Source organism: Herpailurus yagouaroundi, unplaced genomic scaffold (assembly GCF_014898765.1).
Source record: "Herpailurus yagouaroundi ecotype Mexico unplaced genomic scaffold, PumYag 188, whole genome shotgun sequence".
NCBI lineage: Eukaryota > Metazoa > Chordata > Mammalia > Carnivora > Felidae > Herpailurus > Herpailurus yagouaroundi.
In genome coordinates this window covers 9,676,670-9,747,983 of record NW_024412419.1, presented here as the reverse complement: position 1 = coordinate 9,747,983, position 71,314 = coordinate 9,676,670, and the positions used below count along the sequence as shown (strand labels likewise).

General features: G+C 49.4%; 1 protein-coding gene across 1 annotated transcript; it reads right to left on the bottom strand.

The window, feature by feature from the left end:
* Positions 1 to 40,346: 40,346 nt before the first annotated feature.
* TRIB2 (tribbles pseudokinase 2) lies at positions 40,347 to 67,088 on the bottom strand. The gene is made up of 3 exons (XM_040496109.1): positions 65,493 to 67,088; positions 60,462 to 60,754; positions 40,347 to 42,879 (listed from the first exon to the last, which is right to left on the bottom strand). The coding sequence occupies exons 1-3, from the start codon at positions 65,760 to 65,762 to the stop codon at positions 42,411 to 42,413; spliced, it is 1,032 nt and encodes a 343-aa protein (XP_040352043.1). The 5' UTR covers positions 65,763 to 67,088; the 3' UTR covers positions 40,347 to 42,410.
* Between the last annotated feature and the right edge of the window lie 4,226 nt (positions 67,089 to 71,314).

Below are 71,314 nucleotides of genomic sequence, written 5' to 3'. Positions count from 1 at the left end.
TCTTATTGAAACAAGTATGTGGAGGAAGGTAATGGATTTTCCAGTTTTTTCCTTAATACATAGGGTATTCAGCAGAAGGTGAAATGAAGTAGCCATGCTTACTTTCATTCATTCAATCATTCATTCATTTATTTACTACATATTCACTCTGCATAAACGTTCTGTTAGATAGAACTCACGCGTGAATAAGTTACATTCTCTGTACAGAAGCACAGCAAAATCTTGTAGGGGAAGTGAATAAGTAAGCCTCGCACAGGAACGTGGTAAGTTATCTAAGAGGTAGATAGAGTGCAGCAGGGTAAGGATTATAGATTTGAGGGAAGTTGACCTGTATTTGAAACCTGGTTTTCACATTTACCTGGGCAATGCTCTCCTGTGGGACGCCTCGTCTTGAATTCTACTTTCCTTACCTGTAAAACTGAGATACTGTCTACTCATATTTTCACTATGAAAATTAAATAAAATCACAAAGCACATGGCCTGAAAAAAAAAAAAAAGAAAAGAATCTACTATGTGCCATATCCTATGCCACAAGAGAAAAGGAGCAATTATAGTATTTTTTTTTTTTTTCTCAAAATTAAGCCCAGGTTAAGAAACCAAACTAGCCAACTGGGTGGCTCAGTCGGTTAAGTGTCTGACTTCGGCTCAGGTCATGATCTCACAGCTCGTGGGTTCGAGCCCCGCGTCGGGCTCTGTGCTGACAGCTCAGCGCCTGGAGCCTGCTTGGGACTCTGTGTCTCCCTCTCTCTCTGCCCCTCCCAACTCACACTCTGTGTCTCTCTCTCAAAAATAAATACACATTAAAAAACAACTTAAAATAAAGAAACCAAAATAGAGAAAAGTTTCACAATTTCTTATGGATTAAATGACACAAAAGTTGAACTAATGTTGCTTACACTCTGTGTTTGATCCAGTAAGACCTAAAATCTAAAATATTAGTAATTAAAGCAATGGTGGGGGGTGCAGGAAGAGAGGAGATTTGTAAGACCTTACTTGATTGCTCAACTAATTGGTTTCATTGTCCACAAATATGTTCTGCCTTCATCGTTAAAACTATTTTAAAATTATTTTTTTAAATTTTTTTAAACGTTTATTTATTTTTGAGACAGAGAGAGACAGAGCGTGAATGGAGGAGGGGCAGAGAGAGAGAGGGAGACACAGAATCGGAAGCAGGCTCCAGGCTCTGAGCCATCATCCCAGAGCCCGACGCGGGGCTTGAACTCACAGACCACGAGATCGTGACCTGAGTTGAAGTCGGACGCTTAACCGACTGAGCCCCTAAAATTATTTAAAATTATTTTTTGGTCACAGTGCCAAAGCGGAAGCTACGTGAGAGAAATACAAATTCACACGGTGGCGGGAGCATTGTAAGCATAAGGAGCAGTGTAAGCATAAAGTCCAGCATATACTTGGCCCTCTTTGGAAATAGCAACTTTTATGACACCTAAAATTTTTGAATAAATGTGGTTCAACCCCTTGTCAAGAGGCATGCTGCGGGAAGAATTCAAGTGTGTAGTGACATTTGAGAGAGACCTTGAGGCTTCACTGGTCACTCCTCTCTCTGAGAATGGAGACACCTTAGCCTGAGAGCCCATCCCCTTGGATGCACAGGACCCTGGGAAATCCAATCCATTTGCTTAGAGGAAGGGCTGGTCGGATTCGGGTGCCTTTCCTAGCCCCAACACACACTCTCCTGAAGTTCAAGGAGAAAACAGAAGAGACCGTTGACTGCTGAATTCGAAATACGTGCTCTAGTCTTGATGTTATTTTGTTTTTACTGTTTTCCTTTTAGTTTAAAAAAATTTTTTTTTTTCCTTTTAGTTTTTAAAAAGGGTTACCACGTGAGCATCCGTGGCACACAGAACTTCCTTCCTCCGTTTGCCTCCCACAAGGTTAACTGAGGCTTCTTGTGGTCAGCTCGGGTGAGAACCCCCTGGATCCGCAGAGGGTGTCCCAAGCTGCTGCTGACAGTGACTCAGGGACGCGACCCACGAAATGGGAGAGTGTGGCCCTGCTAAGGAGAGACTCAAAAGGCACAGTACATTCCGCCAGCCCAGAGACACCGCAGGCACTGATTGCTTCAACCAGAGGGATCGTTCTCGACCCTAGGAAGCCTGTGTTCGGCTGTACCCTCTTTCCCTTTATAAAGGCTGAATCTAGCCTAGTTTCCTGCGTGTGGAGACAGGAAGTGATACTGGGGCCTCACTGCCCTGAGAAATGCACACTGGGCTCCAGCCTTCTGGGAATGGCTTTGTGTTTTGCCTACAGGAAAGATGCCTGCTTTGTGCCATTTTATGTATTTAAATGTTTACTTATGAGAGGGATACGAGCAAGGGAGGGGTGGGGGGGGGAGACAGAGGATCCGAAGCAGGCTCTGCTGCACACAGCAGCCAGCCCGATGCCACGTGGGGCTCGAACTCGTGAACCAGGATCGTGACCTAAGCTGAGGTCGGACCCTCAGCCGCCGGAGCCACCCAGGTGCCCCCACGCCGTGCGATTTTAATAAGCCCCAAGGTATGTATTTGGACTCTCTGGGTTGAAACTCCCCCTCTCTACCTGCACGACTGTGGGCAAGTTAATTAACCTCTCTGAGCTTCAGAGCTTGTCAGAGTGAAATGAGTTTACTCATGTAAAAGTCTTCATCCAGCCCCTGACGCGTGCTCAGTTGAGTTGACCTTGATATTGCAATTACTGCTATCACAGATCTAATGAAGCTTCTTCACCTTCTCAGTCCAACTCACTGGTCACCGCTAACGTCCTCATTCTGCCCTGACACTCATCTCCCTCCGTGGTCCCATGCACCTCTCTTCCCGTCCTTTCCCATTTCCAACGACTAGCTTCTGCTACTGTGGTTGCCCTTCCCGTCCTCTCTTTGCCCACCTCCTGCTATCTACTGCCCAGTGCCACTGCTCTGACACCAGAGTTCAAGCACAAGTCTGGCTGAGGGGTCAGCCGGTCCTCAGTCGTGCCGCATAATACCTCTCCTTTGTCCTACCTGGGGTGTTTTAGCTATTTCCAAAACCACGAACCTTCTTCGGGTGTGGGGTGGAGTCTACGAACCTATTGTCAGAATATTGTAAGTGGGGAATAAACTAAGGGCTTTATAGGGGAGCGCTCATATTGGAATACAGTTATTCACATTAAAGTAAATGCATGATATGGCAATATTTGTGTTCCTTTCACATACTATGTTTTAAAAGCCTAACGGTGATGTAATACCTAGCAGAATTCGGAAGCAGCATTGGGTACAAATATTCCCAGAGAGCTACAACAACTGAAATGGGATATAAAAATATGTGTGATATATATTGATTTTACAGAGACCTCAAACACGACTGTGATTTGTCTCCTGCGTTCATAACTAAAGGACATGCTACATTTTAGCTGGAAATTAGTGAAAATGATGATGTGATTTATCCCATCTATACTTACAAACTCCTGAATTCTATCCCCAGACCTCTTGGAGGGTTCATGGACCAGAAATCAAAAACCCTTGGTCAAGCCCGACATCTTCCAGAGGATCCTGTTGCCAGCATCTCCGGAAACTCACTCGTGATGCTTGCATGGGTCTCGGATGCCTGAGAACCCCCTCTCCGAGGGTCGTGGTACCATCTCTTCACTACAGATGAGAATCTGCACGTTGCAATGCACAGATCAGCCCAGCCTTCCTTGAGAAGCCTTTCCTGACCGTGGATCCCACGGTATTCTCTCGCATCGTGACCTTGAAAACCCCGCCCAGCATTTGTTGTTACCCCCAGAAGATTGGCGTCGCTTGTGTTTGAGGTTTATTGTTCTTCTAGTCACTGCTTGGGAGTGTTCACCCGGCAGAGCTATACATTTTATAAACCTGCACAGCAGACCTCAACAAAATCACTTTGCACCTTACAAAAGCTTATAAGCAGTCACATTTCATTCGTGTACCAAGTCTCTGTGTTTAGGTAGAGCACTGACGTCAGCTTTATCTGACAGAGGAGAAAAAGCCACGTGGCTTCCTGAAAGGACCTGGTAAGCAGCTCTTTAGGAACGGAATCCCCTTTCCCCTGCCTCTTTGTAGCTCCATCCTTCCAACAGCACAGAATTTGGCCATAGCAGCAGGTTTGTGAATGTCTGTGGCTGATTCTTTGAAGACCTGTCTTCCTCATAAACCTCACAAACCGCAGCTGAAGGGGTCACTCCCTGTGTTCATGCAGCAGCGTTGCTCAGGAACTCACTGATCTCAGCTAAGAGTCTTCAAAAGAAAGTGAGCTTCTGAGCTCTTCTCTCATTGTCCATGCTACTCGATTTCTAAAACGGTTGCAAGGCTGAGTCTGGCTGTCCATTTAAAGATTGCCAAAAATAAAAAGGCAAAGCATGTAATCACTAACAAAGAATCTGGAGCTGTTTCATGCAACACCCTCGTGTTAAAGAGGAAGAAACCGAATCCAAGGGAAGGAAAAGAGCATCGCCAAGGAGCAGGAGAGGACCTACATTTCCAGCGTCCCGCTGAGACTTTAGGTGGATCTGTTCCGGTAACTAGCATTAACTTCACAAATGCAGTTTATTTGGGAAGATAATCAACAGGGATGTTCATGAGTGTCTACTCTGTGCAACGTGTGTTCCCAGACACTCTTGGAAATAAGAAAAATTATTAAACACAGTCTTGAGCTTCCTCCATAATGTACTTTCTGTACAAAAATACCCATATGATATATTTTAAATCTAGACTTGACTAAGCTACAGGAAAGTATGTGTCTGTATGTCGGCATATGCAGAAAAATGTGTATGCATGCTTACTCTTTTGAGTAATCAGAGATGGTTACATCACACAGAAATATACACACAAAGGCGCCCGGGTGGCTCTGTCGGTTAAGCGTCCGACTCTGGATTTCGGCTCCGGTCGTGATCCCACGGGTTGGTGAGTTCGAGCCCTGCATCTGGCTCTGCACTGACAGGATGGAGCCTGCTTGGGATTCTCTCTCTCTCTCTCTCTCTCTCTCTCTCTCTTTCCCTCTCTCTGCCCCTCCCCTGCTCACACTCACCCTTTCTCTCTTTCAAAATAAATAAATAAACTTTTGAAGAGTGTTTTAAAAAAAGGAAATACACACACAATGACTACCTGTACCTAAAGTATTGCACATCTATGCATGTCAAATTTATGTACACGCATGCGTGTGAACCAGCTTTGCTATACCTCTGCGTAGAAAATGAATCAGAACTATGCCTGCTTAGTGCATACTACGTAATAGGTATGTGAAAAGTATATGTAGGTACACATTTACGCACATGTTCAGATGCATGTGTGAATACAGAGATATAATATATATATTTATATATACACACACACACAAAGCAGAGAGATAGATGCACAATTTAAATATACATTTATGTGTTAAACGCATAAAATATGTACGTGCATACATACGTACTATACTTAGACGGTAATATGTGTGCATAAATCTACATATAAATCTCATGAATTATTTTAAAATTCATCCTTGTTCATTTGGTTTCTCTTCCTTGTGTCCTTGACCCCCTCCACTCCACCCGATTTCATCAGTAAACCCTCTGAGGGGGGAGCATTTACTGAAATGTTTCACACTCCCTCATTCTTTAAACTACACGCCCTGTTTGGGTGCTGGCTGTGTCCCAATAACCCAGTGTTCGAGGGATGGGACAAACAGAATGAAGCTGGGCCTGGAAGGAATTCTAGAAACAGCTCATAAAGACGTCCCACTGAGCTCTGACAGAGCTCGCGGACCTGGAGTTACATTACAGGGTTTGAGGCTGGGTTGCCTCCGATGAGGCGTCCCTGTTCAGCCTACGTGGCTTTCCAGCCAACACCACCTTCGGGACTGTTGAAAAAGGCCCCCGTGACCCGGGATGTGAAGGAACAATGGAAAGTATCATTCTAATTGCAAAAATTGCGTGAAGACTTAGGAAATTGAAAACTCTTTATAAAAGTCATTCCCTCAAATAATAAATAGCATTGAAAGCCTGTGGGTATTTCATTAATGGGTCCATTTATTTGAGAAATAACTCCTCTCCACCTACGGGGACCGTGCCGGTCACTGGAAAGAACGAGATGAATGCTGTCCCCAGGGAGCCCACGTGTAGAGATGGCTTCGAGCACAGAAAGTGCAGCGCGGTGCTCCGAGCTTACCCAGGCGGGCGTGCACAGGAGAGGGTCCTCTTGAGATGTGATGGACGAACGGGAGGGGGTCAAGAAAGAAGACAGGAAGGCACCCCAGTGAAAGGAACAGCATGTGAAACACATGGAGATAATGACAATCGGGCAACACTGGGGAGAAACAAATCACTTATGATGGGAGGAGGGATGCTGGACAGGGACAGTCCACAAGGGACAGTGGATCTGTCAGGAGACAGGATTTGAGAAGAGACAAGGCCAGATGGGTAACATTCCAAAGTATCTAATGGGACTTTGCGTTTATGTTAAAATCAGTCAGGTGCCCCTGCAGTGTACCTGTGATCTTCAAAATCCCAGCCTGCAAACTTAAAACCAAGTGATGATAAAGAATTGTATGCTTCAGGGGCGCCTGGGTGGCTCAGTAGGTTGAGCATCCGACTTCGGCTCAGGTCACGATCTCACGGCTCATGAGTTCGGGTCCCACGTTGGGCTCTGTGCTGATAGCTCGGAGCCCGGAGCCCGGATTCTGTGTCTCCCTCTCTCTCTGCCCCTAACCTACTTGCATTCTGTCTCTCTCTCAAAAATAAATAAACATTAAAATAATTTAAACAATAAAAAAGAATTGTATGCTTCAGGGGCTCCTGAATGGCTCAGTCGGTTAAGCTTCTGACTCTTGGCTTCAGCTCAAGTCATGATCTCTCGGTTCATGGGTTCAAGCCCCGCATCGGGCTCAGTGCTGACAGTGTGGAGCCTGCTTGGGATTCTCTCTCTCTCTGTCTCTCTCTGCTCCTCCCCTGCTAGCTCTTTCTGTCTCTCTCAAGATAAATAAATAAACTTAAAAAAAAGAAAAAGAATTATATATTTCATTTTCTTCCATCTCTCATTAGGTGTCAATTATAGTAAGAATATATTTGATGAGAATTTTACTATCCATCTCCGAACTTAAGCATATGTGTTACTTAAACCAAGAAAAAGGCAATGTTGAAATTCCTACTTTGTTTTGTTTTGTTTTTTGTTTCACTAAAAACAGAAGAAATGTACAGAACTCAGGTTTAGGGGAAAGATTAGAGCTTTGGGGGAAAGTACATTTAAGGTCCCCAATTAATGGCCTGTCTATATCCAAACCACCTCTTTACGAGTGTGACTTTAGAGGTCCTCCCACGTACAGACGAAATCCATTTTTCTACACTGAAATACTCTACCAAAGAGATTCAACACACTATCCAAAACAAATATGGACACAACCCTCTACCTTGTGTTGGCCAATGGGATAAGTAGATAGACGTGCAGAATGACAGTTGATACTCAGGACGGTGCACTTAAGCTCTTGACCATGGACCCCTGCCATTCCCAGAGAACAAGCCCAGGTTGGCACGCCGGATGGCTGAGAAGCCATGTGGTACAGGGAGCGGGTCTTCCCGGATAACACCATCCAAAATAAGCCAACCCGGCAGTTGACCAAAGACCCAGGAGTGAACGCGGCCCCAGTCGGTGGATCCCGGTCCAAATCAGCTGAACCTCCCACCTTGCCCGTGGACTGGTAAGCAAAAGTAAATGCCGATGCCTGCTGATCACTGAGGGTTTGTGGTTGTTTGCTACACAGCGTTCTTGTGGCACTAGATAATCACTGCAGATTTGGAATCTAAACGGTTGATCTAAGCTCTTCCACCTCCACCCCGAGCTATGTGTCTTTGTGAAAGACATCTCATCTTTCCGAGCCCCGGTGTTGTTCTCTATAAAATGGGAATAACCCACATCCATCAGCAGGATTTTGTGAGGATCTGAGTGACGTGTGGAGTGCCAAAATCTAATAAGCACTCAGTAAATGGAGCTGTAATTATTATTTTCCCTGCATCGGTGTGGGAGTCCTTATCCAATGGCTCTAACAGCACAGACCTTTAAAAGCCATGCTCTCTATTGAGGCCAGCAACCAATGCCCTGGGCTCAAACCGGTTTGGGGGTTCCGAGCACCTCTCCTTTAAGCCTGACTTGTGAAACCACCAGCTAATTTGAAACAGTCTCCAGAGGACCACAGAAGTCTCCACAACCATGATGACCACGGGGCTGGGAGCCGACTGCCCCGTCTGAAGGGTTAGGATCTCTGTTTCCCTGCCTGGGCCCGGCCGCCATTCTGCATGCCTGGAGACCTTCCGTCAGAGCTCAGCAATGGTTAGCAACTGGAGTCCCACTCAGACCACCCAGAAGCCTTAGCTGATGCACTTGGCTGCCTAATTAGAACATGAACTGATGGGAGCACAATGTTCCAGCAGCCTGCGCCTGCCGGCTGCCCTGACTTCGGCTCCCTGGGTCACTCCGTGGGGGAGGCAATGCCTTTGATCTACAAAGCCCACATCCACTTTGATCCTGGTCACCTTCAGGGTCAATCTTTCAACAACTGGCCCTTCCCACCATGTCAGTCACCTGCGCCCTGAGACAGACATTTAATATTTCCAGATGGAAAGAAACCAGGAGAGACGCCGTCTGCTTTCTGTGGTGAAGCCAGAAACACAATTCCAAAGAGATCCGAGACGTTCCACGCGTTATGTTTTATCTTCTAGAATCCTGTTAGCCATAGGAAAAGAAACTTCACCAGGCAGCAGGCGCTTTCACCCTCATGAGCACAACCAACTTGGGATCAATTGCTCTCTAAGCAACCGTGGCAAATCCCCACACTCTTCCAATCTCAATTTTCCCATCCAGGAACAACAACTCTTTCTTCAATAATAATATCTGTAAAGTGGCTGCTCTTGAAGTGCCACCAAACACAATGCTCCTGTCCCACCTGCAAACTGAGACATCACCTCACATTTTGGGGGCAAAGGAATAGATACCCCAGGACCCAGAGCGAAGAAGAGGCAGACTGGAGATGGGAGCGTCCAGGGCTTCTAGTCTCCAAATGCCCTGCCGTTTCCACGTGGTAGCCCGTCAAATGTGAACTCAACTCATTCATAGGTTCTTTCGTCCTCCTGGAATCTTCCTCTGTTTGGCTCAGTTGGTAAGGTCACCCGGTGGCTGTCGCCAGGGCAAAAAGGAACTCGGTATCCATGTTACATATTAGCTGCTCCCCGTGAAGTTTGCCCGTAAACTTGCGGTGTCCGAGCTAACTTTCCAGATGATTCGTTTAGTGGTTCTTCAGCTTTTGAAAGTTTAGCTTTTCCCTTTGGGGTGGAATTGCTGCTAACATGGTTGGTAACACGACTGTTCCTTCTCGGGAGAGACTGCTGACCACAGGTTCAAACTTGTCTTGAGGACGCAGTGTTGTTAATATAACTATTTATGAGACTATCGTGGTGACCTGTTAGAAGACTCTGTCTCACAGTGGTTCTGACAGCCCACCGTCTCCCCATTCACCCGTCAGGTCCTCCACTCTCGCCGATGTTTATCTCCAGCAGTCTTCCCCCGCCTGACCTGCTGTAGCAGTGATTCTCACATCAACGCGACTATAATCACCTGGGAAGTTTGCTAGCCATGCAGATACCAGGATCCCACCCGAGAGATGCTGTAGGTCTGGGGTGAGGCTCAGAACCTCCCAGTTTTAACAGGCTCCCCAAGGACATGTTGATGCAGGTGGTCGGAGAATCATGCCGTAAGAAATACTGACGCCCTGGGCTGGAAACCAAGTTATTCAAGTGTTCATCTATTCAACAAATACTTTCCAGGATAGGTACTAGGCTTAAGACACGCTAAGATGAAACACACTGGCCTCGGTACCCTGGAAGGTTCACGGTCTCATGAATGAACGACCTTAAAACAAACAGTCGTCAATTCCAGACCGAGGGGAGCAAGAAATTTGCACTTGGAAGCTCTCTCAACCCATCAAGGTTGAGTCTCCCATCAAGGAGACTTTGTTGTGGCACCAACCATAGGGCCCAGTTTTAAAAAGGCAATTCCTATTCCAGGAGCAGGAGTTTCATTCTGGGCAAAGGGAGCGGGACGTGCAGAGTCAGGGTGCAAAGAGACCCGAGACTGTGAGGAAATTCAAGTACAGGGTATGGAGGGTGTGTGGAGAGTGACTAAGCTAGAATTGAACGAGACTAACCCTATGGCTTTACTCCCCGAGAGGAAGGAAGGTAGGGTTGTCTTCCAAAGGTCATCAGAAGCAGGTGAAATGTTTTCCTCAGGGCCGTGGCGTGATTGAAGCTCAGTTTTAGAAAAATGAAGTGTCTCAGGCTCCTTCACCTGGCTCTGTATCCTGGAAGTCTGGGTTTCTTACTAGTACAGAACTGCTTACTTACGACATTTTTTTTCTAAATGTTTATTTCTTTGTTTTGAAAGAGAGCATGTGCATGTGCGAGCACGTGTGTGAGTGGGCAGGGCAGAAAAAGAGAATCCCCAGCAGGCTCTGCACTGACCACAAGGAGCCCAACGTGGGGCTCGATCTCACGAGCCGTGAGATCATGACCTGAGCCGAAAACAAGAGTCAGACGCTTAACCGACTGAGCCACCCAGGCGCCCCTTAGAGCACTTTTGGCCCATGCAGAAGTACAGGCAGGCCCATGAGACTATGGAGATGTTTTAGATACACACACACACACACACACACATTTCTCCTAATCACATGGTAATAAGCGGTAAAGACAGAATTCAGCCCCACATTGTCTTGCTCCAAAGCCCATGCTCCTTCTTTGCCACGTAGCTTCTCAGCACCAAACGACCCATTGCTACTAAGCAAAGGACAGATACGGGCATTCCTGAGAAGCGACGTCTTGCAGGTGAGTGCACAACCCCCCTTCCGTTTTCCCCACATGGACAGCGGTGACTCCTTTCCTAGGAGTGGGCATCTAGAGACATGAGTGTCCCCAAAGCTTCTCCCTCCCTCTCTTTTTTCTCCAGGAAAGGTAAGAAATGAACCCATAATATTTCTTGCAATATCTTCCCAGGCCCCAGCTCCCATTGTCACATGGAGTCAAGGTCACCTGACCCAGGCTTCTATTTGGGTAAAATAATTCACAAAGCACTTCCTAGGAGACAGTCTGGTACCAAATGCCAAAAAGCAGCAGACGTGGTCATGTGTCCAGCATCGGCCCAGCGTGTGACTAAAACTACTCATCCATGGATTCGGTCCCCCCACGGCCTTTGGACAGGCATGCTTCCAGACAGGGCTTTCCAAGGATGTGGATCTACCCGGTTTCTCTCCTGCTGGCTCGTTCTTACTCTCCATCTCCTGAGCCTGAGTTTTCTGACGGTCAGTTCTAGCCTTCCCGGAAACCTTTGGGACTGCTTAACTGCCTGGACACCAACGACTAGGAAAGCCTCAAGCATTGTCATTCATTGGCCCTTTTCCCCTCCAAGTGCTCGCTCATCCGGTACTTTCTTTCTCTTCCTATAACCATGAACACGAGGATTCAAATACTCGGATGGCTTGAGCAATGTCGTTGTGACGTAAAAGGAGAAGCGTGCCATGTGTTTCTCCTTTACTCACACATACAACTTCAGACACCAGATGTGTGGGGTTTTTTTCCACAACAAGCAACTCTCTGAGACGCCAGCTGGGTGTCCTATAATTCAATTCAACTGTGACTCTAAGAGGAGTTGGTGCAAATGCCACAGGTTAAGGGCTCCATCCCACAAGGACCACCTGCCACTTTAGAGGCCATTCGCAAGTAATGGGTCTCCAGGCTGCCCGCAACTTCAGTCCGACGTGGCCATACGTTGGAGGCTCCCACAACCACTCTTTGGATTTGATCATTTGTTAGAACAGCTTGTAGAACTCAGGGAAACACTGACATCGATTTTCCAGTTGTTGTCTTATAAAGGCTACGATAAAGGATACGGATGAACCGCCGGATGAAGGTGCACACAGCTTGAGGTTTGGGAGAACACTGAGCTCAGGAGCCTCTGTTCCCGTGGAGTTGGGGTGTCCAAGCCTCCCAGCTCACAGATGTGTTCACCAACCTGGAACCTCCTCGGCCCCGGTACAACTGGGAGTCTCATGGATGATTCATGATGTAGGCGTGATTGATCACTAACCTCATTTCCAGACCCTCTCCCATCTCTGAAGAAGGAGGGGCAGGGGGGCTAAAAGTTCTAAGGGTCTAATTTGCCTTGGGCTTTCTGGAGACCACCCCCACCCCGGAGCCCCCCAAGAGTCCCCTTTGGAGGACAAAAGACACTCCTATCACCAAGGAAAGTGTAAAGATTTACGGGCTCTGGATGGGACGCTCCTATCAGAAAGGAAATTACAGAGGGTCTTAAGAGCTCTGTGCCCAGAACTGGGGCCAAAGACTAAATGTCAGAACAAAATATTCCCCTAACACTCTTATTTGTAAGGATATCAGGAGATCTGTGACACAAACAGGACAGAGCTGTGTGTGTGTGTGTGTGTATTATTTCCCTGTGTGCCAGATATTTAAATATATGATCATTTAATTTAAATCTCAACAAGAAAGCATCATTATCCTCATTTTGCAGAAGTAAAAACTGAGGCAGAATAATTAAGCGACTCCCTCAAAATCACTCTGGTAGCGTGTCCTATATCCGGGATTCAAAGGAAAGGTTGTAGGGTGGCACCCATTATCCCACTGCCCATCTCTCTCTCTTTTTTTTTTTTTTTGCCAAAAGAATATTTTCACTTTTATTTCCTGTACCCCGTGTATCAATCCTGAGGTTTTCAATCTTGGGACTCATACCCTGGACGCCCATCCCTAGAATAACAGCGACTGCCCCAATGCTTCGCGGGCACCTCTAGAAACTTCAAACCATACCCATTCTGAACCCAGAGGCATGTGAACCCATTCCAGTCCCACATGTACCATAGGAAATCATGTGTGTAACGACAAAGACAAAAACCCAGCAACAATGGAAAAGATGTAGAGATGTCAAGTTCGGTTTTTGAAGTTTCAATGTTTATTAATGCCATTTGGGAACTGGCTGTTAAATACGGCCATGAGGGAAGGGAAGAAATTCTCTCTTGTCTTGCCGCCCTCAAGAGTCCCTCTGTATCACAGCTGTGAGGTTTCAAGGGGGGTGGAGGGGAGTTCTGTATGGAAGACATTTCAAAGATGGAATCTCGTGCAGGAATGAAGCAGTGTGGTCCCAGGGGGTGACGCTGAGGCTTTCTTCCTAATTAAATCCTCCTGTTTTTCATGTTCAGCCTCCCAGCACTGTTTTTGGATTTACCACCCCCAAAGAATGCAAAAACTCATCTAGAGCACTTGATAAAATACATATTGAGTAGTATTCGTCCAGGGCTAAAGATACTCACATTGTATAATTAGGGGCTCTCAAGAAGCAGGTTTGACACGAACGGGGCCCAGGCTCAGAAATGTTTGAGCCCAGTGGACGTCCCTGGGGCTGGTTTTAAGCTGGGTATCTACCTGTCTTCGGGTCATACGTCACTCAAAACCGGCCCACCTCTCCTGGGTTTTCCATGGCACTTTTCACACCATCTGAAGAACCCGGAATTGACTAGATTGTCGGTGAGGTTTATTTCTGCTCCTTTTTAAAAAATACAAACTCCCTTAGAAATGTAACGGAGGCTTTTATTCAACGACACTTGAGTGCAAATTTGTGTCATCACTGCGCTTCCTTTCTAACACCTGGCTCTAAGCCATCAGTTCAAACAATAGACTTTGATGAAGAAGGAGGGCCGGGGAGGAAAAAAAAGGCTAAGAGCTCGGAAGGAGAACAAAAGTTTCCTGAGACCAAAGGGGTCCAAAGGGCCTCAGGAGGTCAGAATTTCTCTGTATGACCGAAGGTATTCCTCCTAGTGTACGAGAGGCTAGCTGAGCTCCTAAGAGCGGAGGCCACGAATGGAAAAGATACGCCAGCTTCCTCTCTCCTGGGGGTGGGGTACAGGCCAAGAGGAACAGGCAGTGTGGCCCAAAGGAGTCAAACCAGTGCAGGCAAGGAGTTCAAGACACGGATACATAAATAGTCCTGCTTCCAAATCTAAACTCAGCTCTCGGTTTGGGGACTGAGAAGGCTGCATTTGAATACCTGCTCGTCTATATGACAAGAATGTGCTATGGAGCAAAAAATAACGCTGGTGCCTCAGCATTTTCATCCACAAAACTGAAATAATATGATTTGCTTTCTAGGATGATGTGATTGTTCTAAGGTCACACTGGGAGATGGTGGCAGAGGTAGCATTAGAAATCTGATCTCCTCGGGGCTCCTGGGTGGCTGAGTCTGTTAAGCCTCCAAGAGCTTCACGCGATAGCGCCACACTTGGGACACCTGCCCTCGCAATCTCGGTTCCTGCCTGCCTGCCTGCCTACCTGAAGCAAGTCAGGATAAAATTTCTTATCACTAAAAACCCTTTTCTAATTCTTGAGACTATGACCAGATGGTACGAACAGCTGAATCTCCTTGGGAAAATCGGGAAGAAAAGGCAGGAAACAGACGAACACAAAAATAATTTTCAAACTTTCAGGAGAGGGGGGGATAAAACTGTGCAGAAGAGAATAAAAGCTATGGATTCAGAAAACAAATCCTTGGAGCCAAACGTGACGGGGCCAAGTGCTCAGAGGAGGCTGCGGTGGACAATGCGTGCGGGGACAAAGGTGAGTGTGATGAGAAAAACTTGGGGTGAGGGAAAAGGAGGCACAGCTGGTGCCCCAGCCAGGTAACCCGAGGGTCAGGGTTGGCAGGAAATGCGTGCTATCTGGTGACCTTCAACCTCTTGGCCAATGAATGGACATCACGGGGCCGCTGCGGTGGCTGACTCTTGCTACTTGCTCATGGATATACCGGTCACATAAAATCTTCTTCCCCTGTTAAAAGAAAGGATTGCTTTCTAGTAGTACATTCGCGTTGGTTCACGTCATTGAACGGATATATAAAGAAAGAAATGGAATGGAATCGAAATGGAGTCAGAAGCTGGCAGGGCTTGAGAACCAACCTTTGCTGGGCACCTGTGGAGGGTCGGGCAGCCCGAGGGACCCAGCACTCCTGCAGGTCCCAATTGTCGCGTACGCTCTACGAGGGCTGCCCCCACTGCACAGGTGAGAAGACCGAGGCTCCGGATGGGGCAGTGGCTCGCTCAGGATGAAGGGATGAAGTCGGATTCAGGATGCTGAGGCTCGGGATTCGTTTATGTCAGGAGAGGTGGATTAAACGACTTTAGCCCAATCGGTAAGGGTGGATGCTGAAGGAACTTTGCACGGGGCTCTGACACCTTCCTCCTCAGTTGTCTCCACTTCATACTCCGTTACTCTGCTTGGTCCCTGGCTCCTTCCAGCGAGGGGACGTCTGTGCCTCCACGGCCCCCTTCCAGCCTCCACCTCCTAGGGTCACGGCCCCCCTGGCCAACAAGTTCACACGCACACACGAGCCCCGGGGCCTTCCGAGAGGTGGGCAAGCCACCAGCCAAGCAGTGTTCTCAGGCAGCCGATTTCTCCCGGCACAGCCCTGGCAAGGGGACAAGTACTAATTATTCCACTTCCAGCATCCTGCAGAAACGGCAGTGACTGTGTGCTGAAAGCCAGCCAGGGCGGCCTGCTCGGCTCCACGGTTGCAGAAGTTCTCGCTCAGAGGAAGTCGTGGCGGGGCAGATGTCCGTGCGTGGGGGGCGCGGGACCGTAGCCTGGAAACGAGTCCCCAAGTAGGAAGCCAGTCTCTCCGGTTTCCTGCCTCTCTCTTCTCTTCGGCCTTCTCTTTGCCCCTCATTTCTTCTTTTCTCTTCCCCCGCCTCCCCATCGCCTCTTTCCTTCTCACTCCAGCCTCCCCGTCTCCTCTACAAGGGGTTCGTGTTTCTGCCTCCTTTCTTCCTTGCTTCCCCCCTGCCCCGCCCCGACCTTCCTCCCTTCCTTCCCTTTTCCCTGCTTTTCTGTTTCCTGAGGCCTCCCAACTAGGGGCCACATAACCTCGTGCTACAAAAACCTAAAACGAAATAAGATCTAACCACGTGCGCATTTTTCATACTCTGAAGGTCACGGTTTCCTAGGAGCGAGCTTCTGGCTCTCTCTTCCGACTGTGGAAAAGGTTTAGGTCTCCCGATCTCAAGATGTGGGGTGATCTCAGAGACCACCTAGCCCAATCCCCAGCTGGTGCAGGGATCACCTTGGCGACGCATTCCGCAGGTGTTGCCCAAAAGAGCAGTCTCGGAGACTCAGAAGTGGCAGACAAGAGCGGAGATGTGTCTGAGCGGGCAGCTGAGTCCAGCGCCCGTGTCGCCCAGGAGGGGTGGAGACTACGAAAGCAGCCAGCTCCAAGATGGGCACCCTCTGTTGAAAATTCGTCGGGTCCGTAGAGAAATCTGAGCGATAAGAAACCCATCACGGCCAAGCGAGCTCTGCACGTTAAGTGGCCCTCGGTGTTCTGCAGGGTCCCGCGGTAACTGAGCGAGATATTACGGTGGAAGATTCTCGTGGAAAAGGCCCCTGCACATCCCTGATTTTACAGAGGTGGAGAAACAGGGAAAGGTACTTGTCAGTTACTCACAGAGCCGGGACTAGAACCCAAATCCTCCGACAGGAATTACTAGGGGACCCATGGGACACAGTTCGCTCCCTAAGTAGAGCGAGCTGAGAGCCCTGGCTTCTCAAGATCTACCGTGCAGACCCACGTGGCAACTACCCTCCTCTGCCGTCTCACACGTCCCGCCTCCCGCTTCCGCCTCCTCACCCCTTCCACCCGCCTTCCCCTTAGTTCCCACGTGTCCCCGTTGCTCAGATCCACTCATGACGCGCGGTGGCCTTCCCAGACCAGCGGCCGGACCCTCATCCCGAACAAGAGGGAAGAATGCCACACTCGAATGAAGAGGCGAGAGGCTTTCCCCTGACAGCACTGGCACTCGCTCCAGAGCACACACTCATTCTGGGACTCCAGCCGCCCGCGTGCAAAACGATCGCTCACGGTCGGTGCAGGGACAGGCGTTGGTCTGTCTGCAAGGTTCTGCAGCTCTAGATGCGTCGGCCTAGATGGCAGTTGAGAGATCACGTCCTCCTGGCCTGGCTCGGAATGGAAAAGCAAAGCCCAGAGCGGGAAACGACTTGCCAAAAGGCACGCGTTGCACCGAACGCTGAATCCGAACCAAAAGTCCGTCTCCCGTCCCGGTCTCCGAGCACCCTCCGCGGTGCAAGATGCGGGACTGGGCAGCAAAGGCTGGCTTCCTTTGTTGTTTCTTCCCTCCTCCTTCCCTTATCCCCTCCTCCCTTTCCTTCTCATTGGATTAAAGTAACTTATAAGTGCTTTGTGCACTATATTTTGTCTTTTTCACTCCCGTCTATAAATGCACTCAAAGGCGTTCTGAGATCCTTTCTCTGGCTTGGTTCCCTCTTTTCTTCCCATCCCAGACAGAGTGGGGGACGAACCTAAACAAATAACTTCCTACATCCTCTTCAGACCCCGAGTGGGCTCGCGCAGGACTCCCTGCGGTCGCCAGACGCCCTCCCGGTCGTGCCGCCGACCCCGCGCCCCTTGGCGTTGCAGGCCTGTGCTCACGAGAAGGAGCAGGACAGGCAGAGAAAGAGCCGAGGAAGGTGGAGGTGGCCGGAGGAAAAGTTCCCAATTCCCAGTCGGGCTTTGTCAGTATGGAATGTGCAGTTGGGTTGGCCAGAGACAAAAGTGGAACGTTTGCCTACAAATTCCAGAGGACTGAAGCCATAAAAAAAAAAAAAAAAAAATCTCAGTGCTGGTCCAATGACAGCAATAATCTTCTTGCCTCACTCCGGAGATGAGTTTCAGGGGTTCTTTCCCTCTGGGGACCTGGGCGGGGAGGCAGGGAGGAAGTGGAAGGTGTTGGGTGGGACACAGACCATGGCTGGCCTCTGAGGTCAGATAGACCCTGATTCCAACCCGAGGGGACCCCAGCAGAGGCAGTCAGCTGACCTTATGCCCCGGGCCGTCGCTCACAACTGTGTGACCTTGGGGAGGTGACTGTGGCAAATCTCCGTTTCCTCACGCACATAATGAAGTTGATGACGCCTACTTGGCAGGATTGTGATAACGATGAGAAACGATGAGCGGAGGGCCGAATGATGGTAGCTGCCCTGATGATTGTTCTGGTCACTAGAGAGGAGAAAGGGAGGACCATGTGAAAACATCGTCCATCTCAGCGGGACTGTTCTGGACAGGACCCTGGCAGGCAGCTCAGCAGTGGTGAGCCTGAGACTTCAGCATAAGAACTTGCTGTATTTGAGTTGTGAGTCTGGAGAGAAGCACCCAGAATGCTCACCAGATGGGTGTTGTATAAATAGCATCTTTGCCACGCTGTGGTTGCTGCCCAAATATCCTCACCGAGAACTCCGTTGTGTCTGCACTTGCCAGTGCCCCCCAGACCCTCCGCCTTGGCTGGGTGGCCCCTGGTCACCCTCACACTTGTCCCCACTCCAGGGCTCCAGGCATTCCACGAGCAGTGAGTCCTCAGCCACCTCCTCCATCAAGAGAGCAGCACCAGGGATCCGGCACCAACCACAGCCCCATCCAAGTTAACAGGCGCGTCTCCATCTGGCCGAGCGTCTTCTGTCTGGGACGCGGCCACCCACACCATTCTCCGATCTGACAGTCGCGCTCGCGATGATTCAGCTCAGCCTGGTGCTGCGGGACCCGCTCTCCTCCGGGGCCCGGAGGCCTGTCTGATGAGTGAGCAGGAAGTGTGGGCCGCACCGCCTCCCGTCTCGGAGCCTGGGAGAGCCCACTCACATCCGAGGGGCTAGGGAAGCGTCTCTCTTGTCATCACTTTTAGCCTTATGAGCCTCACGACGTCTTTGAGACATGAAGCACGGGAGGCCCAGAGAGGGGGTCAGGCAGCATGGCTTCCGGTTCTGGTTTTGTCACTAGCACCTGCGTCCCTTGGACACCCATTTTCACCTCTCGGAGACTCAGTTTCCTCATCTGTACAATGGGAAGAGCACTGTCTGCCCATCTTCCCAGAGGGGGTATCGTTAGACTCAAGAGAGATGAGGATGTGAACGACCAATGTCAACTATAAAACACCAACATTTCATTGATAGAAACTCACTGCCTCCCTGGGAAAAGATACTTTATCCCCCAAACTCTCCCTTTTAGGAATTCAAGTGCCCGCTGGTTGGAGACAGGGCTTGTGACCAGGTTTTTGGAGATTGGAAGGACAGAGAATGATGAGGGTCTTAGAGGAAATGGGAGATGTATTGCTAGATTGCTGGAGTTTGCTACATACAGCTTTTTTCTTTCCCACATTTCCTTCTCCCCACTCTCCCAGCATCCCTTTTTGAGGAGACTCTGAGAGTCTCTCCTTCTCTGCACATGACGCTGGAGACACAGTGATGTGAAATCTCCAAGGAGCTGAGAGAGTAACAGGGGAGAAGGAAGAAGAGGGAAACTGGAATGTGGCTTGTGTGGCTGTGACAGAACAAAGCGCCAGACTCGGGAGAGAGTGAACTACTCAGCTGGGTGCGAATGGTCTCGGAAGCCTTGTGAGACAGGTGATACCACCTGTGTCTCACACCCAAGGAGACGCACACTCAGGAAGGTTGGATGACTAGCCTCAGGTCATAAATCAGCACGTGATGTAGCCTGGTCTCAACCCAATTTCCTAGGGTCGCAAAGATGATTCACTTTCCATTACACCATTTTGAGCAACTTTGGCTGCAATGGAGGAAGTATGATGTGAAAGAAAGAAAGAAAGAAAGAAAGAAAGAAAGAAAGAAAGGGAGAAAGAAAGAAAGAAAGAAAGAGAGAGAGAAAGAAAGAAAGAGAAAGAGAAAGAAGGAAAGAAAGAAAGAAAGAGAAAAAGAAAGGGAGAAAGAAAGAAAGAAAGAAAGAAAGGCTTTTGCCTGTATCAAGATTCTTAGAGTAGAAAGAGCTAACAATGCTCTTCATAACCTTCTACTTCACCAGCAAAGGACTTTTGTTCCAGGAGCCCCTACCTAATGTAAGCCTGTCCCTTCTTCCATTAAGACTCCAGGCTTGGGGTACCTGGGTGGTTCAGTCAGTTAAGCATCTGACTTCGGCTCAGGTTATGAATTCATAGTTTGCAGGTTCAAACCCCATGTTTCACTTTGTGCTGACGGCATGGAGCCTGCTTAGGATTCTCTGTCTCTCTCGCTCTCTCTTCCCCTGCCCCCCCTTCTCTCTCTCTTTCTGTCTCTCAAAAATAAATAATTTTTTTTAAAAGGCTCCAGGGGCTATTGAGATGGCTTTTCTGACACTAACACTGACCTCTCCTCTTTCCGGGTCACGGGGCCAACTCTTGAACCCCCTTGATGCCCTCTGATTCTCCTTCCACCTGACCTAACCCTCCCCAATTTTCTCCAAGTTCACTCAATCAAACTTGACATCTGTCCTTATTTCCTGAGGTCCCAGCAGCTACAGGTGCAAGGAATAAAAAGAACGTAGCTCTTGGAGTCACAAGATCTGGGCTCAGGTCCCAACTCTGCCATGAATAGTCTGTCAACTTGAGAAAGCTCCCTGGGGTCTTTGAGCCTGTGTTTCCTTGTCTATAAAATGAGAACATTAACACTGACCCATAGGCTTGATGGGAGGTTTAAGTGATGTGATTTATTACTGAGAGCCTAGGGAAGTATTAAGCTTCTGATTATTATCAGCACAGGGGGAAATCCACAGATAGGCTTCTGATCTGGAATCAGCTCTTTTCTCTTTTTCCTTCTTTCTCCTAGCTTCACTGAGATATGATTGACATGTAACATTGTACGAGTGGAAGGTAATGACCCGATGATTTGATGCATGTATATGTTGCAAAATGGTCACCACATCCCCCACTCACATAGGTACCATCTTCGTGTGTGATGAAAACTTTGAAGACCTACTCTCTTAGCAACTTTCAAGTGCACCAACAGTACTGTTAACTATCGTCACGGTGCCGTAGTTAGATCCGTACAAACTTCCGGTTATAAGCTCCTTCTCTTTCAACACCAGACCGTGTTGAATGCCTTCATTTCTATAAACTTCAAGCCATCTCTCTGGAAATAATCACCTTTCTGGCAGATGCCTCTTGCCCTTAAGCTCTGAACATATAAATCAGCTCAATCTCAGACCTGCCTGCTTCCAACCAATGCATAGTTTTTCTGCTCCTCCTCCTCCTTCTCTCCTCCTTCTCCAACTTTTCCTCCTCCTCCTTCTCCTGTGCTTCCTCCTCCTTTTTCCTGAAAACTGGGTTTCTCTTTTCTCATGAAGTTTTGCTTCTGATATTATTAGCTGTTTTGAGCCCAGGAAGAAAGACATCATCTGGAATGAAGGTTCTGTGAATCCACCTTGGGACGTTTGGGTCCCATATCAAGAGTGGTCACCTCCAGCACAGTCTAGACTGTAACTGGGGCTCTGAGGGGGAAATAGCGGTAGCAATGCTGCCTGTGTCGTTAGCATTTGGGCCAGGACCCAGGTTTGGCGTGAGCAGTCTGTGTGTTCTCAGGAGCATGCTCTGGCCGGCAGGGCCCGGCACGCAGTGACCTTAGGGAAGTAGGATCTAGCTCTCAGTTCTTGGAATTGTCACCTGTATGCCACTGCAGCTAGCTGTGGGTTTTTCTCTGTAGTTACCCTGGAAGACTTAAACAAAAGGGAGAAGCCATCCCTTGTGAGATTCTTTTTCCCTTGCTTCGTCTTGAAGTTCTAAGCCTACATAGAAACCGAGGAGAGAGGGAGCGTATACCTCCACGCTCTTGCAAGAAGACTGATATCTGACAGAGTTCACTGAACTCCATTGTGCGTCTTGGGGAGAAAGTCTGTATAATTTCCTTTCAACATGGGGGTGGTGGAAGGTCAGGGGGACAAGACTTTCCTGAGGCTGTTTTCTCAGCTGCAGAAAATACATGATAATGTTGCATTTAGTTGAATCCAACTGCCATTATTTTATGCGCTTCTACAAAAGACAGAAAAATGCTGCCGATTATACGGACACGCTATTGACAATTAAATACATCCTGAAATCGGAGATGCTAAAGTGTTAAGAAAAGAAAAGAAAAAGCGTGCTAGACCAAATTAAATATGGCACCTATTCCAGAGGGTTCCTATGAAGATTAATTAAGATCATGCATCTGAAAGTGTTTTAAAAACTGTCAAGTACTGTAGATATGCTGTAATATGTAACAGAGACAGCACATCGCCATGGAAAAGCATGGGCTTTGCGATCAGCCAATGTGGGTTCAAATTCCAGCAACGTCCCCGTGTGATCCTGGGTGATGTCTTCCATCCTGGTGGATCTTCGTTATCTACCCTGTGTCATGGAGGTAGGAGTCCCTGCTCTGCTTCTGTCACAAGTGCGGGATCACTAGTATATGCTTTCCTTTAAAAGTACTTATTATCTGAAATTTGAATTTAACTGAGGATGCTGTATTTTTTTTAACTTTTATTTATTTTTAAGAAAGGAGAGACAGAGCATTAGCGGGGGAGGAGAGAGAAAGAGGGAGACATCGAATCTGAAACAGGCTCCAGGCTCTGAGCCATCGTTACAGAGCCCGACGCAGGGCTCGACCTCACGGACCACGAGATCATGACCTGAGCCAAAGTCGGACGCTCAACCGACTGAGCCACCTGGGCGCCCCAAGGATCCTGTATTTTTATTTCTAAATCTGACAGCCCCCTGTAAACCACAGAGATTGCAAAATGTCACGTTTTGGGGTCCGCTGGGTGAGAAGAATAAGACTTGGCAATGTTCAAGGGGCAGAATTAAGGGAGACCTGATGATAATCTGAGGCTAGGAATTCTTAGAAGCTTCCTGGGGAGGGCGATGGAGGGGGCGAGGGGGCGGTTCTGAGAGTCAGCGTAGGGTGGGGGGGCTCTGAGAGACCATGGAGGCAAGTAGACACAGCCTCTGAAGGCTGAAGGCTTGGGTGGCAAGAGAAAGCAGGCAGTGCTCAGATGGTGTCTTAGGGAAAGCCAGGAGCAGCAGGCTCCAAATAAATGTCTGAAGAAGAAGAAGAAGAAGAAGAAGAAGAAGAAGAAGAAGAAGAAGGGGAAGAAGGGGAAGAAGAAGGAGGGGAAGAAGAAGGAGGAAGAGACAAAGAGGATGACAGCTAAGTGATTTCTAGCTGCAGGAAGAGAACCCAAGAATTGCATTAAGAACATGTTCCAATGTTTTCCAATAAATGAAGGCAAAGCTGTAAATTATCCATTTGTTATTTTTGTAAGATTTTCAAATCTATGATTTTTTTTTTTCCTATTTTGTCTCCAGTTTCCGTATCCACCAAAAAGGCTTCTCCTCCTCCCTTGTAAGGAACTTTTTTTTTTTTTTTCTTGCAAACGAAGTCTCCAACCACACCAAAATTGTGCATGTAAAGCTCATTTCTCCCTTTTGGGGCCCACTGGATAGATCCTAGGCCGGCTCTGGGCTTAATACTACCACCTTGTTCCAAGGAGAAGGCTGGGTTTGTGTGGTGCTCGGTTTGTTTTGACTTTAGGAGCTGCTAAATTCGGGTCTTTGATATTTGACCATGTTGCTGAGCTATTGAAATAGACTTGGATTTTAGTCAGTAAGAACTGAATGGCATTTGTATTTCCTCAGAACACACTCATACCTGTGGATTAGGTAGACTGGGGTTAGGATTCCTGGCTTCCCAGCAGGGAGATGGAGTCCCAGGACCACAAAGTGCTAGCCCACACTCTTGCAGCGGGTTGGCGAGAGCTGGATTCCAGCCCTGGAGCCCCTCCTTCCCCACTAGTTGTCTTGGCACTTCAGTTAAACCATCTGGGCCTCCATTGCCTCATCTAGGAAACACGATGGATACTGTCGATGTGCAGGGTTAGTTATGCAGATCTTGTGAAATAACATGTACGCAAGGGTATTACAAACTGCAAAATGGCGTACCAGCATCAGCAACTCGTATATATTTAGTTTATGGGCAGAACCGGGAGGAGAATCTCAATATTTCTAGATGAAGCCTTTATTGCCTATTTTCAACACACGCACACACCCTCACGTAGGTAAATGAACCAGCTTCCCAACGTGAAGCGTTGTCCCTATGCTGAGATCTCTAGCCCTTTCACTGGAGGTAGGGAAAGCTGACCATGACTTTGGGATGCCCTCACGCAAGGCAGGACGGCGTGGAACAAGGCTCTTTGGGGACTGACACACCCAAGTGCGTGTCATAAGAAGCTACAGAGACGAAAGATCTTTAAAGAAACTTCGAATCTTTCATCATATTTGTGTAGGCGGAAGAGGGCTGTTCATAAAGAGTAAACTAGTAAGAGCAATAGACATTCAAGATCTTTTTCAGCGCAATGTAAGTTTTGTTAAGAAAAACAAGAAGGAAAAAAACCAAGAATATGCTGGAAATATGAGAGTTTACTGCCAATTAACAAGACCGACTTCCAGAACCTACATGTGGAAAACAGTATTTTTACTTAACCAAACAGGCATCATTTTCTAGAATTTGTATTATTAAAAAATATGATCTGGATATGGACATTTAGAATCCAAAGAAATCTTACCAGTCATTTAAACCACGATGTGCCTTGAACACAGAATTTGAGAACAAAGTCCAACTAAAAAGAGATTTTGACAGTCGCTCATAGCAGAGAAGGACAGAGCCAGAAACAAGCTACAGTGCCTGGCTCTCATGAGCATTATGTTTTAAGAGTACCAAGCCCTTTTTGCCTTTATGTGGAATTTGTGTGGATTCTCCTACCTGGAAAATAGAGAGGTTGCTTCTTCGCACTTCTTGTCCCCAAAATGACAGTGCAGTGGTGATGCACCGAGCATTAAAACTGTTGGTATCCAAGTTTTTTGACGACCCCTGTGTAGTGACTTTCTCGAAGAAGCTGTCTTCATTTACAGTGAGTTCTCACAGGTCCTCTATTCTTACTGAGACAGCAGGAAAACAGTCCCCTCTCAGGAGAGCATGGTGGTGGCCGGTGCTTCCTGTGCCCCAGAAACTTCAGGAGTGGTCAGTTGGCCCTCAGTTTTGTTACCTTCTGTACTCTCCAGCCCTCAGTAGTGTGCCACTCTCATTTGAATCACATCTTCAGAAGATGCTGGCTCTGTTTACTTTCCACAAAGGTTAGGAAAAGAACCATTTGGGCTGTAGAGATTGGCTAGAAAGATTAAATACTGGCCAAACAAACAAACTGACACGAATTACACAAATGCCTCAGAGACAAAGGTTTCTGGGACAAACTCAACGCAGATATCAGTGTTAGAAAAAACCTAGTTACCTCCAGGCAACTAGATTCTAATATTAGACAATGAAAATCGTGCACCCAGTCTTCCTCCTCTTTCTCTTCTTCCTCCTCCCCCACCTTCTCCTTCTCCTCCACCTTCTCCTTCTCCCATACCTTCTCCTTCTCCTCCTCCTTCTTCTTCTTCTTCTTCTTCTTCTTCTTCTTCTTCTTCTTCTTCTTTCTTCTTCTTCTTCTTTCTTCTTCTTCTTCTTCTTCTTCTCCTCCTTCTTGTCCCCTTCCCCCCTCCCCCTCCCCTCCCCCTCTCCATTCCCCTCCTCCTCCTCCTCCTTCTACCTGGAATGCTAGAAATTCACAGCTAAAATTGTGTCTTCTCCCAGCAACATCATCTAAGAAAAGTGTGATGGTCACTCCATTATGCCTTTTACTTTGAAATCAAAGATTTGAGTCCTAGTTTTGCTATATTTTATTTTGAGCTGTCTGGAATCATTTTTAGAGTTAGTCAATATTTAAAAAGAATAAGTAGAATAGGTGAAAAGTTATCAAGGGATACTGTAACGATTTGAAGAGAAAGAAGTAATATAAGAGACTATGATACCATAGCTTTGGTCTTCCTCTCTGCAAATTCTCATCCTTCTTCTTTTTTTCTCTTATAAAACTATTCTTCCATTTTTTTTAATGCTGCCGAGACTGTCCATCACAGTGCCCAGTTCTATCCACTGGAGTGGACACCTGAGCACTGGTTGGTTAGTAAGAGTATCCTTATGCCCTTGGCTCCACTGATTGGTTCAGAGATAAGCAAGAGACCCCAGCAGAACCAATAATATTCTTCCCTGGGCTAGGTATATACATATAGGGAGAGAAGATGTTTCCTTCTGCTGGAAGTTATAAATCTTGGGCTGCCAACAGTCATATCACCACTGTTGGAGGCCAATTAGGACTAATGAAGCCAACCAAAGATAAGCAGAATGGAGAAATAAAGACAGAAAGGAAGAGAGAGCTTATTATTGAGCTTATTGACCTGGCTGAACCTAAAACCTGATGTATCCAAAGATTTCCAATACATTGTATTGTTTCTGTTGTCAGAATATTCTGGGTAGGGTTTTTGCACTTAGGAATGAAAATTTTCTGAATAATAAAAAGAGGCAGCGTGGATCACCTTAATGGATTAAGCAAAGGAATCTTGTCTTCAAGTGAAATCTTACATGAAGTCCCAGTATCAAAAGAGACAAAATAGCACATGGTGGGTGAGTGGAGGGAGCGATGGAGAGTCCAACTTTTTCTCCTTTGCAGCCACATGGTAGACCTTGAGTCATTTCTGTGGGACCCTAGGGCTTCAAGTAACCAAGTTTAAAACCATTTATGGGGCATAGGCTCTTGAGCTCACTAGATCATAAATTTAGTGAGGGCAGGGACCACATTTGTCTTGTTCTCTCCCGTAACCCAGTGCCTAGCACTGGGGTCAGGGAATAAATGCACAAATAGTTTTTTATGTAGACTGACTGATAGAGTTACTTCCCATTTGTGTCTCCCTCACTAAGTTCCATATTTCTCTTCTTAAATATAAATTTCTTCCATAGTTCCTGAGAACATTAGTATCTATACTATAGTATTTAGCATGGGTCCCTTTCCACCTAGTCCCTCCAGAACGCTGCAGACACCTATTGCATTTAGTAGGTTGCACGTGGGACTTGGGATCATGAGAAGGGCCCAGGTCCAGGATGGTGTGATTCTGTGCAAATTCCTCTCTCCTTCGGGCCTCCATTTCCCCATCCATAAAGTGAGGGAGCTGAGTTAGATGAGCGATGAGCTCCCTTCCAAATCTGCCATTGCATGACTTAGTATAGAGCAGGATATTGATGACTCACTTAGCAGGATAAACAAGTTCTCCTAATGTGCAGTCTGCTAAAGTAATGAGCAATGAGCAGGACTCTTTCTAAACAGAAAAAATTTTCACACCAGACAGAGTCCAAAACCTCTGAGGGTTAACTGAGGGGAACTATAATACTAAGCAGATGAAGTCTCTGAAATAACATTGCAACACCTCCCGGCATTCCTCTCCTTGTTTCCATAGGATGTCTCCTGAGTGATTGAACTGCTATGCATGGGGACACCTGAGGTCACCTCCAGCCCTGGCCCTGGTCCCGCTCAGCCCAGCACCCTTTGCACTGTGCTGCAGAAAGGCCTATTGGGCACACGGAACATCCAGAGACTTCCTAGGGAAACCGTGGATTCATCTACTGCCAATTGGTAGTCATGCTTCTTTTCTCTTTCCTCTCAGCAAATGTTTGGTTCCAGAAATTCTGAGGGTTCAAAATAAGCAAATTAAGAGACAGACTGAAACTGGCCATCCAACCATCACAGGAAGCCATGATCGAACCTCTCAGGAAGCCATGAATGAATCTCTTGCATGTCTTACCCTATTTTTCTAAATATTAGAATAGACAAATAAGGTAGGTAATCTCGTCCCCAAATTACAGACAAAGGAACACAGAAAAGCAACTTAGGCAACATCGTTCTGTTTCAAAAAGGTAGAGCCAAAATTCAGACAATGACATTTTACTCCCTATATTTTCAACCCCATTATGTCTGTAGGCATGTGCAGCTATGTTTTCTTTTAATAAATGTGAGAAAATAAGCGTTTTGAAAACCAGGATAAAACTATTCTCTCCAACTGGTATGATACCGGCAACGTAAACTGTGAGTCTTGGTGAAAGCAGATCATTGAGTTAGACTTGAGATCCAGAAGGGAAAATGGCCCAAGAGGACAAAATGCTCCCGGAGCGGCTGGCATGGGACGGAATTTGCTCTAATCATTCCTGCACTGATTTTGCCCAATCCGGGCTGTCCCCTGTGGTGTTCTACAACACGAACATCCCGAAACCAGAGGGTGAGGCCAACCTCTCAGCAAACCCAGTAACAAGAGTTACATAATCCTCTTTGGCAGAAATTTTAATCCTAGGAAATCAATCAAGGCTCACATTTAGAGGCATCTTTCCAGAGTGTCTTTCTAGATGGCATCAGTCCCCAAAGAAGCATCTCTCTTTCGTGAAGCTTCTGTATTCTCTGGCAGGCTGTGCCACCTGTGTCAAAGCCGAGCACACACTCCTGGGGACTTCGAAGGGACTGTGAGGTATAATTAGGTAAAATTTGTGTCTGTGCCTGGGACAGAAGTGATCCTGACAGCATGGTTTATCATATTACTAGATGCTCTTTATAACACCTGAGAAAAAAATTGTCAGAGTTTGATGATAGGAAAGATGTGTTTTCCATGATTAATTAATGAATTTTATTTGCTCAGACCCTGTGCCTTTCATAACCTATTGTTCTAGCTTTGGGCAGAGGCCAAGAACATACCATAGTCTCCTACGGATGTGCCCTCTGATCATTCTACCTAAAAATACTTATGTACCTTCTTGCCTCACAAATGTTACTCATCCTTCAGGATTTGGTCTCACCGTATGTCTTTTTTTTGTTGTTGTTTTTGTTTTGTTTTGTTTTTTTCTGTGCATCCTTTTATACTTCCCCTGTGATCCCATAGACTGGATCAAGAGGCCCCAGAATGCCTCCAGATTACCTATGTTAGAGCAATTCTCAAGGAGCATGGTGATAGTCTAGTTTCTCGTCAACTTCCCCATTGTACCCTGAGTTCTTTATGTGCAGGAATGATGTGTCCTTCATGTCTGTATTCCCTGAGTAATGCTTGGTGCGGAAGTCATCAACAATATTGCAGATTTAATGTCTGACTGAATGAATATACAAAGGGAGAGAGAGAGGGAGAAAGGAAAAAAGAGAGGAAATGAAGGTGGAGGTCATTATCAAATCTATGTTCGATCCTAAAAGTAATTACCCTAGAGTTTTAAGCTATTTTCTTTTTCACCCTCTATCCTTTTATTCTTTGGCTTCTTTTCTTAAAGTTGTGTGAAACTTTTTTTATCCAGAAAGAGTTCAGTGACTTAAGTCAATGGATAACTACGTGTAAGATCCATGAGGAGGGACGTAGCTATAATAATACCGATACGATTGACAGTTCTGCTATCCCCAGGTCTCACCAAAGCATCAGAATCACAGAGATGTGAATTGTTGGGACATCTGTGTCACAGGAGGTGTGTCACAGGCCGTGGGGAAACTGAGTCAATAACCTTTATGGTCATTGACTGTTCCTTGTATCAAAGAGGCAACTGCACCTTCCAAGCCCTTCTCCCTGTTGGTGGGGGGGGGGGGGGGGGAGGGAGGGAGGGATGTCTTTCCAGCCAGTCTGCAACTAAGCAGCTCAAAGCAAAAGCGTAGGCAAGTGCACTGGTCAGCCTGGCCCTCCCCCTGCCCTTGATGTTTTCAGTCCCCACCCCACCCCCATACCTTCAGGGCTAATTCCATTCACAGAAGTTTCAGAAATCAGCCAAATCGTTGTCAATATTCCGGTTTTACAAATCACACTTGGGCCTGGAGAGTCTAAGCGAGTTAGCCAAGTTCACATACTGAAATACTAGCAGCACTGGAATTTGAGCCCCGACTTCCTCATCTCTCATTCGTTATGCTGCCTGTTAACTGCCAACGGCTACTGAAATTTCTCTGGGACTCTGTGATGAAGATTATTGAGTCCAGGGTTCTGCTCTCGTGATCGGGCCGTTTAAGATTTACAGAGGCATTTCCCATGGGGTAAGGTCAGAATCTCCTCTGGGGAGGACGATGCACGTGCGGCTTAAGAAGGCTGGTTTAATGACATAGCAGACTTCTATTCCGAGGGATGTGCGTTCTGGAAATGTAGTTTCGCACAGTTGAACAAAAGTGTCCTTGTTACAATAAAGTTAACAAAAGTCTCCTCATCAGGAAAATACGTTGAAGAGAGACTCTTGGGGAAAACACCAGAAAATCCAGCTCGATAGGTGGGGTGCGAAGATTGTGAAGCTTTAGCCAAAAGAGAACTGTCCTTTGAGAGACTTATCTACCTGGAACAGTCTCATGTTTATACTGCACCGAACATCCCCAGGCCATTACTCCAAGTATCTCAATAGATTTCAAACTGACACTGGTGAGCACTGGAAAATAATTGAAAAGAAGCCCCGTTGCCTTGAGATGACTTCAAAATTACTCTCCCTGGCAGAAAAGGTAGCCAGTGCTTCAGCTTTGCGAAGCTCCTACGGTCTGTTAAAGCCAGCGTTCGTCCTCTCCGCGAACATTGGGTGACAGCCAGCCACTTTCCAGACCCCGCGTAGCACAGAACCTCCTCCAGATGTCTGTGATGCGTAGATGTCAGTCCCTTGAAGGGTATGAAGGATTCAGACATTCGATGAGATGGTGGCTGGACTCTAGTCTTTGCCACTGTGTATATAGCACCCCAGCTGCCAGCTGGATTCGAAATGCTGGAATCTACAAATAATGGTCTGTAATGGTTCTCCCTGCAACTGTCCTTCCTCCCTGCCTGGTACCCCCATCTCAGCCGTGAGATTCCCATCATGCTCCTGTGCTCTGAATTACTGTGTGAGACACGGTTCTCTGCCTTGACCCTGAGGATGTCTCTGATCTTCGGTCACTCAACACTCACTTGATGGGTCCTGGCTCTGTGCTAAGGCCCGTGGGGGCCACTGGGGATAGAGGCGGGTCAGGCTGAACCCTGCTGTACTGGAGACCACAGTTCAGAGGTAGAGTGTGACCCTCAGGCAGGGTAGCAGCTCATGCATGGCTTCCTGGAAGAGGTGACTGCAGAGAAGGTTGATGTGAGAATGGCGACCATGTTTCTTTCCTTCCCTGACTTTCAGTGTCCTCAACCATGCAAAAGCGAGACCAGACTCGACGATTCTTAAGTTTCTTTGCCATCCAAGCAGCAAATATTTAAAGATAGCAATCATACGATGTAAGACATACAGAAGATTTAAGATTCACGTTTGTTTTTATCACTAACACAAATCTTTCGATTTTAAAATTCCTGTTCATGCCCTAAATCTGGTTCAGTTAGATGCTTATTTTTTTTTAATGTTTATTTTTGAGAGAGACAGAGAAAGAGAGAGAGAGAGCCGGGGAGGGACAGAGAGAGAGGGAGACACAGAACTCAAGTAGGCTCCAGGCTCAGAGCTGTCAGCACAGAGCCCGACGCGGGGCTCGAACTCACCAACCTCGAGATCCTGACCTGAGCCGAAGTTGGACACTTAACCGACTGAGCCACTCAGGCACCTGTAGATGCTTATTATATTACAAGTGAAAACACCTGGCCACCCGCCCTGGCTCTGTGTCCTTCTGGGAAAGGACGCTAATTGGCGTCCAGAGCTGGTCTCACAGGATAAATCTCTTTATCTCCTAGCTCCACTTCCCAGGGCCCACTTCCCAGGGCCCTGTGGGGACAGGTGTTGGTAGTAGAGGGTGACAATCGGCAATACTCGAGCCGGGGGAGGGGGGGGGGTCTCGTCCTCCTCGGAAACTTCTTCCAGGCACATCACCAGGAAGTCCATCCAGACCACCATTCCAGATTCTGGGGCTCCAGGCCACTCCAGCCAGGGGGAGGGAGGCCCTGGACCTTCAGATTCCTGCCAGGCCCCAGAGATCTCACTTTCTTCCCAGAAGAGTAAAAGTTGGCCCAAGGACTTGACACATTGTTTCTCCTTGTTGCGGGCTGAGTCGTTCCAAGGGAGAATGTGTACTTCCCTTTGAAGTTGGAATTTATTACTTTTTAATGAGGAACGATCGGAGAACTGGGAATCCATAGGCTCTGAAAATGTAACGCCTTAACCGTGTCTCTCTCCAACAAACTTATGAGCTCCTGGCAGTAAGAAGACCATGCTTCCTGCCGGTCTAGGAGAAGATGTGATCGGAGCATGTTTAAATTGAGAAACTCAATCTCTGGAGTGGAATTTACATTTCCTTGAAAGTTGTCTACTCGATCTACCCCACAGATGGTGTAGACCAAGGTGGGGAGGGGGGGATGGCGGGAAGGCGCCAGCTGGGATCCCCCTCGAGGAAAGGATTCCTCGGGTGCGACTGTTAGCAGCCGGCAGCTTGTAACAACCCCAGGTCCTTCTCAGGGTGGCCCAGCTGAGGACCGAGCAAGATGGCGGTACAGGGCCTAGCCTCTGATGGCAACCATCGCCAAGGATGGACTGCCTGTCCCTGCTTCCCCCCATTTCCTTCCACAGGTATTTCACCCCAGTAGGTTCATACTTAGCTTCTGCTTTGGGCAGCCCCAACTGGCGCGGCGATACCACAGGTAAGGGGTCCAAGAAAACAGGTGTCAAGATGGGGTTTGGAGATCAGATTACGTACCACCCAGCTGCATTGACGACTCCATACCAGTTGGTAGGTGGAACACAGATAGCTTCTAGTACAAAGTGGTGGCTGGCAGCTAAAAGTTTCACCGGCGGGAGCTCTCCGAGAGTGTGTGTGGTCAAGGGCTATGGCCTGGCCGAAGCACCGATCCAGGCGTTTGGAAAGCGGGGGTGATCAGTGAACAGGAGGAAGAGATTGCACTCGAATGCAGAGGACAGTGAGAAGTTGAGGACAGTTGCCGGGCAATTAGAAACAGTGCGAAGACCAGAGGGCCTCTGGGGGAGCCTGCGTCTGGGTTAGTGAAAGAACATGAACTGCCGAAGCTTTAGACTCAGGATTTCATACAAAGTAGAGAGCTGCAAAGACGATTCGATGTGCAGCTGAGGCAGGTTTACGGTACTGAAGTCAAGGCCCTGGCTGGGAAAACCTGGGTCACTGATACATCTGGGTGGGTCCCCCCCCCCCCACCAAGATTTTGGCTCCGCAGAATCCTGATGCCTCAAAGTCTGAAGAAGTGTCCCTCCCCTCCCTGGGGGCGCCTGGATGGCTCAGTCAGTTAAGCGTCTGACTTCGGCTCAGACGAAGTCTCAGACTTCGGCTCACGGTTCCTGAGTTCAAGCCCCACATTCAGCTCTGTACTGACAGCTCAGAGCCTGGAGCCTGCTTCAGATTCTGTCTGTCTGTCTGTCTCTCTCTCTGCCCCTCCCTCACTTGCACTCTGTCTCTCTCTCTCTCTCAAAAATAAATAAATAAGTAAGTAAATAAATAAATAAATAAATAAAAGCAAGACAGGGGCGCCTGGGTGGCTCCGTCGGTTAAGCATTCTGCTTTTGATTTTGGCTCAGGTCATGATCTCATGGTTTGTGGGTTTGAGCCCCACGTGGGGCTCTGCCCTGACAGCATAGAGCCTGCTTGGGATCCTCTACACCCCCCTTCTCTGGCCCTCCCCTCTCTCTGGCCCTCCCCTGCTCACACTCTCACTATCACTCTCAAGATAAACAAATAAACATTAAAAGTAAATAAATAGGAGAGCCTGACTTCGGCTCACATCATGATCTCCTGGTTTATGAGTTCGAGCTCCGTGTCAGGCTCTGTGCTGACAGCTTGGAGCTCAGGGTCCGGAGCCTGGAGCCTGGCTCAGGGTCTGTGTCTCCCTCTCTCTCCACGCCACCCCTGTTAGCGTTCTCTGTCTCTCAAAAATGAATAAATATTTAAATAAATAAATAAATAAATAAGAATTAGCCCTTCTCCTGTGTGGGGAGACACCTGGAGACAACACAGCCTCCTTCAGACTCTTTTCTTTTGGAATTACCAAGTCAGTAAATTATCCGTAGTGACTGCTTGACCCAGCTACAAGCACGTACTTTAATGATTTCCTAGACATTTCAAGGACCTCTGGTCACATAGTAGGATTGACAAGGATAGCCAGAAACCCAAAATGTCATTGTGGCTCCATGTGGGACCTGATAAGGGAACACTGGGACTGTAGCCCAAAATAGCTATACTAACTGGCCAGCATGTATTAGGGAACCAGTCAGCACTTAAGGTCCCAGAGTTTAAAGATTCTTTTAAAAAAAAAATTTTTTTTTTAATGTTTATTTATTTTTGAGAGGCAGAGAGAGACAGAACGTGAGTGGAGGAGGGGCAGAGAGAGAGGGAGACACAGAATCCGAAGCAGGCTCCAGGCTCCGAGCTGTCAGCACAGAGCCCGACACGGGGCTCGAACTCACAAACCGCGAGACCATGACCTGAGCCAACGTCGGACACTTCACGGACTGAGCCATCCAGGCGCCCCTAAAGATTCTTAATCAAGGGGACTAGACCATAAACCTAGATAAGGGAGAGTCTATTGACTTGGAGAATATTCTCTTTGGGTATAAAGCTTACTACCTGCGGTAGGCAGAATCGTCACCTTCCCCCGAAGATATCCAAGTCCTAATCCCTAGAACCTCTGAATACATCAGTTTACCTGAAACTAAGGTTGCTGATGGAATTTAATGTTTAATTAGATAGTTCCTTAAATGAATAAAAGGAAGGCGAAAGAAGGTCAGAGGAAGAGACGAGATAATGAAAGCAGAGCCGGGGGAAGGATGTGCTACCAGAGGGGGAAGGAGGCTACAAGCTAAGGAATGCAAGAGGCCTCTGAAAGCTGGAAATGGCAAGAAGGGATTCTCCCCCAGAGCTTCCAGAAAAGAAAGCTTCCCTGTTGATGCCTTCATTTTGGCTGAGTTCTATGTGTCTGATTAACCTATAGAACTATAGCATAATGGGGCACCTGGCTGGCTCAGTTGGAAGAGCCTGAGACTCTTGATCTCAGGGTCTCGAGTTTGAGCCCCATGTTGGGTGTAGAGATTTCTGGAAAAAAAAAAAAAAAAAAAGCAGTTTGTGCTGATTCACCAGCTTGTCCAGAGTTACGTTAATGGTACCGCTTTCTCTTTTTTTTTGAAAGTTGCTTATTTTTGAAAATTAATTATTTAATTTTTAATAGTTTTAAATTGTTTCTTGAGCCAATTGTCACAGTTCATACTTTTTTCCAAAAAGCCTTCCATTTAATTTAGGTTCTGAAATTCATTGGTATAAAGCTCAAAAGTATTTTTATTGCTTTTAAATCCCTGGTCCCTCAGTGGTTATATTCCATTTTCATTCCTAATATTGTACATTCATTTTCTTCTTTCTTTGTTCTTGCTGGATAATTTGTGAATTTTATATCTTTTAAATGAATCAATATTAATTGACCTTTATTCGGTTTCCCCCTTTTTATTATATCTTTTTGTATGGATTTTTTTTTTCTCATTACTTGTTTAATTACTGATTTCTAATGTTGAGCTCAGAGAATGGGGACTCTGTGATATTTATTGCTTGAAGGTTTTTTTTTAATGTTTATTATTTTTTTATTTTTTGTTATTTTTTAAACTATTTTTTATTTTTTAAAATTTACATCTAAATTAGCATATAGTGTAACAAAGATTTCAGGAGTAGATTCCTTAAGCCCCTGACCCATTTAGCCCATCCCCCCTCCCACAACCCCTCCAGTAACTCTCAGTTTGTTCTCCATATTTAACAGTCTCTTCTGTTTTGTCCCCCTCCCTGTTTTTATATTATTTTTGTTTCCCTTCCCTTATGTTCATCTGTTTTGTCTCTTAAAGTCCCCAAATGAGTGAAGTTATATGATTATTGTCTTTCTCTGACTAATTTCACTTAGCATAATACCCTCCAGTTCCATCCACGTAGTTGCAAATGGCAAGATTTCATTCTTTTTGATTGCCGAGAAATACTCCACTGCATATATAGACCACATCCTCTTTATCCATTCGTCCATCGATGGACATTTGGGCTCTTTCCATACTTTTGTGGATCGTGCTACTATAAACACGGGGGTGCATGTGTCCCTTCGAAACAGCACACCTGTATTCCGTGGATAGATGCCCAGTAGTGCAATTGCTGGGTCGTAGGGTAGTTCTACTTTTAGTTTTTTGAGGAACCTCAAACTGTTTTCCAGAGTGGCTGCACCAGCTTGCATTCCCAATGGAACTGCTTTCTTTTACAATGTGTCTCTCTCCAGAGAGCTGGGCCGTCTGGACACCCACAAAGCATCGCCTTTATCCTTTATGTTGATAACATGCAATCAGGAACGGTGAGCTAGCAGAGGCTTGTCTTGGTAAGATGCCTGTAATTAAAGGGTGGGAGATAAACCTTATGAAGATTCAACAGCCCACCCCTTCGCCAAAGTTTTTTAAAGATCCGACGGTCAGGGACACCATCGTCAAAGTAAACTACACATGGCCTGATCATATGTCTGTTACTTAGGAGAAAGCACAATGTCTCTCAGGCCTCCAGGTAGAGGTAAGGTGTTGGCAGCTCATCACAGATGAATGAAGAAGGGCTGGGAGGTTCTCGCAGGCACGGTCTGGGCTAAGGATCTGTGAGGTTAAGGTCAGAAATAATATCACTGGGGAGCCTCAGGCTGATGGCCCAAGCTCCTTTCTTTGGTGGCGCTCCCTGTATCTCTACCTATTTCTCTGCCTGGGCTGAGGTCTCGGAGCCTGGGATCCTAGACCAGGAACCCTGAAGGGATGTCAGAGGAGCAGCCTCACCGCTGTAGCAGCTGCATCTTGGGAAGGGGAGCCCAGGGGGCCATTCTCCCGAGCTGCTTCCTCACCTGCTGGAGTCCTAGTTGGCTCCCACGTTTGCATCCGTCTTAGAATTTTAATTTTAGCACTTAAAAGATGCAACATTGCTCAGGCCATCTGTCCTTGGAAAAAGCACGTGTGGACTACTTTACAGTTTACATAGCGTGTAAAATAACAGGAAATTCGTTACCATCCCAATAACCCTTTGTCCCCATTTCACACACAGAGGCAGCAGAGGCGCAACAAGCGAAGGGACTTGCCACGCAAGAAACGTGGCAAGTGTGTGAACCGAGACCTTCTCGTTCCAAACCCCGCTGACTTTTCAGTACATCTACATACCCACGCGTTAAAAGCTTCAACAGTCTGGATGAAGGTTCTCTTTGGGGAAGGAAGGAAATTCAGGTGTGCTGAAGTTGCTGTCCAAATCCGGTTGAACCGTGATTCAGTTCGGGGAAAGCCTCAAGATGGTACACTCAGCTCGTCTCCAGTCCCAGCCCTCTGGGAGCCACAGAAAACATTCTTTGCAGTGTTTCGGGGATGGGGGAGGGCCAGTCCCAGCCCTCCCCCCGCCCGATTCAGTATTTAGGTCTCTGTGCCGAGATGCATCGGCATTTCCCTGTGGCAGCGTGGGATTCCTGGATGGCATCCTTCAATTACTTTAATCTCTTGGAGGCTCGCTGCTCATTTGTAAAACTTGCTACCTTTCTTGCAAGCTTTATCAGTGGGTTAAATAGGAAATGTTGATCCTTATTTTCTCCTTCCCTTCATTTTTTTCTGGCCAAGCCTTTATTTGCAAGTCTGGTCTCCTGCAGTGACAACATATAGAGAGAGACTCAACATGCACAGAAGTCATATAAACCCAGTGGGGGTTATCTCTGGGCTCAGCAAGGGACTCTATCTCCAGAGCTGAGTTACCTGGCCCTTGTGTGCTGTTGCGACACTGGGCGATTGTCTGACTTGGATGAATGAGAACACCTAAAATGCACAGATGATGAATAAGAACATTTTGGTTTAGACATTTGATATATTGGCATATTGTGCATAATTACTGCCAATTACCATCTGACACCCATCAAAGGTCAGTTACTGAGCTAGTCAGTGAAGAGAACGGGCTGGGTCAAGGATGAAGGCCACCTTGGACAGGATCTAAGATCACAGTGAGAAAAGTCAGGTGAATAACAAAACCCCTGAAGTTCATACAGGGCCACCCACCTACAAAGCTCTTGCACACCTCTGTCCTCCAGTTCAAAGCCTATTACCTACTCTCTCGGTGACTCTAGCAATGCCTTTGATTTCTCCGGACCTTGGATGCCTTATCAAAGTTGCTTTGTTGGAGACCCTGAGTGGCTCAGTCGGGTAAGCGACCGACTTCGGCTCAGGTCATGATCTCCCGGTTCACGAGTTCGAGCCCTGCATCGGGCTGTGTGCAGAGCCTGGAGCCTGCTTCAGATTCTGTGTCCCCCTCTCTCTGACCCTCCCCTACTCACGCTCTCTCTCTGCGTCGCAAAAATGAATATATGTTAAAAAAAAATTTTTGTTAAGTTGCTTTGTCAAGGCTTTATCAATAGTTGGACTTGTTCAGTAGTCTTCAAACATGTCTAGCAACAGAAACTTCATCTTCCTGCCCATAAGTCTACATCAGAACTGCACAGGGGAGATGCCAGCTTTGGTTATGTTAGGGGAGTCGTCTCCGTGGGTCCCCGTCACCTCTTCTTGATAGTTTTGAGAAGGCTTGATGATCCTCAAATCCAGTAGCAACTCCTCAGTCAAAAGAACCCCACCCTGGTACGCCCTTGGTTGATGACGGAAATAGTCATCATCCCGGCCAAGCACAAGACGTTCCCTTGACATGCCTCAGTCAGTTTAATCTTTACAACATCCTCGGTCCTTATAAAAAAAGTTAAGTGATTTTCCCGGTCGTGGCTCTTAGAGGGTAAAGGTTCAGGGCCCTGAACGTTACTTCCCAACCCCTGCCCTCACTCCCAGTGGCCCAGGCCTCCTTGCCCTGCCCTGGGTTCAGATTAAGTAGCAGAGGGATGAAGCAGCAATGCCCAAGGAGACTAAGAAATAAAAGATTTCTGCTGGCAAAGCCTTGAGACATGAAGGGGGGTGGGAGCTTGCTGATCCTGGGTTCCCACCAAGGGAGAGGTTCCTAGAGAGGCTGGGAGTGTGCGTGCCAACACCCCCCGCCCCCCAGCAGCCACACATGCGAAGGTTTGACAGGATACAATTCAAACAGGCATCCATTAGGCAGCGGGCCCATTTCTGCTCAATCACAGGCAGTGAAAGAACAAAGAAATTGGATCAGACTATCAGTGCCCTAGCAAAAGCCACCGGTGGGCTTCAAAACTTGCAAAGTCTAGGGAGCGCCTGGGTGACTCCGTCGGTTAACCGTCCGACTTCGGCTCAGGTCATGAGCTCACTGTTCGTGAGTTCGAGCCCCCGCGTCAGGCTCTGTGCTGACAGCTCGGAGCCTGGAGCCTGCTTCCGATCCTGTGTCTCCCTCCCTCTCTGCCCCTCCCCCACTCACGCTCTGTCTCTCAATACTGAATAAAAGTTGAAAAAAAAATTTAAAAACAAAAACTTGCGAAGGCTGTTTTCTAAGGGGCGCCTGCTAGAAACCTGAGGTCGGAGGGCAACTGAGCAGCGTGCAGTGTCCCCACACAAGTTCAACATCGATTCACAGTCGTTCACTGAGCACCTCCTGCGTGCCAGGCACAGGGCCGGGGGCGGCTGGGGATGAGGAAGTGTCGTTGCAGGACGATAAACACCTTGTGAATTTAGAAGGTTGGTCCCATCGGCTAGAAAGCCTCCGCTTCAGCCACCTCACCCCCACCCCCCCATGCCACCCACCCCAGTCTTCGCCAGGACCTTGAGGAGTTCTATCCACAGCTTGGCCTCAGGGGCACTCACTTGGGCAGGTGTCTAGAAAGTTCTCACACACAGTTCCCTCTGCTTAGTGCTACCGGTTTGTCTTCCGTCATTACCTGAAGCCACTTCTTTCTGGATTCTGATTCGGCTGCTTCCAGGACCCCTCCCGACAGACTTGGGCAAACCTGGGTTTCCACGAATCCGTGTTTACCCCGCTACTCCATTCTGCCCACTGCCTTCGTCTGTTTGCCTTTCTTTCCTGTTTCCCTAACCTGCACTGACGTGACAGAGAAAGCAGTCACTCGACGTTTTGGGGTCGAATGGACCCCCTGGACTGGAGGAACTTCTAGCAAATGGGGTGCGGCATAGATGGGATTCCCTGTAGGGCCCACCTACTGTGACACCCTGTGGATCCGCCTGGGGAAGGGCTGCTGGGTAGACACTAGTTTCTGGCAGTCGGGTGGTCTCCTTGAAGGTTTCCAATGGGGTTTGCAGCAGATAGGCCTTTTCCTAGGGAACTGTCTGGAAGCCTGGGTGATCTGAGTGCGGGAAAGCTTGGCTCCTTCAAAACTACCATACACTTGGCCTGGAAGCCGCTGGGATCTAACATCCTAGAGAGCATGACGAGCTTCAGGATGGAACAGACAGAGTCAGCGCCTGACTCGATCCCTTATAGGTGGTTTAACCCCAGGCAAGTTATGCACCTTTCTGGGCTTATTTCCTAATCTGTGATGGGAACATAATTTGCACCTCCGAAGGCGGCAGTGACGATGAATTCAGTGAGATATCCCCTCTAAATTGGCCAGCATAGGCCCAAACACGACGGAAGCTGGCTCTCGCTTTGTACCAACAGTCACAGTGGCTCGCCCTACAAGAGCGAACCCCCAAGAGGACGTCAGGGGTTCCGGGCTGGTGCGCAGTGCCCACAAAACCACAGATGGCAGAGAATCATCATTTGCAGGACCCCGGAATTTTAGTTAAATACGCACAATTTTATTGATTGAAGAGATTAGGACAAAAACATTAAACCAAATACAGGACAAAGCACCAGAGGCCATAGATTCCCAGCATGCATGCCACCAACCTTTCCTCCTACAGGGTACTTAAAAAATAGGGGACAGGGAAGAAAAACAGGTCCTTCTTGACACAGCACCATCTTCAGAATGTGAAAAACAAAAACAAAAAAACAAAAAAAAAAACAACCCAAACAAACAAAAACCTCTCTCCTTTGTTATCTTCCGTTATCAAAATAGAATCATGGCCGCCTTGTCTCCTGACTATGAACGGTTAAGCCGCCCTCCTGGGAACATGAAGGCTGAGCCCCTGCTGAACAGGCATAAAGCATCCAAGGTCTGCACATACATGCTACATACTATAATGAAGCACAGATTCAAGTAACATTTACATACTAGAGTCCACGTGTTACCTACCCAAAAACATGACCATTTCACAAAAACGTATACAGGCGGTAAAATCCAAACAACTGAGGTACTGGAAACACAAATATTTATGCCAAAAGTGTTCTGTATCATACAGCAATAGAAAAGCCGTAATAAAAAACAGTTGCCACTCGAAATCAAACAAAGCTATCTAGAAAAGCCAAACAAAAGGTTATTTCAGGGACAGAGATACTCAAACGAGAAAAAAAATATATATATATAAATGTTAACTACAGCATGTAACGTCATCCCAAGTCAACCCGTAATTGAAGTACTCGCTTAATACATCACAATGTGACATTTTCCTTAATAAATAGAAGAGTTCTTGAAAACACAAAGGTGCGTATTGGGACAGAGAGCTGTTTGTATTTATAACATCCTAGCTTTCAGCTGATGTTTCTTCCCGCTTGTCTCTACCGAGGGTTTCTGTCCAAACCAGAGGGCCTTCCGAGCCAAAAGGATCGTTCTTCCTAAAGGAAACAAAATAGCTGCCCTGGATTTCATCACGTGCGACAACCTGCTCTGCGTCACTGGTCATCCAATAAAACAGAGACAAGAGGTTTCGTTGAGACCAGAGTGTTGCGAAAAGCTTCGGACTCTCAATATGCCCCTCCCGCTAACCTGGCCCCGGTGCCATCGTCCCAGCAGAGAGGACCATCTATAAGGCAGCCCTCCTTGTTCAAAGGAAAGAAATTCGGGAGTGGATTTCTCTTTTTCCCTTCCCTTCCCTTCCTTTCCTTTCTTTAAACTCTAATAGCGGTAATGCCTCTGGAAGTTTGACTTCTAATAGCTTCCTGCCACAAACCCGTGGACACAAAACAGAATCACTTTGTTAAAGGACAGACTTTTTTTTTTTTTTTTTTCTTCCCCCTTCAGGGAGCAGAGCATCAACGTGTCATTTCCTGACCAGGATGGCAAATCGTTTATTTAGAAGAAATGAGTTGAAAAGAGCGATTAAGAGACACAAACTGGACTTTTATTTTCTTTTCGCTTTAGCACCCAGGTTTCATGTCAGTCTGTGTGCACCGAATTGTTTTTTAAATGAACCCCATTAATAATTATCAGGTAGGTGGCTGGCTTGTTTCAAAAAAAAGAAAAAAAGAAAAAAGAAAGAAAGAAAGAAAGAAAGAAAGAAAGAAAGAAAGAAAAAGAAAGAAAGAAAGAATCCTTGGCCAATTGTACCTTCCCTGAATCGTGACAAGAAGTTAAAAGCTAACAGTGCGATGCCAAGATGTGTGGTTGAGGCAGAGAGTTTGGGCTCCGTCAGGATCTGCAACTATTTTGGAACAAATGAAAAGTGGGGTAGGCAGAAACAGCCCCGCTGGCAGGGGTGGGCTCCGGGGGCCACGTCAGGGAAGGGGGAAGCGCCAGGGGCTCCCACCCCTCCGACCTGACCCCAGACTCCCACCCCACATCTCTCGCCCCCATGCTACATGTTCGGTCAGCTCCTTGAAGGTTCTCCTTCTCTGAACCGAGAAAACGTTGAGTGTCAGTGTCTGTCTTAACACCAAGCCAGGCGACGTGCGTGCCCCGGAAGGACTTTCCTCTGCCCTCTCTCGCTCCCGGTACCTGCTTAAGTCTCTGTGGGGCGTGAGCTCAGTTAAAGAAAGGGTCCAAGTTCTCTTCCATGTTGACATCCGGCACCAGCTGATCAGACGCCTCCTTAGCACCATATCCTGAATTCGAGACGCTAAAATCTGTAGAAAACCAAGGATGGTCCAGAATTTCCTGCGAGGTCAGCCGCTCTGAGGGCTCCCGCCGCAGGATGCTTCGGATGAGGCACTTGGCCTTGGGCGACAGAGTCTCTGGAATGTTGAACTGGCCCCGCCGGATCTTGCTGAAGAGGGAACTGGGCTCAATGTCATGGAAAGGGTACCGCCCCACCAACATGGTGTAGAGCATCACTCCCAGGCTCCACACGTCGGCTGCTTTGCCCGAGTAGCTGCCGCTGGTGTTCAAGATCTCTGGGCTTACGTAAGCCGGGCAGCCGTGCTTGTCTGACAGGGAGTCATCGTCCCCCCGCAGGATGTAGGCATCTTCCAGGCTTTCCAGCTTGACCCGGGTCCTGCAAGAGAGAGGAAAGCGTGAGCTCCTACGGGTGCTCTGACGCACACGAATCTCATCACTGTCAAATCACACAGCTCCTGCTTGAATGTTTCCAAAACCCTTCATTCATTCATTCATTCAACCAGCCAAACATGACTTCTAGGTGCCTTCTAGGTGCCAGACACTGTTCCAGGGCAGGGGGCCCCAGGAGTGAATAAGAGTGACAGGGAATTTGCAAGAGCCTTAAGATCTACTGGGGGTGGGAGGGTCCCACACCTCCAGCAAGTAAACAGACTCTAAATGACTTGATTATCTCCCCATCTCAGTGATGAGGGAGTAAGAGATCCAGTGCTATTCTCAAAGACGCCCTTAGGTAGTGATGGGGAGTCACAGGATTTGAACTCAGATCCAACCAACTGGGAAGCTCCCAGAAGCTCTGTCCACACGTTCCAGCAAGCTTCCGGCTGACGTGATAGAACACGGTATGGAAGGACCTTTTACTCAACGGTATCTTGGCTTTATTAACAGTCCTTTTGTTAGACATGGAAGATTTTATGATCCCATTTTACAGATAAGAACATCCAGGCTCAGAGAGCTTGAGTAGGAATAATTTGTTCACTGCCTTTTAGCTGGGAAATAGAGAAGACCTGCCCCACACTTTGCTTCATCAACCTGTCCCTCCTTCCTCAATACCAAGCTGCCTCTCCAGGACACGAGCAGGGCTGGGGAATGTATTCGAGCAGGCATCCGTTACCAGCAGCTAAGCCCTCCCAGGGCTGACCTCCCCTTCCCAAGATTTGCTGTGGAAGTTGCCTCCCGTCCTGCCAATCACATTCCCAGGGGCTGGTCCCTGACTTACATAATACTAATGTGACCTGGTTGCCTGTATCTTCTACCTGTGACAACTCACACACGATGCTGATTTCTCACGAGTGCAGGGGTATGTCTGTCGATCTGCCCTCGCCGTTTACATATTTATTTATTTATTGTTTATTTTTGAGAGAGAGACAGCACGAGTGGGGCAGGGACAGAGAGAGAGGGAGAAGGAGACACAGAATCGGAAGCAGGCTCCAAGCTCTGAGCTGTCAGCACAGAGCCCGACGTGGGGCTTGAACTCGTGAACCGTGAGATCAGATCATGACCTGAGCCAAAGTCGGTCTCTGTACCAGCTGAGCCGCACAGGTGCCCCTGCCCCTTGCCATTTAAGGATGAATGAGCTGGCTGACGGGTTCCGGGACCCTCCTGGATGCACTCCTGAACAGAGATGGAGAAAACCCACGTTGAACTCAGAGCCCCCGGGGCCTAGCACCCGTCTCTGCACAGCAGGGCATGACGTGACCACTAGGCATAAAATAAGGCTCAGTAAATACTTTTGGAAGTTAAATTCCTAAAAATAATACGTACTTGCAGTGAACAAAGCTGAGGACCGAGATGTGAAAGGACTTGTTCAAGGCTGACGGCTGCCCCCGACCCAGCACCATAAGCCCCTAAGACCGGCATCTCTCCTTGATTCAGGGGCCTTCCGAAAATTCCCGTTTCCCTGCCCTGCCGTTCCTTGAGTGGAAAGCTAGGTACCGCTACTTTCCAGAGCTTAGGATGGAAATCCTCCTCCTGTTCTCCCGTCCAGAACCCTCCACGGCTCAGGTCCAGGAGCTGTCAGACGGCAGACTCGGGCCCATTCCATCACACAGACGAATGCCTGCCACGGAGGTGACAAGGGACAGGGCGGAGGGGCCGGAGTGAGGGGGTAGGGCCTCACGGACAGTGCCTACGAGGTCCCGCGAGGTCGGTGTCATCGCAACAGCTGCCTCCTTCATCTCAGAAGTGCGCACTGGAGCACGTGCCCCGTCGTCCAGAGGCGCCACGGGGCTCAAATGTCCGGGGAGGAGGAAAAACCGCCACAGGGCTCTCCTCCCAGATCCGAGCTTGTGACTCGGGTCCATGAACTACTGATCCGCCTTCTCCCTTGGGCGACAGGGCTTACCCCTTCAGGGCGGACACCAAGGTTACACAGGGAGCCACGGAAGCAAGGCGAGGTTCAGGGTCATCAAGTTAGCGCTCTATAAGCAAAACATGTGATGAAACCCTGGGTTGATTCTAAGATCTCATACTTGGATTACAGAAGTCTCAAAGACTAAGGAGTGACCGCATTCCCCTGCACTCATTTCTGTCCATGAGCCATAAATGGCCGTGTCACTGGTGAAGGGACCGGGCTGGGAGCCCAGGGCGGGGGGGCGGGGAAGACGGGGGGGGGGGGCAGATTCCAGGCCACACTACATCTCTTACCTGTGGTGTGGCTCTGGGAAGTCAATCTCTTTTTTTTTTTTTTTTAATTTTTTAATGTTTATTTATTTCTGCGACAGAGAGAGACAGAGCATAAGTGGGGGAGGAGCAGAGAGAGGGAGACACAGAATCCAAAGCAGACTCCAGGCTCTGAGCTGTCAAGCACAGAGCCTGACGCGGGGCTCGAACTCACAAACTGTGAGATCATGACCTGAGCCGAAGTCGGACGCTCAACTGACTGAGCCACCCAGGCGCCCCTTTGTTTCTTTTAAAAATTTTTTTTTTTATGTTTATTTTTGACAGAGAGAGAGAGACAGAGTGTGAGCAGGCGACGGGCAGACAGAGAGGGAGACACAGAATCGGAATCAGGCTCCAGGCTCCGAGCTGGCAGCACAGAGCCCGACGCGGGGCTCGAACTCACAAACAGTGACATCAAGACCTGAGCCGAAGTCGGATGCCCAACCTACTGAGCCACTCAGGCGCCCCTCAATCTCTTTGTTTCTTAAACTTGAAGAGGGGTGCTGGACAAGGTAGTGTCCTTTTTAATTTTAATTTCTTTTTATTTATTTTTGAGAGACAGAGAGAGACAAAATGTGAGTGGGGGAGGGGCAGAGAGACAGGAAGACACAGAATCCGAAGCGGGCTCCAGGCTCCGAGCTGTCAGAACAGAGCCCGACGCGGGGCTCGAACCCACGAACCATGACATCAAGACCTGAGCCAAAGTCGGACGCTTAACCGACTGAGCCACCTGGACGCCCCTAATTTTCTTATTATGGTACAGTATACATAAAATGTATCATTTTAACCATTTTTCACTGGACAGCTCATCAGCATTGAGCGCATTCGCACATCCGTCTGGACCAGACAGCCTGAAAGTCTCTGCCCGTTTTAACATCCTGGGATTCGCATCTATAGCAACGCACCCTCATTCCTTGCTCGCCCATATTCCACTACAACTTGGAGCACACACGCTCTGTTCCTCTTCTCCCTCCTCAGTGAATGATCTCAAGACACAGGAAGGGCCTAGATGTGTTGATCTGGAATTGGGCTGCTGGAAAGCAAATCTCCTTCTTCCTGCTGCTCTTTCTAACCTAAGGCGGCAGGTGGGGCAGACCCACATCGGCCTCATGCGATGTTCCGGGATAGGAGTTGAGTCACGGAAACCCAGAGAGGGAGCCCAGGGAGGTTCCCTCAACAGCCTCCTTCGCCCGACCCTCACCAGCAGCAGCCCCGCCTGGCTCAGGAGCTGGCCAGACTCCTGGTCTCCAAGGTCACTGTCGTGACAGCAGAATGCCTACAGGAATAACTCGAGCTGCTGCGGCAACGGTAATTAGCTGTGCAGCAAGGGACGGTCCGGTGTCCAGTGGGTCTGGGGGACGTTCTCCCCAAGGCTGCGAGGTGAGCCCCAGGCCTCTTGACCCCCCGCCCCGTTCCAGCCTCTTCACGGTCCCTCAAACACACCGACCACCCGCCACAGTGCTCCCTGGGGTCTCTGTGCACGCCTTCCCCCAGCCCCTGCCCGGAATGTTCTCCTATCAGATCCAGGGGCGTCTCACTCCTGCTCACCTTCTTTCTTCTTTCAGGTCTCTACTCAAAGGAGCTTCATTAAAGAGCCCCTGGCTGACCATCCTACATCCTGTAGCACCCGCCCCCAGGACTCGCAGGCCCCACAACGGCGCCGGGAATCGTCGTTCAGTCCTGCATTGGTTCCTGCGGTCCCTGCAAGGGCGATCACCTCGTTGCCACCTCCAGGAGCTCGGGAGCAGGTGGCTGAGGTCGCTTTGTATGTGGAGAACATCGCCTCTCTTTATGGCTGTATCTCCTGCACCCAGACCGGGGCTTGCCACATAGCAGACCCTCTGAGAGTGAAAGGGACAGTCACACCACGTCAATCAGAGTGAAAGGGACAGTCACACCAGGAACCCCTCAGAGCTCCAGTGTGCTCACCTCTGAAGGAACAAGAGCCCTGCTCTGCCCGCCTGGCCGGGATTAAGACGATGTCAGGTCGAGCATCCACGGGAACAGGCTTTGTAAATTCCAACACCTCAGTCCCTGGCGGGGTGAGGACAGGTACAGATGTGCCTTCAGACCCATGAACTGCTCCTGGCGGAGCCCTTGCAGGGGACAGACGTCACCACCTCAAGCTCCTTATGCTAAACCACATCTGCAGCCCTTTTCCAGACTTATCCCCTTCCAGGACGCAACCCTTGACGGCGACGGTCACCTTCCCCCTGTGACCCACCCGCTCCCCCAGGCAAGCAGAGACCCTATTTCCACCCCGATGCCTCTTCTGGAACCCTTCGCCAGATCAGAGGAAAAAAGCCTTCACCCATGGCCAAGGGTTCAATCTTGTTGAGGAACCCACTCACCGGCACTCGCCTCTCTCCCCCTCCATCTCCAGCACTTGGTGGCTGTGCAAATACCCAGTGAACCCGAGAGCGTAACAGAAAGGGCACCCACGTGCTGCTGATGTTCGTCTGACCCCCCCACCGCCCCAGCTGACACCCCCCACCGGCCACTTCCCCCGCCTCCCTTCAGAAGCCGGGCTTCGGATCCACCTGTCACGTTCGGCTCACTGTGCGATGTGCCAGAGTGTGCCCTTAAACACCCGCCAGGTATCTACATATACTTCCTCTTTCAAGTTTCTAACATCAGCTTCCAAGGCAGCAACTGTCATCCCTTCATGTGGATGCTGAGCCCAATGCTCAGAAGGGGTGAGCCAGCAAGGCCAGTGAGGCCAGTTGGGGGCGGGGCGCTCACCTTTCCCCTGGCTCCAGGCAGCCAGCGCCCCCTGCCCTCGGCCTGCCCCACCCACCCGAGCACCCAGCCCAGGGAACAGCAGCCAGGGTGTCCCCATCCACGAGACCCCCTCCCCGGGGCAGCACACACCCGCCCAGGGCCAGGGGCACCGACATCCCAGGCAGGCGAGGCGAGAAGAGGAAGAGAAGCCTAGGAATAAAGATGGGGAGGAAGGGCAGGGTTCGCAAGCATTCTTCTGACCTTGTCTCCTTCTCGGGACACCCCGAACTTGTTTACATCACTCCTGGGTGAGAGTCAAGGCAAGCAGTCTGGAGTGCGTCTTTTAAACCAGAACCTTCGGGGCGCACACGTCGGGACCCTGGGGCTGGGCTGTAGTCCCAGCGCCGGACCTGCCGCCCAACTGCAGGGACCCTCAGAAGGTCTCTGGGGCTTGGCTTCCCCCTCTGGGGAGCAGGGCTGCCCCTCTCTCCTCTTCAGAGCGTGGGGGGAGGGGCGCCTGGCAGAGCACCTGCACCTGGCCTCTAGGGACGATGCAAATGAACCCTCCATCAACTCTTGCTGTTCCCTGATCATAAATTCCCAGGCAAAGGAATCGATTTCCAGAACAATCAACAAGGGCACGGTGGTCCTAGGAATTCAAATGTCCCACTAACGAATGGGCAGGGCATTTAAAAAAAAATTTTTTTTTTCAACGTTTATTTATTTTTGGGACAGAGAGAGACAGAGCATGAACGGGGGAGGGGCAGAGAGAGAGGGAGACACAGAATCGGAAACAGGCTCCAGGCTCCGAGCCATCAGCCCAGAACCTGACGCGGGGCTCGAACTCACGGACCGCGAGATCGTGACCTGGCCGAAGTCGGACGCTTAACCGACTGCGCCACCCAGGCGCCCCAGCAGGGCATTTAAAGTAGGCACCGGGGTTAGGGACATGACGTGTGACAGCCATCTTCTCCGTTTTTATGGGGATTAAACGAAACAACGCAAGTACCTTCCGAAAAGCCGAGCACAGGAAATCTGCAAAGAAATGGTGGCGACTCTAACCCATCTTATTAGTAAGATAATAAGCCCCACCCCTTCTTCAACCCCAGAGCCTACGAGACAAGACAGAGGAACAAGCCTCAGGCAGATCCAAGTGGATGTGAGTTCTCTGCCCGTGTTCCTTCCTGGGCCCTTTGCACTGGTTTCTCCCTTGGCCTGGAATGTTCTACCCCCAAATATGTGCCCTGCTCATTCTTCTCACTTCCTTAACTCCTAGGGAAATCAGAGTGGGCTACCGGGAGGCGGTGGGAATAGAATGGTACATGAAGAATAGAGGGAGGGAGGGTGGACAACTGCTGTGACCAAAAAAGCTACGAATGACAGTGGCGACCTCCAGGCAGCTTCTTGGAGGAAAGAGCCATTAGCCTGGGGCGGAATCCACTTGGCTAAGAATCTGGATCCCTGCATGCATTTTGCAACTCGTCCCTGGCACGGGCAGGAACCAGCCTGCTTTGCTTTAATTTCTGAATGGAAAAGGCTCGAGCGGGGGCAGCCTGTGCACTTGGCTACCGGCCTTGTGCCATCAGATCCCCAGTCAGGTGAGGAAGCCAGACCGGCAGGATACGGCTCTACTCCGGCCTCCAAGGAGCAGTGTCCCACCCACTCGAAGCCGAGGCCCGCATGGCTCCCCGTGGCCCCAGGCCCAAGACCAGTGTGACCGCAGCCAGACCTTTCAGCCTCAGTTTCCCTTCTGTACAATGTAAACATACCTGCTTCAAAATTCTCAATCATAAATTGTCTTTAATCGAAACTACAGGAGCTGCACTGTCTCCTCCGTGACAGCTTCATAATAACAATGACAATTATGGTGACAACAACAGCGACCGTGAATAAGACATCTACTAGGTGCTGGGGGTTTTTCAGTCCACATCCTTATTTCTCATAACAAAACTGAAAGGCAAGTATTATGATACACGCAAACCTCTTTAGAAATAAGGAAACTGAGGCACAGGGGATTAAATGTCCTAGCCCGCAGACGGAATAACGGAGGAAACAGAGTTCTGAGTCCACATCTGGAGGCTGTTCGTGCTGGTGCCCGCCCCAAAACACATGCTGTCACCAGCAACACAGATTTCCTGAGTGACAAAGACAGAAAACCTGTGAAAGGAAGGCCCCAGGTTTACTGAGCACTAGATCACAGACAAAAGCCTGCACTCACGTGACCTAACTGTGGAAGCTCACGAGGCAGAGAGAGGTGGTTGGACCCTCTCATTTCCCAGACGAAAACACTGAGACACGGAGAGCAGATGTGACTTGCCCAAGGCCACCTAGCAAGCGACGGCAGAGCTGGGACTCAAAACCAGGTTTTCAGCTTCCAAATCAGTGCTCTGTCCAAAAAAGTCAACAGTGGCCTGGCCAAGCAAATCATGCTTTGTCTTTAAACCTTTAAACACCACCTTGGGCTCTCGGCAGGAAGGGATCAGGACAGGGTGGGCCGGGGTGGGGCTGGGCTGGGAGTTCAGCCAGACCAAGTGGGCCTGGCCGGGACGGGAAGTCCGGTGTCCTGAGGTCAGTGGAATTCAGAGAAGTCACTGAAGGCCATTCCATGGGGGGGGCGGGGGAGGGTGTCCAAGCAGGCGAAGGGTCAAGTGAGACAGGTCAACTGCGGCCAGGTCTGGCTTCACTCTGCCCAGTACTGAAAAGCTGCCCTTGGCTGCCAGCTGGCTTGTGCAAGCCAGGGTCCCACCAGGGGCTACCGTTGGGGGTGCCCAGCCATGGACTGTCCCACACCGTAGGCTGCCATCAAGCCGACGTGACAGCCACAGGCTGCTAAACTCTGCCAGATAAATCGTCATTCGAGTTCTCTGCTTCCTGAGTGTGCAGATTTTCTCCAACAGTTACCCCTGAGAGCCACTGACGTACCGGATCCTGTAGATTCAGTGACCAGACCGACACCAAGGTCAGGCTGCTTCCAGATCAGCAAGAGGGCAGCAGGTAACCAACAGGGAGGCGTGTCGGGTCCGGGTGAGGGAAGTCTACAGGGAGGGGCTGCTTGGTTCTCCCAGGTGGTATATGCTCTCACTACCTGACCACAGTCAGGGAGGTAGGGGGGGGGGGGTTCCTGCACCCGTGTGATGCACCAGAGAAATCACAGCTTACCAAGATGAAGGAAGTTGCTAGGGAACAGTACGGTCGTGATGAGAAGCCCGATCCGACCCAAGCACCCAGATGTTTCCACAGCACCGCTGGCCGGCCACAACAGAAAGGCCTGTGCTGTCTGCGTGCTGGTGCACGTCTGAGCCCTGACACACTATGACCGCAGGACAGCGGGGAAGCCATCGCATCCCGAGGCCGTCCCACTGCAGGAAGACACCATCCGAGGGCAGCCTGTGTCTCCACAGGAACAGACGGGGAACCCGGAGACAGGCAGCGCCACTCAGAGCTCCTCCTTAGTCCTCCGTTCAGGACTCCTGCTCCTCTGCAGGGAGACGCGATCCCAAAGGATCCCCTGATCCCGAGTCAATCGATCCAGCCTTTCAGAAAAGGCTCCGCAGGCAATCTCCTGCCAGGGCAGGACAGCACTGCTCCGAGGGCCCACCCAACCTGGATTCTCCCAGGGAGAGGGAGCCAGGCGCCCCTCAAGCTCCTGCTCCGGCCCTGCCGCGTAGTCAGGCTGACTCAGGGTCCAGAACATTCCTACCCAGGACGACTGGCAGGGCAGGAGCAGGGCTCAGGCCAGTCCCTCTGACCCCACCGACCCAGGGAGCACTGGGAGCAGCGGTCCAGCGCTGGGCCAGGCAGGGATTTCCACTTGGCAGAGTCCTAACCTGGGCCTCACCCAGATGGCCCAGGCACATACTAGACCAATTCTGGGAACCAGAAAACCTGAGCCCTGCTCTGGGTCACACCGCCAACACGTTGTAGAACTTTGGAGAAGGACATTCCCTCCTCATTTCATTTGTAAAAATCCAAGGGTTGGGGTTAATTCTACCTCTTACCCACTCCTCCTTGATCCCACCGCTTGGGGCCTGGTTCAGCCTCAGTCAATACCCATCCCAGGTCCATTCTGCCCATACGCTTCCAGAATCACAACCTGACCCCATCCTGTCCTGTCTAGAAAAACCCCTCAGTAGCATTTCCTGGATTTCAGGTCAAGTTTAAGGACGAGGGCATGCACCCAGGCCCTAGACCTGTGCTTCCCTCTTTAGTCTTATCTCTGACCCCCATATAGCACCCTCCACCAGTACATCATCCCCCCCTGCACAGGCTCACTCATGTCTCTTGGCCTTCCCAACACCCTCCCCTTCTCTCTACTTCACTCAGACTAACCCAAGAAGGAACCTATCTCCTCACTGACACGCTCATTCTCTACACCCTACTATACCGCTGGAACATTCTCTTCCTGCTCCCACAGAGCTCTCTAATGCCCACCCGCAACCCGTAACATGGTACGAAAAGTAACTATTACACTCTGTCTTCCATCAGGCAACAACTCCCCTTAGCGATTCTTGTACCCCTAACACCTAGCGCTGTATGTGGTACAAAATAGATGCTTAATCAATATTTGCAAAGTAGCACGACTCCCACGTCTCAGGTGCCCCCAGCTCCAACATGCTGTCTGGAGTTCAGAGTATCCAGGCATGATTCTGCTTAAGAACTGCACTCTCTACAGTCCCAGGAAATTTCAAATAGGCTAGACTCTATTTCATGCTTTAGAGAAACTCCCAAGAGTACTGGATAAAGGACATTTAAAATGTGTTTCCATCTACTGCCTCCTGCCATCAATATCTCTAGGGGATTTTTCTTATAATATTTATGCCTCCTGGGCGTAGGGGGCTATTCACATACCCACTTAGACAACTGTCAGACATTCACCAAGTATTTACAATGCCAGTCCTGGGCTAGATAGGGAAGACAGAAAGATAAACAGACCCCATTTCACAGTTCTGTACAGAAAACAAAACCACTCCATGAAACAGAACGGGACATCACAGGACTGTCCAGGGGGTTAATGAACTAGTGGCCCATGACTGCTCAGAGAAGGTCAAGCACTGAGCTTCACTTAGACTCCGGCCGGTCAGGCCCTGCTGGTGTTTACTTGTTGCCTATTTGCATGAGAAAATTCTTTCTGGGGCTCAGACACATGGGGCGGAATTTTAGCTGGTGTCCATTTCCAACAGCCAGTGTGGTCTTTCCAGAGCCTAAGCTCGGGAGTCCCGTATTCTGGGTATAAATCCCCAGGCCTGCCGCTGATTAGCTGTGGGACCCTGAGCCTCAGTTCCCTCATCTATAAAATGGGGATAATAGCACTACCTTACTGTTTTTTTTCTTTTTTTTTAATTTGAGAGACAGTGAGAGCCTGCGAGTTAGCAGGGGAGAGGGGCAGAGGGGGAGGAGGAAGAGGAGGAGGAGGAGGAGGAGGAGGAGGAGGGAGAATCTCAAGCAGGCTCCGTGCTCAGTGCAGAGCCCAATGTGGGGCTCAATCCCATGACCCTGAAATCATGACCTGAGTCAAAATCAAGAGTCAGAGGCCCAACTGACTGAGCCACCCAGGCGCCCCTCCTCACTGGTTTTAAGCTGGTGAATATACATAGAGTAGTTAATTCGGATTAAATCAGTTCACTTAACTGCCCTTGTATTTAGAAGAGGGCCTGGCACATGGTGTATCTAGGTATTATTTCACTAAACTGTAAGTCCCACGAGGGAAAGCCTTCCGTCTCGTTGGCCACGGCAGTTTCCACAGCACCTAGAACAGTGCCTGGCCCGTGACAGGTTGCTGAGTAAACAAAGGGACCTCCGGGTGGTTGGGTGGTGAGGCCCAAAGCCAGCAGCTGATGACCAAGACCAGTCATGACCGCTATCCTCTTAAGGCTCTGCAGTGCGCCCGGCACCGTGCTGGGCACTGGAAGTTCACGATCTCCAACCCATGTCAGAGGAGGTAGGCCAAGGTCAAACAGCTCAGTGAGGCAGTAAAAACTCCTACGGCTGTGCCCTTGGCCTCACCTTCCCAGGGTCTCAGTCCAGCCCGTCAACTAACTGATTAAGCCCAAGCAGTAAGCAGCTCAGCCAGAAATCCTACTGAAGGATGCCGACTTTTAGCCCACTTCTAAGCGAGGAACCCTGAGGATGCCCTCCCCTCTCACTGTGATTAGAGAAGCTTTTCATAAACGCGACACCTGACCACAGACACTGACCGCACTGTCTCAAGTGTCTTTCTGCACAAATCATTAAATCCAAATGGCAACAATGGGTTAATTTCTCATTTGAGGCGGAAGGCTGAAAGGAGCTTTCTTTGCAAAGATGTCTCCGTGGGAGACTGATAAGACGGAGCCTTTCAGGGGCTCCCAATCTGGGGAATGATCTAGAGGTCAACGATCTGTACTCACCCCCACTTCTCTCATTCCGTCATGAGAATCCAATCTGAGACGCACGCGCTCAATAAAGGAGATCTTCGTTCACGCAGTGCCCACCGTGTTCCGGCAGCAGGGAAACCGAGGCAGCCTCAGTCCCCAAGAAGCTCCCAGCCCAGGAAGAGACAGGGACGGTCTAGGGATGCACGTGTACAACGTGAGTGGAGGGGAGACTGCAGGGGTGCTGTGGTGGGGAGGGGATCGCTTACCCATCCAGGGAGAAGTGGGGGAGTGAGCCTTCCCCAAGGGTTGGCATGCCTGAAGTACGTAAGAGTGGTCCACATAAATAAGTGAATTCCAGGAGCTCTGTCTCCTGGGAAGCAAAAAGGTAAGATATTTTCCTGAAATACGGTGAACTTACCACTTAATGTAAATCGCTACTAACGAAAGAAAGCAGGACAGATCTCTATACTTTGCTAGATACTGAAAGAGAGAGAGACTGGCAGGTCAGGGCAACACAAGGCCTGGGCCCCACAGGACACATGGGTAGGGTGCCCGGGTAGATGGTTACACGAGGGCCCCTAGGGCTGCTGCGGGGTTTCTAAAAAGGGTCCGGCCTCCCTCCCGCAGAAGCAGGCACTGATTAGCTTCCACGAAGCAGAGGAAATCAAACCTGTGACGTCAAGAGATAAAAATCTTCTAACCAAAGAAGAAACATGTACAGAGGCATGTTTCTCCATTCACATGGGGTATTTCTGTGCGGTGAAATGTCAACACTGAACTGCGACCGGGGGGAGCAGGGCGCTGGGGGAGGGGGGGTGGCAAGGAGCCTTGTCCCAAGGGAGAAGAGAAATCAAGCTGGCCAAAGCAGGCACCACGGTGGGAGCCCCAGGCTGCAGCAGCTTAAAGGGCTCCCCACATCTGAGTCAGCGAGCTGGCCCTGTGTCACCCGGTGTCATCCTGTCACTAAGTGCACAGGATGTGAGGACGGCAGGAGCTACTGCTTGCTGATGGCGGATCAGGTTCCAAGCACCGGGTTCACCCGCATTAATTCATTTAATTTCACAAAGAAAGTCTCCTTGTTACTTCCACTCTGCAGATGAGGCAATCTGGACAGAGGAGCTTATGGAACTTCTCAAGATTAAGTTCGGTAAGGAGGGCAGGAGCAGGGCCTAGAATCCAGGGCCTCGGCTTCCCCGTGGGAGTAAGGGGCCTTCTCCCAGCCTGAGGCCTTCCCCTGGAGGCTCAAATTCAAACACGAGGCCTCCCAGAACGGGCTGCCCAGGCAGAGCGGCACGGTCACTGCCCTCTATCTAATTCAGGGCTCCCACCCACAGGGGGCCCCTCTGACCCCATCAGCCCATCTCCGATTTTACTGCCGAAACTGTGGATGCAAAGGGTGTGTCCAGAGTGAGCCCAATCAGGGTAAGGGTTTAACTTCCTCAAAACAAAAACAAAACTGCAGGTCCGTCCTGCAGAAACGTCCCAGGGACGGAGGAGACAGCAGCAAAAGGCTGGGAACACAGGGGCCGCGTGGGGCCCAGGGAGCGCGCATGCGCCTCGAACGCTCCTTCCCCTGCGGACATCTCATCTACCTCCTGGCCTTGCTGAGCCATCCACCCCGCCCTTTGCGCTTTTGCCCTGCTGGTCACCGGCCCCACCCCCTCCCCGCAACACTGATGCAATGCCTGTCATTAACCGAGAGGGCAATGTGGCTTAAATCTGAACCCTTAGACCCCCCAAGGGTTCACTCCTTGTGAAATGGCGGCCCAAGGGGCGGAGCCCATTCTCGATGCACTTCCGGCGCCTTGGGAACGGCTCTTCCATAGTGGCACCACGTTATCCATGACTTTAGGAGCTGCTGGCCATCGCGAGCCCCTGCCCCACCCTGTGCGCCTCTGGATCACGCCACTCAGCTCTCACAACCACCAACAGGGATGAAGACCTTACTTCTGTTCTGAGGAATCCGCAGCTCAGAAGCATTAAAGGACTCCTCCCAGACCGGGTAGCTAATGAGAGGTAGAGACAATCTGCATCTAGAACCCAAACCAAAATAAAACGGAAGCCAAAGAATCTGAGGTGCTGCGGCTTCAACACCGCGAGACAAGGCACACTGCCATCAGGCCCTAACAGAACATGGGGTGGCATCTTCAGAGCTGTTTCTGGGAACCTGGACTGATGGCCCTCACAGCGCCACCAAGAATATTCTCACGGGTTGGTCATGGATTCAGTTACAGTCCAGGATCGGAAATTCATGCGTAGGAAGTCAGCTCACAGGCCGGTCTCCTTGGGAACCCGGGGCGGGGGGGCGAGGCCTTTCACCTTCAACCCCTTGCAAGAGAATCAACCAGTAAGAAGCACATCCTTGAGAGATCAAAGGCCATGCGCAAAGGAGGGGTCTGGTGATGGGAAGCTTAGTAACACAGGACTTCCAAAAGCCTCCTCTGTGTTTTTCCCCCATAGGACCAATGCATAAAGGGTCCGAACACAGACGCAGACTCCATTGTTCAACGTTTCAAAGGCCTTTCCAATTCAACCCATTGTTTTCTTACAGGTGCCATGATGTCAGGAGAGGCAGAGGCTCTAGTGCTATCGAAATACCTATGGAGGAGGTCCTGCTGATTAGCATGGATGGCGAGAGCTGCCAGCAGCAAGGTCCCAGTGAGGTCCCAGACCGCTGCCCCCCTCAAAACACGGGCGGGCTGCTCCATGCGGGCCACTGTGCAGACCAACAAAGAGAAACTCTGCTGCGAAACCCAATGGCTGTTGGACACATGGAGGGAGAAACACGTTGAGTGACAAAACCAGAGACTCACACTCTGAGAACGAGACGTTAAAAACCAAAACAACAAGGAGAAAGGCTACAAGGCATTATTCCTCTTTCACAAGAAGTTTGACAGCTGGCTGGAAACAAAGTTCCTATCGGCTACCAATGAGAACATTTAGAGTGTCCTTGAGAATGAGAGCGACCTTCTCAGAGCTGCCCAGACAGAGACACCGGTCATGCTAAGAAGGACAAGTCCACCGAGACTTCAGCAAGGTGAGGGATAGGGAAAGAGCTCTGGAGTCAAATGGTAGGATTTCCAGGCCAGCTCCATGGGCATGCCGGCAGTGACCTTGAGAAAGGTCACTTAGCTCCTGTGCAACCCAGTCACCTCGCCAATCAGATGAGGAGTCATCCTCCCCCCTGACAGTCCCGCAGGGATGCGAGGCTGCACGGGGCTCAGGTGCTCTCAGACACGCCAGGGACAGATGATGACCAGCTTCCTCCCTGTCACTTACGTTTCCTTTCTCAGAAGGAAATTGCTCTCTAAAGTTAAAAAGGATTTAGCTTTGCCATGCGTGCTCCGGTGAAGTATTCTGGTTTCACATTCACATGGGATACTTCTTTCTAGTTCTTTCTAGAAAGGGTCATGCTCTTTTGCAAATGTCCAACACAAACTCCAAGATCAACACCAGAAATGCACAGTCCTTGTGTCAGAAGCTTCTGACCTCTTGGCATTTCTATTTTTTTTTAAGTTTGTTTATTTCTTTTGAGAGAGATGGTGTGTGCATGAGGGGAAGTGAGGGAGACAGAGAATCCCAAGCAGGCTCCACACTGTCAGCATGGAGGCCGATATGGGGCTCCAACTCAGGAACCATGAGCTCATGACCTGAGCCAAAAATCAAGAGTTGGATGTTTAACCAACTGAGCCACCCAGGCACCCCGACATCTTGGTATTTCTTCTCTAGGCACTGGGACATCAAGGATTTTCGCTTTGCCACCATAAAGGAAAGACAGGTCTGACTCAGCCCCTTATTTGCTTCCAGCGAGCCGTGGGCACTGGGGCCAGCACCCTCACCCCTGGGGCTCTGATTCCAGGCAGCAACAAACATGACAGGACTGAAGGATGGCCCCCTGGAGGCCCCAGAGTTTACACGTGCCCCCTTGTTCTGACCTGGGGGTGTCCACCCTACTGTGACCTACTTCCTAAGTATGTATTTACCATAGTGCTATCGCTGGACGCACCACCCCCTACACTCGCTGTGTGAAATTCCTCTCTAAAGAGACACGATCAAAGGTGATGCTTAAAAACCTGGATCCCCGTGAAAGAGGGCATCGTTGCCCTTACTGCCCAGGGCAGGCAGATGAATTTCTTGAGAGCTGATTTAACAGAGCACATGTCCTTACTTCTACTCTTTCCTGTCTGTCACGGAGAGATTTCCCACATTCTGAGTCTTCCTCTGTGAAATGAACACAAGGATACCCACCCCCAACCTGCAGAGAGAATTAAGCTCAACAATAACCTGTTAACCTCTCATTTTAGAAGTTAGAGTTACTCCGTGTCCACGAAAGGTGGCACACAGAAGGATAGAGTATCTCTGTCGGGATTCTGCTGGGAGTCACAGCGGAACTTACTTCCCAATGAGAATATTCAAAGAAGCACATACATCTATTGTAACGCAGAAAAACCTCAGAACCAATAAAACAGAGCCAGGACAATAAAAGGGTGAGAAACTTGAGCCCAGAAGGCGGGGACCAATCTAAATGGTCAGAGAGTATTAAAGATGAAACCAGGGTACAAACCCAAGTCTCCAGGCTCCGAGGGCAGACACATCTGAGCTGAAGACGAGAAATGGTGAAGGGTGGCCCCAGATTCTAGATCTCTGAATGGCTGGCTCCCTCTTCTTCAGTTTATTAATAAGGGTCAAATCCGTGCGCTATAAAAGACCAGGATATTGGCTGCCGCAAATGCCTAAGGTATCTGTTTATGGGTGAAAATGTGGAACAATAACCAATCTCTGTGGCCACGGGCCCTCTGAACCTTGAATACTCAGCTGGATTGCAAATGCTCATGAAATTATCCCATTTGGGTTAAGTAACCACAGGCCCTTTACCTTTGCTAATCCCACAATGCTTCCCAGACATTTCCCAATTAGCTCAACCCATAAAGATGAAAAAAACAAAACAAAACAAAACAAAAAACGAAGTGCACACCACCCGACGTCGAGAAGCAGTAGCCTACAATATCACAGGCCAAACTGACTGGAAGGTAGGAAGGTTTGACAGGAAGATCTGCACCAGACGCACAGATCTGCCCAGCGAGTGAATGAATGGCACGTATCGGCTTTGCACTCAGATGGCTCTTAACAGCTCTGTGACAACGGACCTTCACTTCACCAACCACTTTCCTAGTAGGAGGTGAGGATGCCCAAGGCAGTCATGGTAACTCCACGACCCACGTGTGTAGAAACTCTAGAACAATTTTTGGAAGAGTCGGCAACGAATATGAATCCGTGGCCTCCACCCCTCTGAGAACGCACATTCTTCAAAAGAGAAAAATAAGTGGCTTGGAAGAGTTTTAACATGGAAGTCAGCTGGAAGACAAAGCAGGCCCCAGTGGGTTTGCTAAACAGAACACAACGAGTTAATGGAAGAAGCATGAATGGAACCCAGATGCCCAGCAGCCTGTCCAGCTGTCACCTCCAATAACTCAGACCTTCACCCGGCTGTGCATCTGCACTGGAAGGTTCCTCACCGGCAACACGGGTCCTGCCCACATTGGCCGTAACACGTTCATCATCTTTCAAGCCTGGTCCGACATCGCGTCTCCTATAAAATATCTTTCTTGCCTTCCAAGTCCTAGTTAAAACTCACATCCCAGCCCCCAGTTCCCATCCGACCCGGGAGATCATCTTCTTTTAGGGCTTGGAACATTCCTTTATAGGTGAGTCAACTAGCTCATGCACACGGATCTTCAGAGTACTGAGAATTGTGATTTATACACGCACACTTTACTGATACCCACATGCACCCTGAGGTATTCTGGAATGAGGGAACGGACGAATGGGCTCTAAATGACTGATGCCAGGCCCCGAGCGTTCTGAAGGCACGATTGTCGCCATTGTGCCTCATGCACCTTGAAAACGCCACACAGGCTTGCAGCCACCCTTCAGAGCTGACGACACCACAACAAAAATAACGACCGGGTCACAGAGTGTCCTGGCACCTGCCCTCTGAGCATCCTGTAATGCCTTTAGAGGAGCAGCGACTTGTTTTCCGAGGTCGCTTAGAACGCTGCAATATTCATTCACTCCCCACCCCCCACCCCTGTTCTCCCACCCTCTCTTCTCACCTGGACAGCAGGCAGCAAAAAAAAAAAAAAAAAATAGTCCATTCAAACCTCTCACGCAAGCCACTCCTGGACGGCCTGTTAGAGTGTCAGGTCTGGATAGGAAGGGTACTCACCTCTCTTCGTCCTTAAAGATGAATTTCCGCAGCTTTAGGTCCCGCAGCACCAGCCCCCCGTCGTGGCAGTGGGCCACGGCCGAGGCGATTTGGTAGAAAAGTCTGGCCGCCTCCTCCTCCCTCAGCTTCTTGCAGGTGCGGACAAAGGAATGCATGTCCCCATAGCTTCGCTCAAAGAACACATAGGCTTTGGTCTCCCCCAGGAGAATTTCGGTGATTTGGTTGATGTTGCTGTGGGCAGTCAGGCAAAAGCACGGGGCCAGGGATTCCTGGTAGCAGCTGATATCAAACACCTAGAGCAGGGGTCACAACAAGACGGAGAGTCAGTGATCCCTCTTGTACGACCAAGAAAATCACAGGGTGCGGACACCTCCCACCGTACAGGCTTCTGAGGGGACGAGAAAGCACACCGAACGCGGACCCAGACCACACCGGCCCTGCCGGCCGCTCCCAAAGCTGGGTCGCCTTGAATAAGCTGCTGGATCTCTCTGGGCTTCCGAACGGTCACGTGCAAAATGGGCAAATGGCGCTTGACCCACAGCGTGGGGAGGATTATAGGAGAAAATAAAGGTCAAAGCGGTTTGCGCCAGGTCATACAGCACACAAACGGGAAGTCCCGATCATCTCCGCTGAGACAGGAACAAAAGCAAAATCGGAACGTGGCCCACCCCGAGCTGCACAGACGACACCTTGTTCGCCTTCCAAACGCAAAACGGAGCAGAAATGTACATCTCTGTACCACTACAGCGATTGTGGACAACATATTTTATGCTCTGCGACTGCGTTGCACAGCACTGTAAGACAGGAGCAATTAACAGTGAAAAACGTAGACTCTGCCTTAGGGTTATCTAATTCAGTACCTTCGTTTTACGGATGTGCAAATCGAGGCTCAGGGAGCAAGTCACATCAAGCCCCAGCGGCAGAATTAGGAATAGGACACAGGCTGTAATAGGAAAGCAGACACGCTTCTCTATTTCCTGCACGGCTATCTAGCTCAATGAATCAGTTATGCAATGATTTTCTGTGAATCAAAATTAGCCTGTGAAATGCCACCTCATTGTGGGGTTGTTTAAAAAGAAAATCCATCCCCGATACCTTTCTGAAAGCAACCTAAGAGGAATTAACACTACCGAGAATTTTTGAGGTCATAAGAGAAAGCTTTCATTCATTTTAAGACCTCCACTAAATCAGGACTACAAATCCCTGGGTTTGGAATGTGGTTTTCCTATCTGCCTGGGAATGTGGGCACATGACTCTGTTCTGTGCCTGCAGGAGTGAGGGGCAGGCATGAGGGGCTTTGCTGGAAAGCACTGGAGGCCAGGAATGCTCCAACAACACTCAGTGCTACGGGCATACCACCATTTAGCTTCTTAAATCTTTTTCATTAGTTAGAACATCCTCTCCTTGATCCCCATTTTGCAGCGTGGCCTAGAAATCACCACACCGAGGCTCTAATCCTGGCTTGGCCCCCAATAATCTGGATAAAATGGCTAAAGCACTCAGGGTCACTGGGCCTCCCTCCCCTTCAGAGACGGAAGATGTTGACTTAGAACTCCGTTGACCTTTTTTGGGTCCCACAGGAGAAGCTGGTAAGAGCTCTGTCCCCTCTTCGCTGACAATGCCCAGTCTCCGATGCATGCACAATAGGAGATTCATTTTAAGGGGACTCACAGACCTTCCCAAACCCATCCAGGCACACAGGCTCTTAGGATCAAAAACCGAAAGAAATCGGTGAGTCCAACAAGGACAGCGAGAACCTCAGAGGGCTGGTGCTAACCCGGGGCGAGGAAGCAAAGTAACAGTAACGTTGTGAATGAACCATAATGAGGCATCTCAGGAAGACGGCACGGCTGCTACCACTATAACCTAAAATTTAAGAATGAATACTTCATTATCTCCAGAGACCACAAATCACACCCTGATATGGTCAAATGATGACCTACGAGCAGTGACCTCAGAGGTCCATTCAATTAGGAATCCGAAATGCCCTGAGTCAACTTTAACACCCAGGCTGTGGGCAGCAGAAACCAAGTAAAGCCTCAAAAATTTCACAGAGAGTAATAGACATGTTGCAGTGGCTAACATAAACACTCTGTGTTATGTAACGGGCAGGCTGTGTTCTGAAGCATCAGGCTGCGGGCTCCGGTCACCAGTGCTCATGAGTTAAGATTATTTACAATCTCCTTCTTCCTTCAAGTTGCATTTTTTGAAAAATAAAAGGGGATTTTTTTGCTCAACACCCTCAATCTGTTATCCTGCTCCACTGATGAGAAACTGAATGGACACAGAAATTTCTTTAAAAAAAAAAAAAGAAAGAAACATTCACGGCAGCTTCAAGAAATAGCCAGTACCCTTTGTAGAAGAGATCAAATTCCAAGATGGTGGACAGAGCATGAAAAACAAAACAAATACTTAGGTTCTCCCAAATGGGTAGGAACCAAACTTTTATTAGCAGCTATAACAGGCCTTTATGGGGTTGGACTGGTATTTAAACCATAACCTTCAAATGCAAAATCAAGCCATAAGCCGGGTTGCCGGCTTCTTTTAAATGTTTAATTTGGAACCTTAGTTGCATAATGTGACAGCTGAGATAAGGCAGTAAGATTAGGCCATCATTAATAGCATTTACCAAAAAAAAAAAAAAAAGTGCCCATTATGCCAAGGCACTAATTATGTCAATCTGCACTGTACTACCATCATTTCCATGAAAATGATGAGGTAAAGACCCCCTGAAGCTCCCTTCTTCCATTTGCCTAGCTTAAAGTAGGTTCCTGGAGACAATAAACAGGCTTGCTTATGTTGGTTAAATGACCCCAAATAGCATCCTGTAGAATTCTCTCAAGGGTCCTCTATAGTAATGGCATCTTTACATTTGATCAGTTTTTGCAAAGACATTTTTCCTTGGGTCAACATAGAGCTAGGAGACATGAACTCTATATTCTGAGACATCAAAAGGAACTTGATGCACTGTGTAGATTTCACAGTGCCCCACAGTAAGCTGAGTTCACACCGTATTTCTGAGGGTGGCTCATGGAAGCAGCCTTATAAAAACCACTTGGAGCTTCCTAGGATATGGACAAGGATGGCTGCATAAAAAGTTGTCACCCATGTCACCTCTGCTAGAAAGGCAGGAAAACGGAGGCTGCCGTGTCTTAAAGGGATGACCTCTGTCCAGCGGAACAATGATACTGCACTTAAATATGCTCACAGCCACACAGTAATTGGTGAGGGGCTGATTCAATCTTTGCAATAACTAAACCAGCAGATTAAGTACAGTTTCAGGCCAAAGAGCAAGTCCACGAATGACACTGTAAGGTCAGCCCCAAGTGAAATATGCCTTGAAGAATCTGGAGGGAGAAAGAAACAGCAGGGGCGAATCACCTCTGCCTTTAAACAAAGAAATAACAGCAAGATGCTCCTGCAGAATTTGGAGGCAGAATCCCTTTCCGTGCAAGCGTCTCCAGCCTTTGAAAAATATTGAAATGTTGTACTCACGTTGAGCAAAAGGAGTGAACACACTCACTGCGGGGCGATTGTGCATATTTCATAGGACAGTGGCAGCTCGGTGGAATTCATTCATTTCAAAGGATGACGCCCCTATTGTGCAACGTTGTAGGTCTTCTGAGAATTCAATCCAGCTCTGAATAGCCTACTGAATTTTGGTTAACCGGGCACAGTTGCTCTGAGTCTCAATAACTTGGGAGAAGATGCAAAATACCAGATGCTCAGGACAAGGAGAGAGCTATATTTAAAGAGTCCCTGACTTTCCCGAGATCTGAACTGAGCAATTGCAAAACTGAAGCCCCCCCACAAAACCCTCATTTACACTGCAAGAGTCCAGTCCCCTAGGAAATAAAGCAGTCTGTGGTTGATGGTAAAAGTGTGATGCATTTTTTTGTAGCACAGCTGTGCAGAGTGCCCATTTCAAAGACAGCAAAGGTCCTCGTTGCTCACCACCCCCCTAGCCTCCCCCCCCCCCCCAGACCCCCAGGAAAACCAAGAGTGAGCAAATGTAAAATTAAGTGACAATGAATTCTTGATCTATGTCCAATGCCTGGGTAGAGGTAGGCTCTACTCTATTCTCTCTCTCTCCCAATCTCTCTCTCTCTCTCTCTTTTTTTGCAACTATCCCCCCTCTCATCCCCCCTCCTCTGGAGTGCACACACACAAAGACACACACACCAGTCACTGTTGGGGGTCAGAGACAAAAAAGGAAACTGAAGTGCCCGGCTCTGAATTAGCACTGCGAATGTCTGGGGCTCCAAACGCCAGCCTGTAAACCATACAGGCAGAGGTGTGGGCTGGGGGTGGGGGGAGCGAGGGGGGGTGTTCAGGCACGGAAGTCCGGAGATGAGAAAAAAGGAGAGGAGAGAAGGACCCAAAGGGCTCACTATTTCCTACACCCTAAGGTGCGCTGGCGGCTTTGATTTCCACCCCCAACCCTCCTTTCAAGGCTGCAGGCAGCAGAGAGCTCTTTGTAAACTCCTTCCCCGCGCTGGGCCCCTGGCTCCGCCAGAGGGGACACCTTTGTGTGTGTCTTTTAAAGGGCACCTTCCGAACAAAGGTTCAACACCTGCACGCTTCTAAGAACAATGGCTGCGAAGGGAACCCAGTCATCAGTGCCTTAAAATTAGCGGGGGATTCCCTACTCCACGGTGGAAGGGGAGGGGGCTAGACACAGGGAGAAATCCCTTGGGCGGCGGGACCCGGCCTTGAGCCCAGGCGCTCCACGAGCCTTCGGGAGCACGCGTGTCAGCCGTGGCCCCCGCGCCGTCCCCGCCGCCCTCCCCGCCCCAGGCTCTCCCCAAAACGCCCCCGCCGCAGCCCGCCCCATTGTCTGCAACGCTCTAAAAACTTCGCAACTAGCCGAACGTGAACAAATAAATAAACCCATTTCACGAGGCCACGGGTAATTATCCCGCGAGTCTCCCTCCCCCAAGGCTCCGGAGCTCGGCGACCTCCCGCCCCCTCCAAACAGCCGGGGAATCTTTTTAAAAGACAAAAAGCAAAAACAAACCCCGGGCTCTTTACCTTGCACACCAGCTCCTCCCCGCTGTGCAGATGCACGGCACGAAAAACGTGGTCTCCCTCCAGAGGTTCCAACAATAAGTATTTCCCGATGCAAGAAACGCAATGCGACAAGTTCGGAGTCTCGGGCGGGCTCGGGGAGCCGAGGTTCGGGCTGAAACTCTGGCTGGGCTCGGCGGACCTTATAGACGACAACTCTTCGAAATCCTGGGTTTTGTTCCGCGATCTCCCATATCTTGCTATTGTGATGGGGGTAGACCTGTGTATGTTCATGAGTGTGGGGATCGCACTCGGCAAACAAAAAACCCGCTGGAGAGATGAGTCGCTGGCGAGTGCGGCTGCAGGCGCCTCGGTGCCACGGATTTTAAAAGGGAGGGGAGGGGACGGGAGAGGGGCGACGTGGAGAAAGAGTTAGAAGCCCCCAAATGTGCGCCGCCGGGCACCTTGTCTGCTCCGAGCTCGGCTCCCGGGGGTGCTCAGTCGGCAGCAACTCGGGTCCCTTTGTTACCCCAAAGCAGCCAGCGATCTGCAGAATCCCCGCACTTTTAGTTTCTCTCTCTCTCTCCCGCTCGCTTTCCAACGCGGATCTAGCTAGGCGAGTAACCGGATTGCTAAGGTGGGGAGCTGCAGCGCCCGGTCTCCCGAAGCGATCCCCACGCAGGCTTCCGAAACGCAGACGGGGCGGAGGAGCCCGGCCGTAGTTCGTGCAATCTTCCAGGGGCGCACGGCGGCGGCTCAGTCTCAACGCGTTAGAAAACCAAACAAAAAGAAAAAGGAAATAAGCACGGGTCTACCGGCTCGCGCCGCACGGCAGACAGAATCCGCGCTGCACCCCCTTTTTTGGTGGAAAGGGTGGGGGGCGTGGAAGAGGGGGCGCCGGAGAGGGTAGTTACCTACGTTTTAACTGTAGATGGCGTCTGAGGCTTTTCCAAGATCGCAAGAGCTCTCCAAAATTTAAACAAACAGACAAAAAAAGAACAGAAAAAAAAAGAATAGCGAGGGAGCATTTAACTTGGAGCGGTCAGCGCTACCAACAAAAGATTGCAAAAGCCGGGCACGGAGTTGCGGCGCGGGCCGGGCGCAGGTACCGCGACAAAGCCCGGGTTGGCCCGCCGGGCGGAGGTCAGCACAGGCTCATGCTGTCGCTGCTCGCTCGTGCTCCAGATCGTCCTCCGAAAAAGAAAAAAAAAAAAAAAAAAAGGGGAGAAGTGCGGGCAGGGACGAGGGTGGCTCGGCGGTCTCCGATTCCCCCGGCACGAGCTTCCGGGGGATCCTCCGGGCGCTGGAAGGGGATGCGCCCCCAGCCCAGCCAACCTGCGGCGTTCCTTTCCCGCTGGATACCTGGATCTTGCCTTGGAATAATTTACGACAACTCCGTCTCCCCCTACCCGAAAAGCCCAAATTGCCCGGTGGGGTCTGTTTTGGAGAAAATTGATGGCTTTTCTTCTTCGTCTTTTATTATTATTTTTTCTTTCTTTCTTTCTCCCCCCGAGGTAAGCGGAATGTGTATTTAAAATTGAAGGGGATGGCCGATCGTGCCCGAGGCCAATCCCCGAGCTCAGCACGCCCGCAACTCCCGGCGAGGCGGTATTAATAGTTACTTACGTGGCCGGGGATCTCGGAGCGAGCGGGGCCCTGTGTGCGCGGGTGTGCGCGCGCGCGCCTCGCTCGCGCTCCGTCTCCCCATTCAATGTCACCGACACATTTCCACGGAGCCTCCGCCCCCCCGCCCCTCCCCGCGGCTCCCGCGACTGGCTCAGCCCAGGGCCGGCCCCGCCCCGCCCCCGCCCGGGCCCCCCTCATTGAGCCGGGCGCCCATCAATCAGCGGGCGGCTCCCCGCGCCCGCCAGCCGCTGCCACTGCCATTGCAGCTCCCGGCCCGGGCGCGGGCGCCGGCCTCGCGGCTCTCCGGCTCGGCCCCGGAGAGGTGGCAGCGCGATATCCTTCCGCGGCCCCGGGCTCGGGAGAGAGTGCACCCGCCGCGGCGGGGTGGGGGGGGAGTCGCGGCGCCACGGCGGGCGGCGGTGCTGGAGTCCCCCGGCCGCAGCTACCCACGCGTCTCCCCCACGCAGCGCCGTCAGTGCTCAGCGTACTTGTGCTCGCCTAGTTCATCTTCCAGGCGCTTCCCACCCCCCGCCCCCCCCCCCCCCCCCCCGGGAAGCCAGGCACCCTGTGAGCCTCAGGCCACCGCGGCTCACACGCCGCTCGGAGCCAGGAGCTCTTTCCCGTTGGCGATCCCTTGAACCAGCGGTGCCGCGCGGGGTTTCAAAAATCGGTTTCATTATCTTTCCCCAACACCTTACTCCGCATCTAAAAACAGTCACCCTTTGGGTTGGTGTCGCCCTCCTCCCTACCCCTCCACCCACTCCGCACTCCCGGCGCTTTGAGCCTTTTCAGCTGAAGACACCTTTGGACTCAGACCAAATTCAAGCCCTCATTCTTCCTCTGCACTCGGGACAGTGCCCCGAGGTCCTTGGTGGCCCAGTGAAACAGACACCTGCGGGCAAGTGCTGGGCTACAAGGGGTCTCTTCTCTTAGCCACCCTTCTCCCCCAGAACACACAAGTAGGGCAAATGCACTCAATTTGGAGAATCGGGTGCAGTTTTGCCACTGGCCCTTCCCCGCCCATTATTCTTGATTTCCTGGGGAGACAGACTCAGGTTCTCTGTCTGGGGCAGAAACACACCAGGCAAAGGGGCTTGAACTCCTGCAGAGGCTAGGAACTCCAGGTCCTCATCTAGTGCCTCTTGGTAAACCAGAAGCAATCTGGTTGGGGGATGAACATAAAAAATTAAAAAAAAAAAAAAAGCAAGAGACTGGGAAAGGAGAATTTAAAAGACTCTTGGAGCCCTCTGAGCTTCTACATGCTCTTACGCATATTTTCCAGTGCGGGAGGGAAAAGGGATCCGTGTAATTTACTGTCCACAGTAGGACGCTTTTGAGTAGAAAGGGGGCCTATTTATATTTACGGACACCCGGGTTACTCTGGTGATAAGAAGTTCCTGGGAAGTTGGCCAGAGAGGACACTGGGTGTGTGGCAGGCCACCACCACAGGACCAGAGTTTGAAAAGAAGGTCAAAAAATGGCCCCGTGCCTCCTGGCACTTCTCAGCATCTTAGTGCTGACAAACCTGCCTAGGATTCAGTGCCTGGCCGCAGGGGAGTTCACGAGCTCCCCCAGACTATCGCCTTGACTGCTAAGCAGATTCCTTTCATCCAGTTCTGCCCCCTGAAGACACTCACATGCTTATGCCCATCTCAGAAGCAGACCTGAGGCAGCCTCTGCAGATGAGTCAGGAAGACCCTGGTCTCCTCTGTTCAGTGGCCACCAACAGCGCTTTATAACTAGGGGTTGGGAGGCCTGGTCCCAAGCCCTGTCTGGGCCTCTGATTTCAAATGAAAATTGAGTCAAGACTTTTCTCCTCTCTGGGTCCCTGTTTCTTCAACTGTGAAATGAGAAGCATAACACCCGCCCTGCTCAGCTCACGTGATTGCTTTAGAATTACATTTTCAATTCCAGGAAATCTAGGAAGGCTTACTATAAGCCAGGCCCTGTGCTGGTTGTTAAGGACCCAAGTATGAGTAAGATTTGGTCTCTGCCACCCAGGAGCTCAGAGTCTAGCCCCAGAGAAAGGCATGGAAATACATAATTTCATTGCATAACAATGTGGCAATTAGAATATCAAAGCCTCATGGGAGCACACAGGAAGAAGCAACTTTTCCTGGACTTCTGGGAGTTTTCCCAGAAAATGTGTATTTTTTTTTTTTTACCTTGAATTAATCCAGAGCAAATATTTATTGAAACCTACTATGTGACAGACACTGAGTACGGAGATACAATGATTTTAAAATGTGTATATTTCCTATCTTCATGGACCTTGAAAAAGCTCTGTGAGTCATAAAATAACATGAATAAGAGATTGTAGTTGGCATTTCAGGCAGAAAGAAAGAATGTGCAAAAGCGAGATTTCTAGTAACTCCCCACGGCTCCAGGATTGACATTTTGGGAGCAGTGGCCAGGCTGCGGCTGGCCAAATGGGTTGGAATTCGAATGGGAAGGGATTAAAAGACCAGCTGGAGACCATGCTCCCCTTGGTAGATGGGACATAGAGTCAAGGCTGATGTGTAACTTGCAAGTGGAGGGGGCAGATGGGGGTTTTAGAAAGACCAAGCTGGAGGTCATATGGAGGAAAGACCAGCGAGCTTCTAAGGAAAGAGACAGCTCAGCAGCAGGAGAGAGCAAGGAATTTATAAACTGATAGTAGTGTGTAACATGCTGTACCTGGCTGATGGTATATTTACAACTTCTGACGAAAATATACATTGGCTACTTCCCGCCCATTCTCAAATGCCAGATTCATGTTCTTTGGGAGCTACTGCGGTGCAGGATAAATTAGATAATTATACCAAGTGCCTTCAATATTTTTATTTTTATGCATATTAGCGATAACTGTGTGCTCAGATTGTAAAAAAGCAAGTGGCAGGATGATGTGGTTGGGCTCTTCATTCATTTGCTTTTCAGCCATGTGACCTCGGATGAATTTAGAATATCTTTATTATAAAGTGCAATTATAATCTGAATTTTACCTAAGACATGAAAATGATGGATGGTGCATATAAAGTACTAGCTCAAGGTCTTGTACGTGATAGGATTAATTGTTATTACTGTGACTATTATTACTATTATGATTATCGGAATATAGACCCACAGAGAGCAATCCAACATGCGATAATTAATAGTAATAATAATAGATAGATAGATGAAATAGTTAAAATCCTTATAGTACCAGTAAGGAGTGGTTAAACATGCAGTTACAGGGATGGCCAAATACAATAGCGGGTATGATAAAATATGTGGCAATTAGAGAAGGGAGACGCATTTTAACCAGTCCACTCTGTAGGACATTCAAAGCCATTGACCTTAGGTTACTAGCCTGATGTGAATGCTCTCCAGAACATTCTGTATGTTGAAAGGACTTCAAGGGCTCATTTGTTTATTCATTTAGCAACCATATAGTAGGCCTGCTAAGTGTGAAGTCCTAAGCTAAGGGTGGTGTTGATCAAATGAGTGGGTGTTTTTTGTTTTTTTTTTTAATTTTTTTCATGTTTATTTTTGAGAGAGAGAGAGACAGAGCACAGGTAGGGAAGGGGCAGAGAGAGAGGAAGACACACAATCCAAAGCAGGCTCCCGGCTCTGAGCTGTCAGCCCAGAGCCCAACGCGGGGCTCGAACTCATAAACTGCGAGATCATGACCTGAGCTGAAGTCGGACGCTTAACTGACTCAGCCACCCAGGCATCCCTCAAATAGGTGGTTTTTGAGAAAGAATTCCTATGACTACTGTATCACTTACAGGCTAACATCTACCAAAGGTGATAACATTCATCTTCCTTAGGCAGCTCTTACGGCAGGCCATACCTGGGCTCAAAACTCTGTGACAAAGTTCCAGAACAAATGGCAAGAAGTGCCACCTTATGCTGATGTGCTCACTGCAGACTCCACGACTCCAGGACATTCCATTCCCATTAAGGTCTCTGTGAATGGCATCCCTGGAGGCGTACAGAACCGTTTCTTTGGCTGTATGTGGAACCTGGAGTTTAGATCCATTGGGCTGGAATTCAGAAACTTCTTAACAGCTTCATCTTCCAATCTTACTGTCACATACCCACCAGCTGCTCACCACTCCGTGAACTGGGGGTTTCCACCTCTGTGTCTATGAGTTGAGTTATACCTTCCTCCATGTTTGGTGACTCCGTGGTTCCCAGGATACTCCCTTCCAAGGTGTTCCCTTCACCTTGCTCGACTCTTTCAGCTAAAGTTCATGTTC

Excerpts from the sequence above, each read along its gene's own strand:
- TRIB2 (XM_040496109.1), bottom strand. The coding sequence starts at position 65,762 with ATGAACATACACAGGTCTACCCCCATCACAATAGCAAGATATGGGAGA. Across the intron at positions 60,755-65,492 it reads GGGAGGAGCTGGTGTGCAAG|GTGTTTGATATCAGCTGCTA; the intron begins GTAAAGAGCCCG and ends CCCCTGCTCTAG. Across the intron at positions 42,880-60,461 it reads ATCTTTAAGGACGAAGAGAG|GACCCGGGTCAAGCTGGAAA; the intron begins GTGAGTACCCTT and ends TCTCTCTTGCAG.